The sequence below is a fragment of the Misgurnus anguillicaudatus genome, chromosome 21 (genome assembly GCF_027580225.2).
Source record: "Misgurnus anguillicaudatus chromosome 21, ASM2758022v2, whole genome shotgun sequence".
In the NCBI taxonomy this organism is placed as follows: Eukaryota; Metazoa; Chordata; class Actinopteri; order Cypriniformes; family Cobitidae; genus Misgurnus; species Misgurnus anguillicaudatus.
The window spans coordinates 16,120,222-16,181,738 of NC_073357.2; the positions used below are offsets into that span (position 1 = coordinate 16,120,222).

The 61,517-nt window shown below is 40.3% G+C and overlaps 22 non-coding genes and 6 pseudogenes across 22 annotated transcripts; all 28 read right to left on the reverse strand.

Moving 5' to 3' along the window:
• Positions 1-23,972: 23,972 nt before the first annotated feature.
• On the reverse strand, positions 23,973-24,091 carry LOC141355993 (5S ribosomal RNA). Its single transcript, XR_012362434.1, has one exon. It is a non-coding gene; the product is annotated as a 5S ribosomal RNA (ribosomal RNA).
• Positions 24,092-24,232: 141 nt separating this feature from the next.
• Positions 24,233-24,351, reverse strand: LOC141357735 (5S ribosomal RNA). The gene has a single exon (XR_012364222.1). It is a non-coding gene; the product is annotated as a 5S ribosomal RNA (ribosomal RNA).
• A 129-nt stretch (positions 24,352-24,480) lies between these two features.
• On the reverse strand, positions 24,481-24,599 carry LOC141354433 (5S ribosomal RNA). The gene has a single exon (XR_012360866.1). It is a non-coding gene; the product is annotated as a 5S ribosomal RNA (ribosomal RNA).
• Positions 24,600-24,740: 141 nt separating this feature from the next.
• LOC141357266 (5S ribosomal RNA) lies at positions 24,741-24,859 on the reverse strand. Its single transcript, XR_012363748.1, has one exon. It is a non-coding gene; the product is annotated as a 5S ribosomal RNA (ribosomal RNA).
• Positions 24,860-25,012: 153 nt separating this feature from the next.
• On the reverse strand, positions 25,013-25,131 carry LOC141358513 (5S ribosomal RNA). The gene has a single exon (XR_012365009.1). It is a non-coding gene; the product is annotated as a 5S ribosomal RNA (ribosomal RNA).
• Positions 25,132-25,272: 141 nt separating this feature from the next.
• LOC141355994 (5S ribosomal RNA) lies at positions 25,273-25,391 on the reverse strand. The gene has a single exon (XR_012362435.1). It is a non-coding gene; the product is annotated as a 5S ribosomal RNA (ribosomal RNA).
• A 141-nt stretch (positions 25,392-25,532) lies between these two features.
• LOC141355996 (5S ribosomal RNA) lies at positions 25,533-25,651 on the reverse strand. Its single transcript, XR_012362437.1, has one exon. It is a non-coding gene; the product is annotated as a 5S ribosomal RNA (ribosomal RNA).
• A 140-nt stretch (positions 25,652-25,791) lies between these two features.
• On the reverse strand, positions 25,792-25,910 carry LOC141355997 (5S ribosomal RNA). Its single transcript, XR_012362438.1, has one exon. It is a non-coding gene; the product is annotated as a 5S ribosomal RNA (ribosomal RNA).
• A 121-nt stretch (positions 25,911-26,031) lies between these two features.
• On the reverse strand, positions 26,032-26,150 carry LOC141357641 (5S ribosomal RNA). The gene has a single exon (XR_012364128.1). It is a non-coding gene; the product is annotated as a 5S ribosomal RNA (ribosomal RNA).
• Positions 26,151-26,291: 141 nt separating this feature from the next.
• Positions 26,292-26,410, reverse strand: LOC141355998 (5S ribosomal RNA). Its single transcript, XR_012362439.1, has one exon. It is a non-coding gene; the product is annotated as a 5S ribosomal RNA (ribosomal RNA).
• Positions 26,411-26,551: 141 nt separating this feature from the next.
• On the reverse strand, positions 26,552-26,670 carry LOC141353378 (5S ribosomal RNA). Its single transcript, XR_012360475.1, has one exon. It is a non-coding gene; the product is annotated as a 5S ribosomal RNA (ribosomal RNA).
• Positions 26,671-26,811: 141 nt separating this feature from the next.
• LOC141355999 (5S ribosomal RNA) lies at positions 26,812-26,930 on the reverse strand. The gene has a single exon (XR_012362440.1). It is a non-coding gene; the product is annotated as a 5S ribosomal RNA (ribosomal RNA).
• A 140-nt stretch (positions 26,931-27,070) lies between these two features.
• On the reverse strand, positions 27,071-27,189 carry LOC141356000 (5S ribosomal RNA). The gene has a single exon (XR_012362441.1). It is a non-coding gene; the product is annotated as a 5S ribosomal RNA (ribosomal RNA).
• Positions 27,190-27,330: 141 nt separating this feature from the next.
• Positions 27,331-27,449, reverse strand: LOC141356001 (5S ribosomal RNA). Its single transcript, XR_012362442.1, has one exon. It is a non-coding gene; the product is annotated as a 5S ribosomal RNA (ribosomal RNA).
• A 4,339-nt stretch (positions 27,450-31,788) lies between these two features.
• On the reverse strand, positions 31,789-31,911 carry LOC141354421 (5S ribosomal RNA; annotated as a pseudogene).
• A 133-nt stretch (positions 31,912-32,044) lies between these two features.
• LOC141354879 (5S ribosomal RNA) lies at positions 32,045-32,163 on the reverse strand. The gene has a single exon (XR_012361309.1). It is a non-coding gene; the product is annotated as a 5S ribosomal RNA (ribosomal RNA).
• A 141-nt stretch (positions 32,164-32,304) lies between these two features.
• On the reverse strand, positions 32,305-32,423 carry LOC141358373 (5S ribosomal RNA). Its single transcript, XR_012364868.1, has one exon. It is a non-coding gene; the product is annotated as a 5S ribosomal RNA (ribosomal RNA).
• Positions 32,424-32,576: 153 nt separating this feature from the next.
• Positions 32,577-32,695, reverse strand: LOC141353656 (5S ribosomal RNA). The gene has a single exon (XR_012360754.1). It is a non-coding gene; the product is annotated as a 5S ribosomal RNA (ribosomal RNA).
• Positions 32,696-33,358: 663 nt separating this feature from the next.
• On the reverse strand, positions 33,359-33,477 carry LOC141357463 (5S ribosomal RNA). The gene has a single exon (XR_012363950.1). It is a non-coding gene; the product is annotated as a 5S ribosomal RNA (ribosomal RNA).
• A 141-nt stretch (positions 33,478-33,618) lies between these two features.
• LOC141354325 (5S ribosomal RNA) lies at positions 33,619-33,737 on the reverse strand (annotated as a pseudogene).
• A 154-nt stretch (positions 33,738-33,891) lies between these two features.
• Positions 33,892-34,010, reverse strand: LOC141354013 (5S ribosomal RNA; annotated as a pseudogene).
• A 133-nt stretch (positions 34,011-34,143) lies between these two features.
• Positions 34,144-34,262, reverse strand: LOC141356901 (5S ribosomal RNA). The gene has a single exon (XR_012363373.1). It is a non-coding gene; the product is annotated as a 5S ribosomal RNA (ribosomal RNA).
• An 889-nt stretch (positions 34,263-35,151) lies between these two features.
• Positions 35,152-35,270, reverse strand: LOC141354892 (5S ribosomal RNA). The gene has a single exon (XR_012361321.1). It is a non-coding gene; the product is annotated as a 5S ribosomal RNA (ribosomal RNA).
• A 141-nt stretch (positions 35,271-35,411) lies between these two features.
• LOC141354326 (5S ribosomal RNA) lies at positions 35,412-35,530 on the reverse strand (annotated as a pseudogene).
• Positions 35,531-35,684: 154 nt separating this feature from the next.
• On the reverse strand, positions 35,685-35,803 carry LOC141354014 (5S ribosomal RNA; annotated as a pseudogene).
• Positions 35,804-35,936: 133 nt separating this feature from the next.
• On the reverse strand, positions 35,937-36,055 carry LOC141356902 (5S ribosomal RNA). Its single transcript, XR_012363374.1, has one exon. It is a non-coding gene; the product is annotated as a 5S ribosomal RNA (ribosomal RNA).
• Positions 36,056-36,194: 139 nt separating this feature from the next.
• Positions 36,195-36,313, reverse strand: LOC141354315 (5S ribosomal RNA; annotated as a pseudogene).
• A 165-nt stretch (positions 36,314-36,478) lies between these two features.
• Positions 36,479-36,597, reverse strand: LOC141356002 (5S ribosomal RNA). Its single transcript, XR_012362443.1, has one exon. It is a non-coding gene; the product is annotated as a 5S ribosomal RNA (ribosomal RNA).
• Between the last annotated feature and the right edge of the window lie 24,920 nt (positions 36,598-61,517).

Genomic DNA, 61,517 nt, shown 5'->3' on the forward strand with positions numbered 1-61,517 from the left:
CACACTTGCTCACATTTACACACTTACTCACACTTGCTTACATTTACACACTCACATTTACACACTTACTAACACTTACATTCACACTGACTTACACTTACTCACACTCACTCACATTGACACATTTGGTCACACTTACTCTCACACTTACTCACACTCACTGACATTTACACACTTACTCCCATTTACACACTTGCTCACACTCACACTTACACTCACTGACATTTACACACTTACTCACATTAAACACTTACTCAAACTCACTGACATTTACACACTTACTCACATTTACACACTTACTCACACTCGCTCACTTTTACAAACTCACATTTACACACTTGCTCACACTTACACTCACACTTACTCACACCAACTCACACTTACTCACACTCACTGACATTTACACACTTACTCACACTCACACTTACACTCACTGACATTTACACACTTTCTCCCATTTACACACTTACTCACACTCACACTTACTCACACTCACAGACATTTACACACTCCTGTTTACACATTTACTAACACTTACAATCACAATTACTCACACTCACTGACAATTACACACTTACTCCCATTTACACACTCACACTTACTCACACTCACTGACATTTACACACTTACTCCCGTTTACACACTTACTCAAACTTACTCACACTCACTGACATTTACACACTTACTCACATTTATACACTTACTCACACTCTCTCACATTTACACACTCACTCACATTTACACACTTACTAACACTTACATTCACACTCACTCACACTTACTGACACTCACTCACATTGACACACTTGCTCACACTTACTCTCACAGTTACTCACACCCACTCATTTACACTAACTCACTCACACTTAAACTCACAATTACTCAAATGTACACACTAACTATCACTTACATTCACACTCACTCACTCACATTGACACACTTGCTCACACTAACTCTCACACTTACTCACACTCACTGACATTTACACACTTCCTTACACTCACACTCACTGACATTTACACACATACTCCCATTTACACACTTACTCACACTTACATTTACACTCAGTGACATTTACACACTTGCTTACATTTACACACTTACTCACACTTGCTTACATTTACACACTCAAATTTACACACTTACAAACACTTACATTCACACTCACTCACAATGACTCACACTCACTCACATTGACACACTTGCTCACAATTACTCACACCCACTCACACTCGCTCACATTTACACACCCACTAACATTTACACATTTACTTACACTTACATTCACACTCACTCACACTTCCTCACACTTGCTCATACTTACTTTCTCAGTTACTCACACACACTCATTTACACTAACTCACTCACACTTACACTCACACATACTCACATTTACACACTTACATTTACACTCACTCACACTCACTCACATTGACACACTTGCTTACACTTACACTCACACTTACTCACACCCACTCACACCAACTCACACTTACTCACACTCACTGACATTTACACACTTACTCACATTTACACACTTACTCACACTTGCTCACATTTACACACTCACTGACATTTACACACTTACTCACATCTATACACTGACTCACACACGCTCACATTTACACACTCACTCACATTTACACACTTACTAACACTTACATTCACACTCACTCACACTTACTCACACTCACTCACATTGACACACTTGCTCAAACTTACTCTCACAGTTACTCACACCCACTCATTTACACTAACTCACTCACACTTAAACTTACAATTACTCAAATTTACACACTAACTAGCACTTACATTCACACTCACTCACACTCTCTCACACACATTGACACACTTGCTCACACTAACTCTCACACTTACTCACACTCACACTTACTCACACTCACTGACATTTACACACGTACTCCCATTTACACACTTAATCACTTACACTTACACTCACTGACATTTACACACTTGCTCACATTTACACACTTATTCACACTTGCTTACATTTACACAATCACATTTACACACTTACTAACACTTACATTCACACTAACTCACAATGACTCACACTCACTCACATTGACACACTTGCTCACACTTACTCACACCCACTCACACTCGCTCACATTTACACACTTATTCACACTTGCTTACATTTACACACTCACATTTAAACACTTACTAACACTTACATTCACACTAACTCACAATGACTCACACTCACTCACATTGACACACTTGCTCACACTCACTCACACCCACTCACACTCGCTCACATTTACACACTTACTAACACTTACATTCACACTCACTCACACTTCCTCACACTTCCTTACATTGACACACTTGCTCATACTTACTCTCACAGTTACTCACACCCACTCATTTACACTAACTCACTCACACTTACACTCACAATTACTCACATTTACACACTAACATTTATACTCACTCACACTCACTCATATTGACACACTTGCTCACCCTTACACTCACACTTACTCACACCAACTCACACTTACTCACACTCACTGACATTTACACACTTACTCCCATTTACACACTTACTCACACTCACACTTACACTTACTGACATTTACACACTTACTCACATTTACACACTTACTCCCATTTACACACTTACTCACACTCACACTTACACTCACTGACATTTACACACATACTCACATTCGTTTACAATTACAAACTCACATTTACACACTTACTAACACTTACACTCACACTTACTCACACCAACTCACATTACTCACACTCACTGACATTTACACACTTACTCGCATTTACACACTAACTCACACTTACTCACACTCACTGACATTTACACACTTACTCCCGTTTACACACTTACTCACACTCACACTTACTCACACTCACTGACATTTACACACTTACTCGCATTTACACACTAACTCACACTTACTCACACTCACTGACATTTACACACTTACTCCCGTTTACACACTTACTCACACTCACACTTACTCACACTCACTGACATTTACACACTTACTCAAATTTACACACTTACTCACACTCGCTCACTTTTACAAACTCACATTTACACACTTGCTCACACTTACACTCACACTTACTCACACCAACTCACACTTACTCACACTCACTGACATTTACACACTTACTCACACTCACACTTACACTCACTGACATTTACACACTTTCTCCCATTTACACACTTACTCACACTCACACTTACTCACACTCACAGACATTTACACACTCCTGTTTACACACTTAATCACACTAACAGTTACTCACACTCACTGACATTTACACACTTACTCACACTCACTGACATTTACACACTTACTCACATTTACCCACTTACTCACACTCACTCACATTTACACACTCACTCACTCACACTTAAACTCACAATTACTCAAATTTACACACTAACTCACACTTACATTCACACTCACTCACACTCCCTCACTCACATTAACACACTTGCTCACACTAACTCTCACACTTACTCACACTCACTGACATTTACACACTTCCTCACACTCACACTTACTCACACTCACTGACATTTACACACATATTCCCATTGACACACTTACTCACACTTCCTCACATTTACAAACTCACATTTACACACTTACTCACACTTACACTCACACTTACTCACAACAACTCACACTTACTCACACTTACTCCCATTTACACACTTACTCACACTCACACTTACTCACACACACTGACATTTACACACCTACTCCCATTTACACACTTACTCACACTCACACTTACTCACACTCACTGACATTTACACACTTACTCCCGTTTACACACTTACTCACACTCACTCACTGACATTTACAAACTTACATTTACCCACTTACTCACACTCACTGACATTTACACACTTGCTCACTTACTCTCACAGTTGCTCACACCCACTCATTTACACTAACTCACTCACACTTAAACTCACAATTACTCAAATTTACACACTTAATAACACTTACATTCACATTCACTCACACTCACTCACATTGACACACTTGCTCACACTTACTCTCACAGCTACTCACACCCACTCATTTACACTAACTCACTAACACTTAAACTCACAATTACTCAAATTTACACACTAACTAACACTTACATTCACACTCACTCACACTCCCTCACTCACACTGACACACTTGCTCACACAAACTCTCACACTTACTCACTCTCACTGACATTTAAACACTTCCTCACACTCACACTTCCTCACACTCACTGGCATTTACACACTTACTCCCATTGACACACTTACTCACACTTACACTTACTCACACTCACTGACATTTACACACTTGCTCACATTTACACACTTACTCACACTTACACTTACTCACACTCACTGACATTTACACACTTGCTCACATTTACACACTTACTCCCATTTACACACTTACTCACACTCACACCTACTCACACTGACTGACATTTACACACTTGCTCACATTTACACACTTACTCACACTTACACTTACTCACACTCACTGACATTTACACACTTACTCACATTTACACACTTACTCACATTCGCTTACATTTACACACTCACATTTACACACTTACTAACACTTACACTCACCCTTACTCACACTCACTGACATTTACACACTTACTCCCATTTACACACTTACTCACATTCACACTCGCTCACATTTACACACTCACTGACATTTACACACTTACTTACACTCGCTTACATTTACACACTCACTCACATTTACACACTTACTAACACTAAAATTCACACTCACTCACACTTACTCACACTCACTCACTCACATTGACACACTTGCCCACACTTACTGTCACAGTTACTCACACCCACTCATTTACACTAACTCACTTACACTTAAACTTACAATTACTCAAATTTACACACTTACTAACACTTACATTCACACTCACTCACACTCACATTGACACACTTGCTCACACTTACTCTCACATTTACTCACACTCACTCACACTAACTCACATTGACACACTCACACTTACTTTTACTCACATGTACACACTCACTAACATTTACAAACTTTTTAACACTTTCATTCACACTCACTCACACTTACTCACACTCACTCACATTGACACACTTGCTCACACTTACTCTCACACTTACTCACACCCACTCACACTTACATTTACACACTAACTAACACTTACATTCACACACTCACTCACATTTACACACTAACTAACACTTACATTCACACTCACTCATACTCACTCACATTGACACACTTGCTCACACTAACTCTCACACTTACTCACACCCACTCACACTTACTCAAATTTACACACTTAGGGCCCTATCTTGCACCCAGCGCAATTGACTTTGTCAGTGACGCATGTATCATTTCGTATTTTGCACTGGCGCACAGCGGGTTTTTCCCTCCACAGACGCACGTCGGCAAACTAGGGAATGAACTTGCGCTCCCTGGGCGGTTCAGCGCAAAAAAGGAGGCGTGCTCCGGCGCAAACCATCTCTTATGCTATTTTGCAGTTTCAAAAAACAGTTGCGCTACTAACCAAAAAAAACTAGTCTAAAGTCAGTGGCGCGTTGCGCGTGGTTCATTATGCTATTTTAAGGGCGCATGCTTGACCATAATGTATAGCGTGCACAACGCATTGCTTATCTAATCTACACAGATGCAACAGTTATTTTTGCAAATCATAAATTGTTACAATAAAAAATATAAGATAAGGGAAATCATTAAATCATAAATTGTTACAATAAAAAATATTAATACATAAGGGAAATCATTGTGGTGAGCATTGTGGTGATTTTTATTTATTTTGTGTGGCAGCGTTTAACAATTCTCATGCAAATAACGATTAAAATATTTTCATAAGTTTGTTGTGTGGCTGTATTACGTTTATTTTATCTAAATAATAATTAAAATGTTTTCATAAGAAACCTTCATGTATGTGAACTTGATTTGTAAGTGTACTTTGGGGTTGAACCTTGCTTGCGTTTCTTGTATCCGATTTCAAAGCCCCCAAACCCTTTCAGCGGTGAGGGTGGACGCAGCGATGTCCTCCTGTGTGCCCGGCGTGCCCGATTTATGCTGGCAAGCTTGGGATCCCCCCGTCTCCTGACATCATTGCAGTGCTTGGCGCAGCTGATGAGACAATTGCGGCTATTTCCTCTCACGCCTGTTTAACCGACGCTGATTTGGGCGGGTTTCTCCCATCCCCATACAAAACAACTTCTCTGTCTTTGACTGCTCTTACAAGAACGTCGGTCTCCTCGGCTGTGAACCGCTCCTGGCGTGCGGCTGTCAAATCCGTCATAATAATAGCAACCCGCCATGGAACTTGCACCCTTGCGTTTAAAGGGAATGTTGGATAGCGTTCTGATTGGTTTATTTGACGTTACGCACAAACCACACCTATGAATAATGAACCTACTTCAGACCAACCCCTTATTGATTTACGCCCGGCGCAAGACTTATTTCTCCCGCCGGGAAAATAGCAACAACGCGCAAGATCCGCCCACAAAGTCACTTGCGCTTTGCGCTTCGGACTTGCGTTTCAGATCGTTAAAATAGGGCCCATACTCACACTCACTCACATTTATACACTCACTCACATTTACACACTAACTAACACTTACATTCGCTCTCACTCACACTTACTCACACTCACTCACATTGACACACTTGCTCACACTTACTCTCACAGTTTCTCACACCCACTCATTTACACTAACTCACTCACACTTACACGTGCACTTACTCACATTTACACACTTACTAACATTTACATTCACACTCACTTACACTTATTCACACTCACTCACATTGACACACTTGCTCACACTAACTCTTACACTTACTCACACTCACTGACATTTACACACGTACTCCCATTTACACACTTACTCACACTTACACTTACTCACACTCACTGACATTTACACACTTGCTCACATTTACACACTTACTCACACTTGCTTACATTTACACACTCACATTTACACACTTACTAACACTTACATTCACACTGACTCACAATGACTCACACTTACTCACATTGACACACTTGCTCACACTTACTCACACCCACTCACAATTACTCACATTTACACACTTACTCACACTCGCACTTACTCGCACTCGCTCACATTAATACACTTTTTAACACTTACATTCACACTTACTCCCATTTACACACTTACTCCCATTTACAGTTAATCACACTCACACTTACTCACACTCACTGAAATTTACACACTTACTCACATTTACACACTTACTCACACTCACTCACATTTACACACTTACTAACATTTACATTCACACTCACTTACACTCACTCACATTGACACACTTGCTCACATTGACTCTCACACTTACTCACACCCACTCACACTTACTCACATTTACACACTTACTCACACTCGCTCACATTTACACACTCACTAACTCACATCTACACACTTGCTAACACTTACATTCACACTCACTCACACTTACTCACACTCACTCACATTGACACACTTGTTCACACTTACTCTCACAGTTACTCACACCCACTTTTTACACTAACTCACTCACACTTACACTCATATTTACACACTTACTAACATTTACACTCACTCACATTCACTCACTCACATTGACACACTTGCTCACACTTACTCTCAAAATTACTCACACCCACTCACACTTACTCACACTCACTGACATTTACACACTTACTCACATTGACACACTTACTCACACTCACTCACATTTACACACTCACTCACATTTACACACTTACTCACACGTACTCTCACAGTTACTCAGACCCACTCATTTACACGAACTCACTCACACTTACGCTCACACTTACTCACCTTTACACACTTACTAACACTTACATTCACACTCACTCACATTGACACACTTGCTCACACTTACTCTCACACTTACACCCTCTCACACTTACTCACATTTACACATACTGACATTTACACACTTAATCGCATTTACACATTCACTCACATTTACACACTTACTAACACTTACATTCACACTGACTCACACTTACTCACACTCACTCACATTGACACACTTGCTCACACTTACTCTCACACTTACTCACACCCACTCACACTTACTCACATTTACACACTTACTCACATTTACACACTTCCTAACACTTACATACACACTCACTCACACTTACTCACACTCACTCACATTGACACATTTGCTCACACTTACTCTCACAGTTACTCACACCAACTCATTTACACTAACTCACTCACACTTACTCACACTCACTCACATTGACACACTTGCTCACACTTACTTTAACCTTGGAGTGGTTGTGAGTAACTGTGATAGTCGTTAACGAAAACGAACGAAAAAACGAAAACTAGGTGGGAAAAAACATTGTAGTTAACTGAAATAAAAATAAAAACGAGTCATTACAAAAAAACGATAACTAACTAAAACTGTAATGTGTGTCTAGCAAAACTAACTAAAATAAAATAAAAATATAGATTAAATGTCCTTAGTTTTCGTCTTTGTCTTTTATAGAGCAAATAACGCTTCAAATTCCCTTCCATGCGTCTCTCACTCACGCGGTGTCACATTCACACATTCGCGAACTAATGACTCGTTTAAGTTGATTCCTTACAAGGTGTTGCAAATAAATGAGTCTTTTGAGTCGATTCTTTACAAAGCAAACGGGCCAAACGTTTTGAATTGGTTCGCGAATCAGTTTAAATGAATTGTTTAGATCGCTGCAACAACTGAATCGTTTGATGCGGTTTTGCTTGTGTCTAGAAACACGCAGAACATAAAGAGTGTTGTATTACGTGAATATGAATTTACTAATCCTTTAACTAAAAGCTAAACTTCACACGTGTACCCGCCATTATATACAGCATTTTAGTCAGCATTAGATAAAGTCCAAAACGAAATAAAAATAAAAACTAATGAAAAATACAAAACTATAATAATATAACCTTGAACCACTCAAACCCACTCACACTTACTCACACCCACTGACATTTACACACTTACTCACACTCACACTTACTCACACTCACTGACATTTACACACTTACTCACACTTACACTTACTCACACTCACTGACATTTACACACTTGCTCACATTTACACACTTACTCACACTCACACATACTGACATTTACACACTTACTCGCATTTACCCACTTACTCACACTCACTCACATTTACACACTCACATTTACACACTTAATAACACTTACATTCACATTCACTCACACTCACTCACATTGACACACTTGCTCACACTTACTCTCAAAATTACTCACACCCACTCACACTTACTCACATTTACACACTTACTCACACTCACACTTACTCACACTCACTCACATTTACACACTCACTCACATTTACACACTTACTAACACTTACATATACACTCACTCACATTGACACACTTGCTCACACTTACTCTCACACTTACACCCTCTCACACTTACTCACATTTACACACTTATTCACACTCACACATACTGACATTTACACACTAACTCGCATTTACACACTTACACTCACACTCGCTCACATTTACACATTCACTCACATTTACAAACTTACCAACACTTACATTCACACTGACTCACACTTACTCACACTCACTCACATTGACACACTTGCTCACACTTACACACTTACACTCACACTTGCTCACATTTACACATTCCATCACATTTACAAACTTACTAACACTTACATTCACACTGACTCACACACACTCACATTGACACACTTGCTCACACTTACTCTCACACTTACTCACACCCACTCACACTTGCTCACATTACCACACTTACTCACACTCACATTTACTCACACTCACTCACACTTACTCACACTCACTCACATTGACACATTTGCTCACACTTACTCTCACAGTTACTCACACCAACTCATTTACACTAACTCACTCACACTTACACTCACACTTACTCGCCTTTACACACTTACTCACATTAACATTCACACTCACTCACACTTACTCACACTCACTCACATTGACACACTTGCTCACACTTACTTTCACAGTTACTCACAACCACTCAAACCCACTCACACTCACTGACATTTACACACTTACGCACACTCACACTTACTCACACTCACTGACATTTTCACACTCCCATTTACACACTAACTCACACTTACACTTACTCACACTCACTGACATTTACACACTTGCTCACATTTACACTTACTCACACTTATTCACACTTGCTTACATTTACACACTCACATTTACACACTTACTAACACTTACATTCACACTGACTCACACTCACTCACATTGACACACTTGCTCACACTTACTCACACCCACTCACACTTACTCACATTTACACACTTACTCACACTCACACCTACTCACACTCGCTCACATTTACACACTCACTCACATTTACACACTTGCTAACACTTACATTCACACTCACTCACACTTACTCCCACTCACTCCACATTTACACACTTGCTCACACTTACTCTCACAGTTACTCACACCCACTCATTTACACTAACTCAATCACACCTACACTCACAATTACTCACATTTACACACTTTTTAACACTTACATTCACACTCACTCACACTCACTCACATTGACACACTTGCTCACACTTACTCTCACACTTACTCACACCCACTCACACTCACTCACATTTACACACTAACGCATATTGACACTGACACTTAATTTCACTCACATTTACACACTTACTCACACTTGCTTACATTTACACACTCACATTTACACACTTACTAACACTTACATTCACACTGACTCACACTCACTCACATTGACACACTTGCTCACACTTACTAACACCCACTCACACTTACATTTACACACTTACTCACACTCACTGACATTAACACACTTACTCCCATTTATACACTTACTCCCATTTACACACTTACTCACACTCACTCTTACTCACACTGACTGACATTTACACACTTGCTCACATTTACACACTTACTCACACTTACTCACACTCACTGACATTTACACACTTACATTGTAACTCACATTCGCTTACATTTACACACTCACATTTACACACTTACTCACATTTACACACTCACATTCGCTTACATTTACACACTCACATTTACACACTTACTAACACTTACACTCACCCTTACTCGCCCTCACTGACATTTACACACTTACTCCCATTTACACACTTACTCACATTAACACACTTACTCACACTCGCTCACACTTACACACTTACTGACATTTACACACTTACTCTCATTTACACACTTACTCACACTCGCTTACATTTACACACTCACTCACATTTACACACTTACTAACACTTAAATTCACACTCACTCACACTTACTCACACTCACTCACATTGACACACTTGCCCACACTTACTCTCACAGTTACTCACACCCACTCATTTACACTAACTCACTTACACTTAAACTCATAATTACTCAAATGTACACACTTACTAACACTTACATTCACACTCACTCACTCACACTCACTCACATTGACACACTTGCTCACACTTACTCTCACACTTACTCACACTCACTCACACTCACTCACATTTACACACTAACTCACACTTACTCACACTCACTGACATTTACACACTTACTCACATTTACACACTCACATTCGCTTACATTTACACACTCACATTTACACACTTACTAACACTTATACTCACACTTACTCACACTCACTGACATTAACACACTTACTCCCATTTATACACTTACTCCCATTTACACACTTACTCACACTCACACTTACTCACACTGACTGACATTTACACACTTGCTCACATTTACACACTTACACACACTTACACTTACTCACACTCACTGACATTTACACACTTACTAACATTTACACACTTACTCACATTCGCTTACATTTACACACTCACATTTACACACTTACTAACACTTACACTCACCCTTACTCACACTCACTGACATTTACACACTTACTCCCATTTACACACTTACTCACATTAACACACTTACTTACACTCGCTCACATTTACACACTTACTGACATTTACACACTTACTCACATTTACACACTTACTCACACTCGCTTACATTTACACACTCACTCACATTTACACACTTACTAACACTTAAATTCACACTCACTCACACTTACTCACACTCACTCACATTGACACACTTGCCCACACTTACTCTCACATTTACTCACACCCACTCATTTACACTAACTCACTTACACTTAAACTCACAATTACTCAAATGTACACACTAACTATCACTTACATTCACACTCATTCACTCACATTGACACACTTGCTCACACTAACTCTCACACTTACACACACTCACTGACATTTACACACTTCCTTACACTCACACTTACTCACACTCACTGACATTTACACACTTACTCCCATTTACACACTTACTCACACTTACACTTACACTCAGTGACATTTACACACTTGCTCACATTTACACACTTACTCACACTTGCTTACATTTACACACTCACATTTACACACTTACTAACACTTACATTCACACTCACTCACAATGACTCACACTCACTCACATTGACAAACTTGCTCACAATTACTCACACCCACTCACACTCGCTCACATTTACACACCCACTAACATTTACACATTTACTTACACTTACATTCACACTCACTCACACTTGCTCATACTTACTTTCTCAGTTACTCACACACACTCATTTACACTAACTCACTCACACTTACACTCACACATACTCACACTTGCATTTACACTCACTTACACTCACTCACATTAACACACGCTCACACTAACTCTCACAGTTACTCAGACCCACTCATTTACACTAACTCACTCACACTTACGCTCACACTTACCTTTACACACTTACTAACACTTACATTCACACTCACTCACATTGACACACTTGCTCACACTTACTCTCACACTTACACCCTCTCACACTTACTCACATTTACACACTTACTCACACTCCCACATACTGACATTTACACACTTAATCGCATTTACACACTTAAACTCACACGCACACTCGCTCACATTTACACATTCACTCACATTTACGCACTTACTAACACTTACATCCACACTGACTCACACTTACTCACACTCACTCACATTGACACACTTGCTCACACTTACTCTCACACCTACACCCACTCACACTTACTCACATTTACACACTTACTCACACTTACTCACACTCGCACACATTTACACACTCACTCACATTTACACACTTACTAACACTTACATACACACTCACTCACACTTACTCACACTCACTCACATTGACACATTTGCTCACAATTACTCTCACAGTTACTTACACCAACTCATTTACACTAACTCACTCACACTTACACTCACATTTACTCACATTTACACACTTACTGACATTTACATTCACACTCACTCACACTTTCTCACACTCACTCACATTGACACACTTGCTCACACTTACTTTCACAGTTACTCAAACCCACTCACACTTACTCACACTCACTGACATTTACACACTCACTCACACTTACTCACACACACTGACATTTACACACTTACTCCCATTGACACACTTACTCACACTCACTGACATTTACACACTTGCTCACATTTACACACTTACTCACACATACTGACATTTACACATTTACTCGCATTTACACACTTACACTCACACTCGCTCACATTTACACATTCATTCACATTTACACACTTACTAACACTTACACTCACCCTTACTCACACTCACTGACATTTACACACTTACTCCCATTTACACACTTACTTACATTAACACACTTACTCACACTCGCTCACATTTACACACTCACTGACATTTACACACTTACTCACACTCGCTTACATTTACACACTCACTCACATTTACACACTTACTAATACTTAAATTCACACTCACTCACACTTACTCACACTCACTCACATTGACACACTTGCCCACACTTACTCTCACAGTTACTCACACCCACTCATTTACACTAACTCACTTACACTTAAACTCACAATTACTCAAATGTACACACTTACTAACACTTACATTCACACTCACTCATTCACACTCACTCACATTGACACACTTGCTCACACTTACTCACACCCACTCAGACTAACTCACATTGACACACTCACACTTACTTTTACTCACATTTGTACACTCACTAACATTTACAAACTTTTTAACACTTTCATTCACACTCACTCACACTTACTCACACTCACTCACATTGACACACTTGCTCACACTTACTCTCAAACTTACTCACACCCACTCACACTTACTCACATTTACACACTTACTCACACTCACTCACATTTACACACTCACTCACATTTACACACTTTCTAACACTTACATTCACACTCACTCACACTTACTCACACTCACTCACATTGACACATTTGCTCACACTTACTCTCACAGTTACTTACACCAACTCATTTACACTAACTCACTCACACTTACACTCACACTTACTCACATTTACACATTTACCGACATATACATTCACACTCACTCACACTTACTCACACTCACTCACATTAAAACACTTGCTCACACTTACTTTCACAGTTACTCAAACCCACTCACACTTACTCACACTCACTGACATTTACACACTCACTCACACTTACTCACACACACTGACATTTACACACTTACTCCCATTTACACACTTACTCACACTTACACTTACTCACACTCACTGACATTAACACACTTGCTCACATTTACACACTTACTCACACTCACACATACTGACATTTACACACTTACTCGCGTTTACACACTTACACTCACACTCGCTCACATTTACACATTCACTCACATTTACACACTTACTAACACTTACTTTCACACTGACTCCCACCTAGTCACACTCACTCACATTGACACACTTGCTCACACTTACTCTCACACGTACTCACACTCACTCACATTTACACACTTACTCCCATTTACACAGTTAATCACACTAACACTTACTCACACTCACTGACATTTACACACTCACTCACATTCACACACTTACTCACATTTACATTCACACTCACTTACACTCACTCACATTGACACACTTGCTCACACTTACTCTCACAGTTACTCAGACCCACTCATTTACCCTAACTCACTCACACTTACGCTCACACTTACTCACCTTTACACACTTACTAACACTTACATTCACACTCACTCACATTGACACACTTGCTCACACTTACTCTCACACTTACACCCTCTCACACTTACTCACATTTACACACTTACTCACACTCACACATACTGACATTTACACACTTAATCGCATTTACACACTTAAACTCACACTCGCTCACATTTACACATTCACTCACATATACACACTTACTAACACTTACATTCACACTGAATCACACTTACTCACACTCACTCACATTGACACACTTGCTCACACTTACTCTCACACTTACTTACACCCACTCACACTTACTCACACTCGCACACATTTACACACTCACTCACATTTACACACTTACTAACACTTACATACACACTCACTCACACTTACTCACACTCACTCACATTTGCTCACACTTACTCTCACAGTTACTTACACCAACTCATTTACACTAACTCACTCACACTTACACTCACACTTACTCACATTTACACATTTACTGACATTTACTTTCACACTCACTCACACTTACTCACACTCACTCACATTAAAACACTTGCTCACACTTACTTTCACAGTTACTCAAACCCACTCACACTTACTCACACTCACTGACATTTACACACTCACTCACACTTACTCACACACACTGACATTTACACACTTACTCCCATTTACACACTTACTCACACTTACACTTACTCACACTCACTGACATTTACACACTTGCTCACATTTACACACTTACTCACACTCACACATACTGACATTTACACACTTACTCGCGTTTACACACTTACACTCACACTCGCTCACATTTACACATTCACTTACATTTACACACTTACTAACACTTACTTTCACACTGACTCACACTTTCTCACACTCACTCACATTGACACACTTGCTCACACTTACTCTCACACTTACTCACACCCACTCACACTTACTCACATTTACACACTTACTCACACTTACTCACACTCACTCACATTTACACACTCACTCACATTTACACACTTACTAACACTTACATATACACTCCCTCACACTTACTCACACTCACTCACATTGACACATTTGCTCACACTTACTCTCACAGTTACTCACACCAACTTATTTACACTAACTCACTCACACTTACACTCACACTTACTGACATTTACATTCCCACTCACTCACACTTACACACACTCACTCACATTGACACACTTGCTCACACTTACTTTCACAGTTACTCACAACAACTCAAACCCACCCACACTTACTCACTGACATTTACACACTTACTCACACTCACACTTACTCACACTCACTGACATTTACACACTTACTCCCATTTACACACTTACTCACACTTACTCAAACTTGCTTACATTTACACACTCACATTTACACACTTACTAACACTTACAGTCACACTGACTCACACTAACTCACATTTACACACTAACTCACACTCACACTTACTCACACTCGCTCACATTTACACACTCACTCACATTTACACACTTACTCACACACCCACTCACACTAACTCACATTTACACACTAACTCACACTCACACTTACTCACACTCGCTCACATTTACACACTCACTCACATTTACACACTTACTCACACTTACTCTCACAGTTACTCACACCCACTCATTTACACTAACTCACTCACAATTACACTCACAATTACTCACATTTACACACTTTTTAACACTTTTCACACTCACTCACACTCACTCACATTGACAGACTTGCTCACAGTTACTCTCACACTTACTCACACCCACTCACACTCACTCACATTTACACACTAACTCACATTTACACTCACTCACATTTACACACTTTTTAACACTTACATTCACACTCACTCACACTTACTCGCACTCACTCACATTGACACACTTGCTCACACTTACTCAAACCCACTCACACTTACTCACATTTACACACTTACACTCACACTTAATCACACTCGCTCACATTTACACACTCACTAACATTTACACACTTACTAACACTTACATTCACACTCACTCACACTTACTCACATTAGGGGTTTTCACACTGCGCTTAACCCTGGGTTATCTTCGTTCTAAACCCCGCTTTTAACCCTGGGTTAAGGAGCGTTTCACACCTGTAATTTGAAAGCAGTGTTAGCACCGTTTTTTACCCAGGGTTATGAAACCCTGCTCCGGAGCAGGGTTAGCAGCGCATTTGTGGTGTTAACCTCGCATTGCGGTGCCAAACGCATGCAGTGTGAAACGAAGCAGGGTTAGAATGTTATGACCCTAATTAAACACAGCTGAAGCAGCCAATCAAGGTGTTCAGGGTTGCTTGATAATTACAGACAGGTGTGTTGGAGCTGTGTTGGAGACTCCTGACCCAGGGTTTTGGAATGCACAGTGTGAAACGTCAAATTATGAATGCCCAGGTTTATCTCTTAATCCCTGGTTAAGTTTGAACAGTGTGAAACATGAGAAAAATAACTCAGGATTCCGTTAACCCTGGTTTTAGAATAACCCAGGGTTAACAATTTCAGGTGTGAAAAGCCTAATTGACACACTTGCTCATACTTACTCTCACAGTTACTCACACCCACTCATTTACACTAACTCACTCACACTTACCCTCACAATTACTCACATTTACACACTTATATTTACACTCACTCACACTCACTCACATTGACACACTTGCTCACACTTACACTCACACCCACTCACACCAACTCACACTTACTCACATTCACGGACATTTACACACTTACTCCCATTTACACACTTACTCACACTTACAATTACTCACACTCACTGACATTTACACACTTGCTCACATTTACACACCTACTCACACTTGCTTACATTTACACACTCACATTTACACACTTACTAACACTTACATTCACACTGACTCACACTCACTCACATTGACACACTTGCTCACACTTACTCACACCCACTCACACTTACTCACATTTACACACTTACTCACACTCGCTCACATTTACACACTAACTCACATTTACACACTTGCTAACACTTACATTTACACTCACTCACACTTACTCACACTCACTCCACATTTACACACTTGTTTACACTTACTCTCACAGTTACTCACACCCACTCATTTACACTAACTCACTCACACTTACACTCACAATTACTCACATTTACAGACTTACTAACACTTACATTCACACTCACTCACACTCACATTTACACACTTACTCACACTCACACTTACTCACACTCACTGACATTTACACACTTACTCACATTTACACACTTACTCGCATTCGCTTACATTTACACACTCACATTTACACACTTACTAACACTTATACTCACGCTTACTCACACTCACTCCACATTTACACACTTGTTCACACTTACTCTCACAGTTACTCACACCCACTCATTTACACTAACTCACTCACACTTACACTCACAATTACTCACATTTACAGACTTACTAACACTTACATTCACACTCACTCACACTCACATTTACACACTTACTCACACTCACACTTACTCACACTCACTGACATTTACACACTTACTCACATTTACACACTTACTCGCATTCGCTTACATTTACACACTCACATTTACACACTTACTAACACTTATACTCACGCTTACTCACACTCACTGACATTTACACACTTACTCCCATTTATACACTTACTCCCATTTACACACTTACTCACACTCACACTTACTCACACTGACTGACATTTACACACTTGCTCACATTTACACACTTACTCACACTTACACTTACTCACACTCACTGACATTTACACACTTACTCACATTTACACACTTACTCACATTCGCACACACTTGCTCACATTTACACACTTACTCACACTCACACTTACTCACACTCACTGACATTTACACACTTACTCACATTTACACACTTACTCGCATTCGCTTACATTTACACACTCACATTTACACACTTACTAACACTTATACTCACGCTTACTCACACTCACTGACATTTACACACTTACTCCCATTTATACACTTACTCACATTTACACACTTACTAACACTTACACTCACCCTTACTCACACTCACTGACATTTACACACTTACTCCCATTTACACACTTACTCACATTAACACACTTACTCACACTCGCTCACATTTACACACTCACTGACATTTACACACTTACTCACGTTTACACACTTACTCACATTCGCTTACATTTACACACTCACATTTACACACTTACTAACACTTACACTCACCCTTACTCGCCCTCACTCACATTGACACACTTGCTCACACTTACTAACATTTACACACTTACTCACACTCACACTTACTCACATTCACTCACATTTACACACTCACTCACATTTACACACTTACTAACCCTTACATACACACTCACTTACACTTACTCACACTCACTCACATTGACACATTTGCTCACACTTACTCTCACAGTTACTCACATCCACTCATTTACACTAACTCACTCACACTTACTCACATTTATACACTTACTGACATTTACATTTACACTCACTCACACTTACTGTTGGACTTTAAGGCGTCCGAAGCATGTTTATCAATGGAGAAAGACACAAATATCTAAATTGAATATTTATTGATCAGATATGAAAAAGTTTTACAGCGCGCCGGGTTGTTTCAAGGCCACAATCGGCAAGCAACAACCCCCAGCATTTGGGAAAACAACTATTTATAGAGTATGTGACGTCGATCTTCTTCTTAGAATCTCCACCCACAAAGGCTGCTTTTCCTCGTGAATCTGACTCCCTCACCACACCTAGTTTTAGCCTATAGGCAAAGATAAACACACAGACAAAGGAAAAAACAACTGCTCTCCCCCAACTTTGAGAGTCCTGCAGTTTGTCAGTACTTTTCCACTTTACATATGATTGACTTCACATAGCATTTTATAATGCTTTCTTAAAAACAAATCATTAATAAAACATTCATTTATTCATAAAAAACAAACTGTAAGATAAAAGTGATTATTATGTAGAACACATTTCAATATCATGACATAATTTCATTATTCGTAAAATTGGTTATATGAATAAGGCACACATTAACTTCTTTAGATAGATAAACACATATTAAATCTTTTACTGCAATACTACTTCTAAGCAAACACTTTTATCATCATTAAAAAAACATCTGTTCAGTATGTTTTCCCTTAGGCCCCTTTTATCTTGAATGATTATCAGATGCACATTCCTAGCTAATCCCCCCTTGCAGCCTCTACACACACACCCAAGCTGGTAGCTTTCCACTCTCAAATTCAAACACCTCATTTTTACGTAATAACTCAATGCATATATGAAACACACAGTGTTTGTAGAATAAAATGATTAATTAAAGAAATATAAAATGGAACAAAATCAATTTCTACAGTCCTTATTTGGACATCTTTGTAACTTTAACACTTTTAGCAATGATCATGAAATGTAGGCAGTAAATATGTAAAACATAATTATTCAACAACACAACAATACTCCATTGTTCATGAATTGGTTAAATGCATTCATTAGTTAAACATACTAATTTTCACTTTCTCTAAATATAACATAGTTATAAAACAAACAACTTGTTTATTGAAACCATCTGTTCTGTGTGTTTTCCCTTCAGGGCTTTTTACAGCCCCCCGGCTCCCACACACACACACACACACACACACACACACACACACACACACACACACACACAGACAACTTTCTTGTGGTCAGCACAGAAATCATTGTTGTAACAATACACATAAATTAAGATTATAAACAGCACGATTAATAAAACAAAATCAAATCCCACAATTACTCACACTCACTCACATTGACACACTTGCTCACACTTACTTTCACAGTTACTCACAACCACTCAAACCCACTCACACTTACTCACACTCACTGACATTTACACACTTGCTCACATTTACACACTTACTCACACTTACTCACACTTGCTTATTTTTACACACTCACATTTACACACTTACTAACACTTTTATTCACACTGACTCACACTCCCTCACATGGACACACTTGCTCAGACTTACTCACACCCACTCACACTTACTCACATTTACACACTTACTCAAACTCACACTTACTCACACTCACTCCCATTTACACACTTACTCCCATTTATACACTTAATCACACTCAGACTTACTCACACTCACTGACATTCACACACTTACTCACATTTACACACTTACTCACACTCACTCACATTTACACACTTGCTCACACTTACATTCACACTCACTGACATTTACACACTTACTCACATTTACAGACCTACTCACACTTACACTTACTCACACTCACTGACATTTACACACTTACTCACATTTACACACTCACATTCGCTTACATTTACACACTCACATTTACACACTTACTAACACTTACACTCACACTTACTCACACTCACTGACATTTACACACTTACTCCCATTTACACACTTACTCAGACTCACACTTACACTTACTCACACTGGCTCACATTGACACACTTGCTCATACTTACTCTCACAGTTACTCACACCCACTCATTTACACTAACTCACTCACACTAACACTCACAATTACTCAGATTTACACATTTATTAACACTCACATTTACACTCACTCACACTCACTCACATTGAAACACTTGCTCACTCTCACACTTACTCACACCCACTCACATCCACTCACACTTACTTACATTTACACACTTACTCACCTTTACACACTTACACTCACATTCACACTGACTCACACTTACTCACACTCACTCACATTGACACACTTGCTCACACTTACATTTACACACTTACTCACACTCACACTTACTAACACTTACATACACACTCACTTACACTTACTCACACTCACTCACATTGACACATTTTGCTCACACTTACTCTCACAGTTACTCACATCCACTCATTTACACTAACTCACTCACACTTACACTCACACTTACTCACATTTATACACTTACTGACATTTACATTTACACTCACTCACACTTACTCACACTCACTCACATTGACACACTTGCTCACACTTACTTTCACAGTTACTCACAACCACTCAAACCCACTCACACTTACTCACACTCGCTGACATCTTTTTTGTAATATAATTTGTGTCAGATGCCAAGTCATTCAGAGTACCAAGTTTCTGGCCTGCATTTGAGGTTACCTCCATCAGCATCATGATAACAGGAAGCTCTTCTAGCCCACTTTCATCCAACAATCCCATCAGGTTTTGATTAGAGCAGCTTACTGCTTTAACTTTGTTGGTGAATGCTTTCTTGCACTTTTCTGCCATTTCTGGTGAGAGTCCAGCCAAGAATTCCTCCTGTTCTTCGGTCAGTCTGTTGCCTTTTCTAGGATTCCTGGTGACAGCCTTGCCTTCACTTATGTTCTTGAGTTCCCCTCTTGAACAAAGGAAGTAATGATGGTCTGACAAGGACCCTCTTTTACAATCTTTGTTTCTGCAAAGGTAACTGTCGCTACACCTGTCATCATCCTCATGACATCCTAAGCACTTTTTACATGCTCCCAGCTTTCCCACAATATATCTCTTCTCTGCTAGTTTTAGTTCTCTAAACTTTTTGCAGAAGAAAATCTTGTCTCTGTGTTTCTCCACTCCACACACAATGCACCCACCCTTTGTAGAAACTTTCTTTGTCGACCTAGTAAAAGCATAGTTCCTCTCAGATCTCCTTTCTGGCTTTTTCGCTCTATCTGAAATTTTGAGATGATCCAGCTTCTCAAGAATGGCTTCCTCTTTCTTTAGGAACTCTAACAGTGCATCGAAGTGGTTCTCTGGTGTGATGCCATTTGCAGGATCTGTCATGCAGCCCAGCCAGTCCCTTTTCACATAGTCTGGCAACTTGCTCTCAATGGACTTTATTACGAGTGGGTTCTTTATTGCACCAATATTTCCCAGATCTGTGAGATTTGTCAGTGCTTTTTCAACCATTTGGATTAATTCTATCTCTCTTCTGGTCTGATTTCCTCTTACAGCTGGGACTCTCTCCAACTCCTCAACAATTTCCATGGCAATGGAGATTTTATCTCCAAAACGGTTTTCTAAGACCCTGAATATGTCAGCTGCAGTGTTATAAGAAGATAATCTGAGTTCTTTAGCAATCTTTTCATCAATGCTGTCCACAAGCTGGATTTTTTTAACCTCAGCTGATCCAGTGGGCTCTCCTTGACTCTGTAGATTTTCTCAGTCCTTTTTCCAGCGGTAGAAATCTCTCTTAATCCCACTAAACTTAGGCAAACTTGTGGGTCTAAGTTTAACCACTGGCATAATTTGTGCTGCAGATGCTGCGCTATCCAGATTTCTCCCTGTATTAGTTTCTGCTGCTCGATCAGCCTCAGCTGCGCTCCGAGCCCATGCAAATTCAGCTTTTCTTGCTTCAAGCTCGTTGCTAAAATCTTTCAGCTTTCTAACACGACTATCAAGATTTGCTCTCTCCGACGTTGGAGTCCATCTCTCCCAATTTATCAAAGCTCCAGTTGCTTCCTTCACCAGTCTTATCAAAAGCTCAAGTTGCACTACATAACTTTCATAGCTGATGCTATCGACAGGTATAGTGACTGTGCGTGAACAGGCTCTCTCTGCTGCGGAGATAGAAGAATTAAATGCTTACAGCACCTGGTATTCCCAGGCGGTCTCCCATCCAAGTACTAACCAGGCCCGACCCTGCTTGGCTTCCGAGATCAGACGAGAGCGGGCGTGCTCAGGGTGGTGTGGCCGTAAGCGAGCGCTGACTCGATTCGAGAGCCACTTCAAGACTAATGTGGCAACGCCATGCCATCGGCGAACGCTTACAGAAAGGATGCATTTCTGGAAAAAAATTATATGAATAAATAATTAAATAATTAATTAAATAAAGAATTAAATGCTTACAGCACCTGGTATTCCCAGGCGGTCTCCCATCCAAGTACTAACCAGGCCCGACCCTGCTTGGCTTCCGAGATCAGACGAGAGCAGGCGTGCTCAGGGTGGTGTGGCCGTAAGCGAGCGCTGACTCGATTCGAGAGCCACTTCAAGACTAATGTGGCAACGCCATGCCATCGGCGAACGCTTACAGAAAGGATGCATTTCTGGAAAAAAATTATATGAATAAATAATTAAATAATTAATTAAATGCTTACAGCACCTGGTATTCCCAGGCGGTCTCCCATCCAAGTACTAACCAGGCCCAACCCTGCTTGGCTTCCGAGATCAGACGAGAGCGGGCGTGCTCAGGGTGGTGTGGCCGTAAGCGAGCACTGACTCGATTCGAGAGCCACTTCAAGACTAATGTGGCAACGCCATGCCATCGGCGAACGCTTACAGAAAGGATGCATTTCTGGGAAAAAATTATATGAATAAATAATTAAATAATTAATTAAATAAAGAATTAAATGCTTACAGCACCTGGTATTCCCAGGCGGTCTCCCATCCAAGTACTAACCAGGCCCGACCCTGCTTGGCTTCCGAGATCAGACGAGAGCGGGCGTGCTCAGGGTGGTGTGGCCGTAAACAAGCGCTGACTCGATTCGAGAGCCACTTCAAGACTAATGTGGCAACGCCATGCCATCGGCGAACGCTTACAGAAAGGATGCTTTTCTGGAAAAAAATTATATGAATAAATAATTAAATAATTAATTAAATAAAGAATTAAATAAATAATTAAATGCTTACATCACCTGGTATTCCCAGGCGGTCTCCCATCCAAGTACTAACCAGGCCCGACCCTGCTTGGCTTCCGAGATCAGACGAGAGCGGGCGTGCTCAGGGTGGTGTGGCCGTAAGCGAGCGCTGACTCGATTCGAGAGCCACTTCAAGACTAATGTGGCAACGCCATGCCATCGGCGAACGCTTACAGAAAGGATGCATTTCTGGAAAAAAATTATATCAATAAATAATTAAATAATTAATTAAATAAAGAATTAAATGCTTACAGCACCTGGTATTCCCAGGCGGTCTCCCATCCAAGTACTAACCAGGCCCGACCCTGCTTGGCTTCCGAGATCAGACGAGAGCGGGCGTGCTCAGGGTGGTGTGGCCGTAAGCGAGCGCTGACTCGATTCGAGAGCCACTTCAAGACTAATGTGGCAACGCCATGCCATCGGCGAACGCTTACAGAAAGGATGCATTTCTGGAAAAAAATTATATGAATAAATAATTAAATAATTAATTAAATAAAGAATTAAATGCTTACAGCACCTGGTATTCCCAGGCGGTCTCCCATCCAAGTACTAACCAGGCCCGACCCTGCTTGGCTTCCGAGATCAGACGAGAGCGGGCGTGCTCAGGGTGGTGTGGCCGTAAGCGAGCGCTGACTCGATTCGAGAGCCTCTTCAAGACTAATGTGGCAACGCCATGCCATCGGCGAACGCTTACAGAAAGGATGCATTTCTGGAAAAAATTATATGAATAAATAATTAAATAATTAATTAAATAAAGAATTAAATGCTTACAGCACCTGGTATTCCCAGGCGGTCTCCCATCCAAGTACTAACCAGGCCCGACCCTGCTTGGCTTCCGAGATCAGACGAGAGCGGGCGTGCTCAGGGTGGTGTGGCCGTAAGCGAGCGCTGACTCGATTCGAGAGCCACTTCAAGACTAATGTGGCAACGCCATGCCATCGGCGAACGCTTACAGAAAGGATGCATTTCTGGAAAAAAATTATATGAATAAATAATTAATTAAATGCTTACAGCACCTGGTATTCCCAGGCGGTCTCCCATCCAAGTACTAAACAGGCCCGACCCTGCTTGGCTTCCGAGATCAGACGAGAGCGGGCGTGCTCAGGGTGGTGTGGCCGTAAGCGAGCGCTGACTCGATTCGAGAGCCACTTCAAGACTAATGTGGCAACGCCATGCCATCGGCGAACGCTTACAGAAAGGATGCATTTCTGGAAAAAAATTATATGAATAAATAATTAAATAATTAATTAAATAAAGAATTAAATGCTTACAGCACCTGGTATTCCCAGGCGGTCTCCCATCCAAGTACTAACCAGGCCCGACCCTGCTTGGCTTCCGAGATCAGACGAGAGCGGGCGTGCTCAGGGTGGTGTGGCCGTAAGCGAGCGCTGACTCGATTCGAGAGCCACTTCAAGACTAATGTGGCAACGCCATGCCATCGGCGAACGCTTACAGAAAGGATGCATTTCTGGAAAAAAATTATATGAATAAATAATTAAATAATTAATTAAATAAAGAATTAAATGCTTACAGCACCTGGTATTCCCAGGCGGTCTCCCATCCAAGTACTAACCAGGCCCGACCCTGCTTGGCTTCCGAGATCAGACGAGAGCGGGCGTGCTCAGGGTGGTGTGGGCGTAAGCGAGCGCTGACTCGATTCGAGAGCCACTTCAAGACTAATGTGGCAACGCCATGCCATCGGCGAACGCTTACAGAAAGGATGCATTTCTGGAAAAAAATTATATGAATAAATAATTAAATAATTAATTAAATAAAGAATTAAATGCTTACAGCACCTGGTATTCCCAGGCGGTCTCCCATCCAAGTACTAACCAGGCCCGACCCTGCTTGGCTTCCGAGATCAGACGAGAGCGGGCGTGCTCAGGGTGGTGTGGCCGTAAGCGAGCGCTGACTCGATTCGAGAGCCACTTCAAGACTAATGTGGCAACGCCATGCCATCGGCGAACGCTTACAGAAAGGATGCATTTCTGGAAAAAATTATATGAATAAATAATTAAATAATTAATTAAATAAAGAATTAAATGCTTACAGCACCTGGTATTCCCAGGCGGTCTCCCATCCAAGTACTAACCAGGCCCGACCCTGCTTGGCTTCCGAGATCAGACGAGAGCGGGCGTGCTCAGGGTGGTGTGGCCGTAAGCGAGCGCTGACTCGATTCGAGAGCCACTTCAAGACTAATGTGGCAACGCCATGCCATCGGCGAACGCTTACAGAAAGGATGCATTTCTGGAAAAAAATTATATGAATAAATAATTAAATAATTAATTAAATAAAGAATTAAATGCTTACAGCACCTGGTATTCCCAGGCGGTCTCCCATCCAAGTACTAACCAGGCCCGACCCTGCTTGGCTTCCGAGATCAGACGAGAGCGGGCGTGCTCAGGGTGGTGTGGCCGTAAGCGAGCGCTGACTCGATTCGAGAGCCTCTTCAAGACTAATGTGGCAACGCCATGCCATAGGCGAACGCTTACAGAAAGGATGCATTTCTGGAAAAAAATTATATGAGTAAATAATTAAATAATTAATTAAATAATTAATTAAATAAAGAATTAAATAAAGAATTAAATGCTTACAGCACCTGGTATTCCCAGGCGTTCTCTCCTCCAAGTCCCTATGCCGACCAATCATTGAGCGCCGTTGAGCAAGTTGAGCTGCTCAACCAACCAATCACTGAGCTCTGTTGAGCAGGCCGCTTCCTCAACCCACCAATCAGATGGCGCCGTTGCTTTGAATATTAAGTGCATCACGCGAGTGACAAACGTAAATAACACTATTATCATCGTTTGATTGAGATCGGTTACAGCAAACAAGAGGTAAGTCGAGTATATTTACCAGTATATTCATATAAATGCTTTCTAACCGTTTTTTGTATGGATTCGCGTGGATTTACGTGCAGTAATTACAAAGTTATTAAAGTTTTAAAAGCTTTAATAGAGAAAATATAATCGCCCATCTAAGTTAACTGCTAACGTGTATCGTAAACTGCAGTTATTCGAGTCTTTGTAATATTTTACTCAAATTAAATACTTTGGAAATACCCAAACACAATCAGGGCTGGACATTAAGACTAACACTACTATCCAAATACAGGTAGATTTTACTTATTGCTAGTAATACTAATGCCAGTTTTTCCTGTTGGAATTGACTGACTACATACTGTACAATATGATAATCCATTAACAGTCAATAACATGTTAAAACACTGAAAACACAAGGCAAGCAAAAATAAAGTCTACAATTATAAAACCATTACCTTTTGTACTTTCAGCTAATCATATGAAATATCACATTAAAAAGTAAATCTGATAACATCAATAAAATACCTTTTTAGTTCTACTTTAAGTAATAGTATTAGCAGTACTGTTACTTGTGTACATGTTTTGCATCTCCTGGTTTTCCAGTGTTTAGTCCCCTGTACAGTTTGAAAAGAAGAAACCAATCTGAATATGTTTCTGTTTTATTACAACAGATAGAAATCATGGATGTGGAGGGACACAATTGCGTGACAAGAGTTTCTCTGTGAAGTCCAACCTGACTCGGCACATGCAGCTTCATTTTTCAAAGGAACATGTGTGTGAAGTGTGTGGGAAAAGCTTCTCACTGAAACAGCATCTGAGCAGCCACCAAAAACAACACCTGTACCCATGCATCCGTCTGTACAGGCAGGGAGAGGCCAAGCTGCAGTGTACGGATGGATCTGCATCGTCTCAGAAGAGCATCCTGTCCTTTGTCAAAGCTGTTGGTACTTACACCCCTCCTCTGCCCCGGTCTCCCCTTCCTTGTGCCCGTGTGCTGAGGCGTGCGGCGTGCGCACATGATCATGGAGATGGAGAAGATGTCTGGAGTTGCCTCTGCATTGATGGCACAAAAAAGGTATGTGTATTGTATAAATTCATGAAGTTCAGTAGACTTAATATTTGTTTAGTCACTTTAAAATGACTTGAGCAAACCTATTGTTTTGAATAAGGGACTTTGGCCTCACTGTTCAGCGTTCAAATGTGATGGATACAAAATGTACATGCATTGTAATTCATATCAATTATATTGGGCAGACAGGTTATTGATAGAAACTATCAAATGAATGTTCTGCTTTGTGTTTTCCAGGTCCTTAAGAAGATATATGGTGATGGCCAGGGCACCATGCAGTATATCACCAGTGTGCTGAACGAGTGGGGCCAGTTCTTGACCACAGTGGTGGTGGCAGCTGAGTCTGAGGGGTGCTACAGACGTATGGCCAAAGGTCTGATGGCCCTCTTTGAATGAGCTAGGGCTCCTGCACCAGCTGTCATATATGCAGATAACAACTGTTGTCGGTAGGTAATAACACATACATATACCCTGATAATATTTGTCAAAAAAAAAAAAAAGAACACATGCTGAAAATTTTTATTGTGACAGTGCTTCATCCTTCCTGGAGAATCTGTTCAGGGACTGGGCACAGAAGGGCACTGTGATCCGACTGGACATCCGACACTGGCTGCACGCTGGGATGCTGTTGTCATCAAACAGAGCCATGCCAACTATGGGGTGTTTATGAGTGCCCTTGCAAGTGCAGTGCTGGCCTACAACAAGAATGATATGATGCTCCTCAACTGCCCAATCTGAATGCCAAGGCTAACTACAGGGCAACCGTAATGCCAAAGGTGAAACCCCACCAACGAGTGCTGTCAGAAGAACCAATGCCAGCAGCTCCTACTCTGTCAGAATCCCTTCCAGCTCCAGATCGACCTCAGGTTCAGTACCAGAGCCTATGTCATGCAGCTGGAAAAAGGCATGATCAGAAGCGGAGGTAAGCTGTAAAACCATTAGCAACCAAACGTATAAACATAAACATAGAATGAGACAAAGTTTGAGATCAGTTTGTTGTTTTTATGTGAGCTTTCATGCATATTACACATTGGAACGTTCTTGTTCACGGTCAGGGACTATTTTTTCTAGCGGAAGAAATGCTTTTACTGATATAACTTCATTAAAGTTGCACTAACACATTTTTTAACTTTAATATTGTGTGGTAACTTTTTTATAAAAGCAATAAGGTACTTGAGGCAAGTGCTGTGTCGTGAATAAGTGACACGAAGCGGAGTGCCTGCAACCCCTTCAGCCGTTACTTATTCACGATACAGCACAGCCTCTCATACCTTATTGCTTACATGTGAACATAACTGAATTCATCAGCTGAATGGTTTAAACTTAAACACAACAAACCATGTAAATTGATAGTCATACCCATTATTTCTTATGAATTAAACTCATCATCGCATGTATGATTTATTTTTGCAGGATAGATGTGGAAGAGTTTGTGAACCGGCCCATTCAACCTAAACCCCCTGTGGTCACGTACATCCTATCCAGAGCGTCAAAAGCACCTGTCCTTGTAGTGGTTCCTGCATAGCCACAGGGACCATCCATGATGCTCTGTGGGGCATCCAGCAGTCAAGGGTTCATACCTTTCGCACCGCCTCCTGCGCTGACATCCAGACCAATCAAGCCTCATAAATCCCCGAAGCCTTGTGGGGCCTACCAAGTACCCCAGTGTGGTGGGCAGGTACACGCCGTCCAAAGACAAGGCTGCTGAAAGTAGCCGAAAAATATTTACGTATTGCCCAGCAACTAGAAAGTCCACCACTTCAGGTTTTGAAGGTGTTGTGTTCAACAGTTTCGAACACTTCAAAAGTGTAGTAGATGAAGAACTAAAAATGAAGAAAAATAACAATTAGAGAGCCAACTACATCCCCCAAATCACAATAGCAGATTTCTGGGGTATGGTTTGTACCTGGTTCAGACCTGGATCAGACCTAGTTTACTTCATCCCCTTGTATATATTGTACACAGTATTGGGGAAAGTAACTTTCCCCAACACTGATTGTACTTATATTGTATATTGTTCAATGTGTGCATGTATAAATCTTAAAAAGAATCCTGTAAATAATAACTTATTAGTACCTATTTAGCTATTTTCTGCTAAATTACTTAATAATTAATGTAAATTCTATTCTGTTTACCTTGTGACCTGTGTTATTGTTATTATTGTTGTGTTGTTTATTTATTTCTATAGATATATATTGTTGAACAAATAAAAAAAGAATGTTTCCGAATATATGATTCCTCTCTCTTGTTCTCCATTTGTCCACTTAATAGAGGTAAAGACTGTCACATGAAACTGTATTGAGTATAGCAGAGGCTGAATTACTTACCAGTATGGTAAAGATTAAGTATTTTTCTAAAATTCCATTAAGGCCATTTTATGTGTACATTTTTCATGCTTTCTAGAGGGCGAATAGGGCATATAGAGTGAATAATATCTCAGATATGAGCAAATTACACTTTATTCAAGTAGCCCTAATATAGCTTCTTAGATTTTTTCAGTGATCTTGCAAACATTGTAACTAAAAGTCTCAAGTTTATTTGTAAAGTGCATCCATTCATACATCAAATAGATATGAGCAAAAACATTTGTTACATTGCTTGTTTTTTTATTGTTTTCATTAAAGCATGATGTATGTTACATTAAGTGACAGACATCATATTATACTTAATAAAACATTGAAGTCAAAGATTCTAGTCTTCATGGTCTTACTCACAAAAACATAAAAAGAACAGTAAATTTAGAATTGATGTTCTGAAGTGAGAAAACATTGACCTCTATTTGGCCCCACCAATATCTAACACATGTCCTCCCTCCACCGTCCTACTGATCTGTTTACTTGGCTTTTTCCAAGGTGATCGGGACCCAGGATAGGGACTTGCGGGGGTCATGAGCCATTCCCAGGCGGTCTCCCATCCAAGTACTAACCAGGCCCGACCCTGCTTGGCTTCCGAGATCAGACGAGAGCGGGCGTGCTCAGGGTGGTGTGGCCGTAAGCGAGCGCTGACTCGATTCGAGAGCCACTTCAAGACTAATGTGGCAACGCCATGCCATCGGCGAACGCTTACAGAAAGGATGCATTTCTGGAAAAAAATTATATGAATAAATAATTAATTAAATAAAGAATTAAATGCTTACAGCACCTGGTATTCCCAGGCGGTCTCCCATCCAAGTACTAACCAGGCCCGACCCTGCTTGGCTTCCGAGATCAGACGAGAGCGGGCGTGATCAGGGTGGTGTGGCTGTAAGCGAGCGCTGACTCGATTCGAGAGCCACTTCAAGACTAATGTGGCAACGCCATGCCATCGGCGAACGCTTACAGAAAGGATGCATTTCTGGAAAAAATTTATATGAATAAATAATTAAATAATTAATTAAATAAAGAATTAAATGCTTACAGCACCTGGTATTCCCAGGCGGTCTCCCATCCAAGTACTAACCAGGCCCGATCCTGCTTGGCTTCCGAGATCAGACGAGAGCGGGCGTGCTCAGGGTGGTGTGGCCGTAAGCGAGCGCTGACTCGATTCGAGAGCCACTTCAAGACTAATGTGGCAACGCCATGCCATCAGCGAACGCTTACAGAAAGGATGCATTTCTGGAAAAAAATTATATGAATAATTAAATAAATAATTAATTAAATAAAGAATTAAATAAAGAATTAAATGCTTACAGCACCTGCTATTCCCAGGCGGTCTCCTATCCAAGTACTAACCAGGCCCGACCCTGCTTGGCTTCCGAGATCAGACGAGAGCGGGCGCGATCAGGGTGGTGTGGCCGTAAGCGAGCGCTGACTCGATTCGAGAGCCACTTCAAGACTAATGTGGCAACGCCATGCCATCGGCGAACGCTACAGAAAGGATGCATTTCTGGAAAAAATGTATATGAATAAATAATTAAATAATTAATTAAATAAAGAATTAAATGCTTACAGCACCTGGTATTCTGCCCTCCAAAGGCTAAGTGCAGTATCTACGCAAACACTAAAACTGAGATAAATGGCTTTAAAGTTTTTTACACCAGCCAGTAAAACATGTTACTGCAATTTTGGCACACACGTTTCTCTGAAATGGGACAAAATTGAACCAGGAGACTTTGTCACAAGACACAACAGATCTCACAAAGCCCATTTGAACCCTTAACTCAATTTTGACCAAATGCGTAGTTACTGCGCTTTTGCTTTGTAGGGCAGTATTCCCAGGCGGTCTCCCATCCAAGTACTAACCAGGCCCGACCCTGCTTGGCTTCCGAGATCAGACGAGAGCGGACGTGCTCAGGGTGGTGTGGCCGTAAGCGAGCGCTGACTCGATTCGAGAGCCACTTCAAGACTAATGTGGCAACGCCATGCCATCGGCGAACGCTTACAGAAAGGATGCATTTCTGGAACAAAATTATATGAATAATTAAATTAAAAATTAATTAAATAAAGAATTAAATAAAGAATTAAATGCTTACAGCACCTGGTATTCCCAGGCGGTCTCCCATACAAGTACTAACCAGGCCCGACCCTGCTTGGCTTCCGAGATCAGACGAGAGCGGGCGTGATCAGGGTGGTGTGGCTGTAAGCGAGCGCTGACTCGATTCGAGAGCCACTTCAAGACTAATGTGGCAACGCCATGCCATCGGCGAACGCTTACAGAAAGGATGCATTTCTGGAAAAAATTTATATGAATAAATAATTAAATAATTAATTAAATAAAGAATTAAATGCTTACAGCACCTGGTATTCCCAGGCGGTCTCCCATCCAAGTATTAACCAGGCCCGATCCTGCTTGGCTTCCGAGATCAGACGAGAGCAGGCGTGCTGAGGGTGGTGTGGCCGTAAGCGAGCGCTGACTCGATTCGAGAGCCACTTCAAGACTAATGTGGCAACGCCATGCCATCGGCGAACGCTTACAGAAAGGATGCATTTCTGGAAAAAAAATTATATGAATAATTAAATAAATAATTAATTAAATAAAGAATTAAATAAAGAATTAAATGCTTACAGCACCTGCTATTCCCAGGCGGTCTTCTATCCAAGTACTAACCAGGCCCGACCCTGCTTGGCTTCCGAGATCAGACGAGAGCGGGCGCGATCAGGGTGGTGTGGCCGTAAGCGAGCGCTGACTCGATTCGAGAGCCACTTCAAGACTAATGTGGCAACGCCATGCCATCGGCGAACGCTTACAGAAAGGATGCATTTCTGGAAAAAAATTATATGAATAAATAATTAATTAAATAAGGAATTAAATGCTTACAGCACCTGGTATTCCCAGGCGGTCTCCCATCCAAGTACTAACCAGGCCCAACCCTGCTTGGCTTCCGAGATCAAACGAGAGCGGGCGTGCTCAGGGTGGTGTGGCCGTAAGCGAGCGCTGACTCGATTCAAGAGCCACTTCAAGACTAATGTGGCAACGCCATGCCATCGGCGAACGCTACAGAAAGGATGCATTTCTGGAAAAAATTATATGAATAAATAATTAAATAATTAATTAAATAAGGAATTAAATGCTTACAGCACCTGGTATTCCCAGACCCTGCTTGGCTTCCGAGATCAGACGAGAGCGGGCGCGATCAGGGTGGTGTGGCCGTAAGCGAGCGCTGACTCGATTCGAGAGCCACTTCAAGACTAATGTGGCAACGCCATGCCATCGGCGAACGCTACAGAAAGGATGCATTTCTGGAAAAAATGTATATGAATAAATAATTAAATAATTAATTAAATAAAGAATTAAATGCTTACAGCACCTGGTATTCTGCCCTCCAAAGGCTAAGTGCAGTATCTACGCAAACACTGAAACTGAGAAAAATGGCTTTAAAGTTTTTTACACCAGCCAGTAAAACATGTTACTGCAATTTTGGCACACACGTTTCTCTGAAATGGGACAAAATTGAACCAGGAGACTTTGTCACAAGACACAACAGATCTCACAAAGCCCATTTGAACCCTTAACTCAATTTTGACCAAATGCGTAGTTAGTGCGCTTTTGCTTTGTAGGGCAGTATTCCCAGGCGGTCTCCCATCCAAGTACTAACCAGGCCCGACCCTGCTTGGCTTCCGAGATCAGACGAGAGCGGACGTGCTCAGGGTGGTGTGGCCGTAAGCGAGCGCTGACTCGATTCGAGAGCCACTTCAAGACTAATGTGGCAACGCCATGCCATCGGCGAACGCTTACAGAAAGGATGCATTTCTGGAACAAAATTATATGAATAATTAAATAAAAAATTAATTAAATAAAGAATTAAATAAAGAATTAAATGCTTACAGCACCTGGTATTCCCAGGCGGTCTCCCATCCAAGTACTAACCAGGCCCGACCCTGCTTGGCTTCCGAGATCAGACGAGAGCGGGCGTGATCAGGGTGGTGTGGCTGTAAGCGAGCGCTGACTCGATTCGAGAGCCACTTCAAGACTAATGTGGCAACGCCATGCCATCGGCGAACGCTTACAGAAAGGATGCATTTCTGGAAAAAATTTATATGAATAAATAATTAAATAATTAATTAAATAAAGAATTAAATGCTTACAGCACCTGGTATTCCCAGGCGGTCTCCCATCCAAGTATTAACCAGGCCCGATCCTGCTTGGCTTCCGAGATCAGACGAGAGCAGGCGTGCTGAGGGTGGTGTGGCCGTAAGCGAGCGCTGACTCGATTCGAGAGCCACTTCAAGACTAATGTGGCAACGCCATGCCATCGGCGAACGCTTACAGAAAGGATGCATTTCTGGAAAAAAAATTATATGAATAATTAAATAAATAATTAATTAAATAAAGAATTAAATAAAGAATTAAATGCTTACAGCACCTGCTATTCCCAGGCGGTCTTCTATCCAAGTACTAACCAGGCCCGACCCTGCTTGGCTTCCGAGATCAGACGAGAGCGGGCGCGATCAGGGTGGTGTGGCCGTAAGCGAGCGCTGACTCGATTCGAGAGCCACTTCAAGACTAATGTGGCAACGCCATGCCATCGGCGAACGCTTACAGAAAGGATGCATTTCTGGAAAAAAATTATATGAATAAATAATTAATTAAATAAGGAATTAAATGCTTACAGCACCTGGTATTCCCAGGCGGTCTCCCATCCAAGTACTAACCAGGCCCAACCCTGCTTGGCTTCCGAGATCAAACGAGAGCGGGCGTGCTCAGGGTGGTGTGGCCGTAAGCGAACGCTGACTCGATTCAAGAGCCACTTCAAGACTAATGTGGCAACGCCATGCCATCGGCGAACGCTACAGAAAGGATGCATTTCTGGAAAAAATTATATGAATAAATAATTAAATAATTAATTAAATAAGGAATTAAATGCTTACAGCACCTGGTATTCCCAGGCGGTCTCCCATCCAAGTACTAAATAGGCCCGACCCTGCTTGGCTTCCGAGATCAGACGAGAGCGGGCTTGCTTAGGGTGGTGTGGCCGTAAGCGAGCGCTGACTCGATTCGAGAGCCACTTCAAGACTAATGTGGCAACGCCATGCCATCGGCGAACGCTTACAGAAAGGATGCATTTCTGGAAAAAAATTATATGAATAAATAATTAAATAATTAATTAAATAATTAATTAAATAAAGAATTAAATAAAGAATTAAATGCTTACAGCACCTGGTATTCCCAGGCGGTCTCCCATCCAAGTACTAACCAGGCCCGACCCTGCTTGGCTTCCGAGATCAGACGAGAGCGGGCGTGCTCAGGGTGGTGTGGCCGTAAGCGAGCGCTGACTCGATTCGAGAGCCACTTCAAGACTAATGTGGCAACGCCATGCCATCGGCGAACGCTTACAGAAAGGATGCATTTCTGGAAAAAAATTATATGAATAAATAATTAAATAATTAATTAAATAAAGAATTAAATAAAGAATTAAATAAAGAATTAAATGCTTACAGCACCTGGTATTCCCAGGCGGTCTCCCATCCAAGTACTAACCAGGCCCGACCCTGCTTGGCTTGCTCACACTTACTCACATTTACACACTTACTCACACTCACACCTACTCACACTCGCTCACATTTACACACTCACCCACATTTACACACTTGCTAACACTTACATTCACACTCACTCACACTTACTCCCACTCACTCCACATTTACACACTTGCTCACACTTACTCTCACAGTTACTCACACCCACTCATTTACACTAACTCAATCACACCTACACTCACAATTACTCACATTTACACACTTTTTAACACTTACATTCACACTCACTCACACTCACTCACATTGACACACTTGCTCACACTTACTCTCACACTTACTCACACCCACTCACACTCACTCACATTTACACACTAACGCATATTGACACTGACACTTAATTTCACTCACATTTACACACTTACTCACACTTGCTTACATTTACACACTCACATTTACACACTTACTAACACTTACATTCACACTGACTCACACTCACTCACATTGACACACTTGCTCACACTTACTAACACCCACTCACACTTACATTTACACACTTACTCACACTCACTGACATTAACACACTTACTCCCATTTATACACTTACTCCCATTTACACACTTACTCACACTCACTCTTACTCACACTGACTGACATTTACACACTTGCTCACATTTACACACTTACTCACACTTACTCACACTCACACTTACACTCACTGACATTTACACACTTACTCACATTAAACACTTACTCAAACTCACTGACATTTACACACTTACTCACATTTACACAACTTACTCACATTCGCATACATTTACACACTCACATTTACACATTTACTAACACTTACAATCACAATTACTCACACTCACTGACAATTACACACTTACTCCCATTTACACACTTGCTCACACTCACACTTACACTCACTGACATTTACACACTTACTTACATTAAACACTTACTCAAACTCACTGACATTTACACACTTACTCACATTTACACAACTTACTCACATTCGCATACATTTACACACTCACATTTACACATTTACTAACACTTACAATCACAATTACTCACACTCACTGACAATTACACACTTACTCCCATTTACACACTCACACTTACACTCACTGACATTTACACACTTACTCCCGTTTACACACTTACTCACACTTACTCACACTCACTGACATTTACACACTTACTCACATTTAAACACTTACTCACACTCGCTCACATTTACACACTCACTGACATTTACACACTTACTCACATTTATACACTTACTCACACTCTCTCACATTTACACACTCACTCACATTTACACACTTACTAACACTTACATTCACACTCACTCACACTTACTGACACTCACTCACATTGACACACTTGCTCACACTTACTCTCACAGTTACTCACACCCATTCATTTACACTAACTCACTCACACTTAAACTCACAATTACTCAAATGTACACACTAACTATCACTTACATTCACACTCACTCACTCACATTGACACACTTGCTCACACTAACTCTCACACTTACTCACACTCACTGACATTTACACACTTCCTTACACTCACACTTACTCACACTCACTGACATTTACACACATACTCCCATTTACACACTTACTCACACTTACACTTACACTCAGTGACATTTACACACTTGCTCACATTTACACACTTACTCACACTTGCTTACATTTACACACTCACATTTACACACCTACTAACACTTACATTCACACTGACTTACACTTACTCACACTCACTCACATTGACACATTTGGTCACACTTACTCTCACACTTACTCACACTCACTGACATTTACACACTTACTCCCATTTACACACTTGCTCACACTCACACTTACACTCACTGACATTTACACACTTACTCACATTAAACACTTACTCAAACTCACTGACATTTACACACTTACTCACATTTACACAACTTACTCACATTCGCATACATTTACACACTCACATTTACACATTTACTAACACTTACAATCACAATTACTCACACTCACTGACAATTACACACTTACTCCCATTTACACACTCACACTTACTCACACTCACTGACAATTACACACTTACTCCCATTTACACACTCACACTTACACTCACTGACATTTACACACTTACTCCCGTTTACACACTTACTCACACTTACTCACACTCACTGACATTTACACACTTACTCACATTTAAACACTTACTCACACTCGCTCACATTTACACACTCACTGACATTTACACACTTACTCACATTTATACACTTACTCACACTCTCTCACATTTACACACTTACTAACACTTACATTCACACTCACTCACACTTACTGACACTCACTCACATTGACACACTTGCTCACACTTACTCTCACAGTTACTCACACCCACTCATTTACACTAACTCACTCACACTTAAACTCACAATTACTCAAATGTACACACTAACTATCACTTACATTCACACTCACTCACTCACATTGACACACTTGCTCACACTAACTCTCACACTTACTCACACTCACTGACATTTACACACTTCCTTACACTCACACTTACTCACACTCACTGACATTTACACACATACTCCCATTTACACACTTACTCACACTTACACTTACACTCAGTGACATTTACACACTTGCTCACATTTACACACTTACTCACACTTGCTTACATTTACACACTCACATTTACACACTTACTAACACTTACATTCACACTGACTTACACTTACTCACACTCACTCACATTGACACATTTGGTCACACTTACTCTCACACTTACTCACACTCACTGACATTTACACACTTACTCCCATTTACACACTTGCTCACACTCACACTTACACTCACTGACATTTACACACTTACTCACATTAAACACTTACTCAAACTCACTGACATTTACACACTTACTCACATTTACACAACTTACTCACATTCGCATACATTTACACACTCACATTTACACATTTACTAACACTTACAATCACAATTACTCACACTCACTGACAATTACACACTTACTCCCATTTACACACTCACACTTACTCACACTCACTGACATTTACACACTTACTCCCGTTTACACACTTACTCACACTTACTCACACTCACTGACATTTACACACTTACTCACATTTATACACTTACTCACACTCTCTCACATGTACACACTCACTCACATTTACACACTTACTAACACTTACATTCACACTCACTCACACTTACTGACACTCACTCACATTGACACACTTGCTCACACTTACTCTCACAGTTACTCACACCCACTCATTTACACTAACTCACTCACACTTAAACTCACAATTATTCAAATGTACACACTAACTATCACTTACATTCACACTCACTCACTCACATTGACACACTTGCTCACACTAACTCTCACACTTACTCACACTCACTGACATTTACACACTTCCTTACACTCACACTCACTGACATTTACACACATACTCCCATTTACACACTTACTCACACTTACATTTACACTCAGTGACATTTACACACTTGCTTACATTTACACACTTACTCACACTTGCTTACATTTACACACTCAAACTTATACACTTACTAACACTTACATTCACACTCACTCACAATGACTCACACTCACTCACATTGACACACTTGCTCACAATTACTCACACCCACTCACACTCGCTCACATTTACACACCCACTAACATTTACACATTTACTTACACTTACATTCACACTCACTCACACTTCCTCACACTTGCTCATACTTACTTTCTCAGTTACTCACACACACTCATTTACACTAACTCACTCACACTTACACTCACACATACTCACATTTACACACTTACATTTACACTCACTCACACTCACTCACATTGACACACTTGCTCACACTTACACTCACACTTACTCACACCCACTCACACCAACTCACACTTACTCACACTCACTGACATTTACACACTTACTCACATTTACACACTTACTCACACTCGCTCACATTTACACACTCACTGACATTTACACACTTACTCACATCTATACACTGACTCACACACGCTCACATTTACACACTCACTCACATTTACACACTTACTAACACTTACATTCACACTCACTCACACTTACTCACACTCACTCACATTGACACACTTGCTCAAACTTACACTCACAGTTACTCACACCCACTCATTTACACTAACTCACTCACACTTAAACTTACAATTACTCAAATTTACACACTAACTAGCACTTACATTCACACTCACTCACACTCTCTCACACACATTGACACACTTGCTCACACTAACTCTCACACTTACTCACACTCACACTTACTCACACTCACTGACATTTACACACGTACTCCCATTTACACACTTATTCACACTTGCTTACATTTACACAATCACATTTACACACTTACTAACACTTACATTCACACTAACTCACAATGACTCACACTCACTCACATTGACACACTTGCTCACACTTACTCACACCCACTCACACTCGCTCACATTTACACACTTATTCACACTTGCTTACATTTACACACTCACATTTAAACACTTACTAACACTTACATTCACACTAACTCACAATGACTCACACTCACTCACATTGACACACTTGCTCACACTTACTCACACCCACTCACACTCACTCACATTTACACACTTACTAACACTTACATTCACACTCACTCACACTTCCTCACACTTCCTTACATTGACACACTTGCTCACACTTACTCTCACAGTTACTCACACCCACTCATTTACACTAACTCACTCACACTTACACTCACAATTACTCACATTTACACACTAACATTTATACTCACTCACACTCACTCATATTGACACACTTGCTCACCCTTACACTCACACTTACTCACACCAACTCACACTTACTCACACTCACTGACATTTACACACTTACTCCCATTTACACACTTACTCACACTCACACTTACTTACACTTACTGACATTTACACACTTACTCACATTTACACACTTACTCACACTCACACTTACTCACACTCACTGACATTTACACACATACTCACATTCGTTTACAATTACAAACTCACATTTACACACTTACTAACACTTACACTCACACTTACTCACACCAACTCACATTACTCACACTCACTGACATTTACACACTTACTCGCATTTACACACTAACTCACACTTACTCACACTCACTGACATTTACACACTTACTCCCGTTTACACACTTACTCACACTCACACTTACTCACACTCACTGACATTTACACACTTACTCACATTTACACACTTACTCACACTCGCTCACTTTTACAAACTCACATTTACACACTTGCTCACACTTACACTCACACTTACTCACACCAACTCACACTTACTCACACTCACTGACATTTACACACTTACTCACACTCACACTTACACTCACTGACAATTACACACTTTCTCCCATTAACACACTTACTCACACTCACACTTACTCACACTCACAGACATTTACACACTCCTGTTTACACACTTAATCACACTAACAGTTACTCACACTCACTGACATTTACACACTTACTCACATTTACACACTTACTCACACTCACTGCCATTTACACACTCACTCACATTTACACACTCACTCACATTTACACACTTAATATCACTTACATTCACATTCACTCACACTCACTCACACTTAAACTCACAATTACTCAAATTTACACACTAACTCACACTTACATTCACACTCACTCACACTCCCTCACTCACATTAACACACTTGCTCACACTAACTCTCACACTTACTCACACTCACTGACATTTACACACTTCCTCACACTCACACTTACTCACACTCACTGACATTTACACACATACTCCCATTGACACACTTACTCACACTTCCTCACATTTACAAACTCACATTTACACACTTAATCACACTTACACTCACACTTACTCACAACAACTCACACTTACTCACACTTACTCCCATTTACACACTTACTCACACTCACACTTACTCACATTCACTGACATTTACACACCTACTCCCATTTACACACTTACTCACACTCACACTTACTCACACTCACTGACATTTACACACTTACTCCCGTTTACACACTTACACTCACTCACTGACATTTACAAACTTACATTTACCCACTTACTCACACTCACTCACATTTACACACTTGCTCACTTACTCTCACAGTTACTCACACCCACTCATTTACACTAACTCACTAACACTTAAACTCACAATTACTCAAATTTACACACTAACTAACACTTACATTCACACTCACTCACACTCCCTCACTCACACTGACACACTTGCTCACACTAACTCTCACACTTACTCACTCTCACTGACATTTACACACTTCCTCACACTCACACTTACTCACACTCACTGGCATTTACACACGTACTCCCATTGACACACTTACTCACACTTACACTTACTCACTGACCTTTACACACTTGCTCACATTTACACACTTACTCCCATTTACACACTTACTCACACTCACACTTACTCACACTGACTGACATTTACACACTTACTCACACTCACACTTACTCACACTGACTGACATTTACACACTTGCTCACATTAACACACTTACTCACACTTACACTTACTCACACTCACTGACATTTACACACTTACTCACATTTACACACTTACTCACATTCGCTTACATTTACACACTCACATTTACACACTTACTAACACTTACACTCACCCTTACTCACACTCACTGACATTTACACACTTACTCCCATTTACACACTTACTCACACTCACACTCACACTCGCTCACATTTACACACTCACTGACATTTACACACTTACTTACACTCGCTTACATTTACACACTCACTCACATTTACACACTTACTAACACTAAAATTCACACTGACTCACACTTACTCACACTCACTCACTCACATTGACACACTTGCTTACACTTACTATCACAGTTACTCACACCCACTCATTTACACTAACTCACTTACACTTAAACTTACAATTACTCAAATTTACACACTTACACTCACACATACTGACATTTACACACTTACTCGCATTTACACACTTACACTCACACTCGCTCACATTTACACATTCACTCACATTTACACACTTACTAACACTTACATTCACACGGACTCACACTTACTTACACTCACTCACATTGACACAATTGCTCACACTTACTCTCACACTTAATCACACCCACTCACACTTACTCACATTTACACACTTACTCACACTCGCTCACATTTACACACTCACTCACATTTACACACTTACTAACACTTACATACACACTGACTTACACTTACTCACACTCACTCACATTGACACATTTGGTCACACTTACTCTCACACTTACTCACACTCACTGACATTTACACACTTACTCCCATTTACACACTTGCTCACACTCACACTTACACTCACTGACATTTACACACTTACTTACATTAAACACTTACTCAAACTCACTGACATTTACACACTTACTCACATTTACACAACTTACTCACATTCGCATACATTTACACACTCACATTTACACATTTACTAACACTTACAATCACAATTACTCACACTCACTGACAATTACACACTTACTCCCATTTACACACTCACACTTACACTCACTGACATTTACACACTTACTCCCGTTTACACACTTACTCACACTTACTCACACTCACTGACATTTACACACTTACTCACATTTAAACACTTACTCACACTCGCTCACATTTACACACTCACTGACATTTACACACTTACTCACATTTATACACTTACTCACACTCTCTCACATTTAAACACTCACTCACATTTACACACTTACTAACACTTACATTCACACTCACTCACACTTACTGACACTCACTCACATTGACACACTTGCTCACACTTACTCTCACAGTTACTCACACCCACTCATTTACACTAACTCACTCACACTTAAACTCACAATTACTCAAATGTACACACTAACTATCACTTACATTCACACTCACTCACTCACATTGACACACTTGCTCACACTAACTCTCACACTTACTCACACTCACTGACATTTACACACTTCCTTACACTCACACTTACTCACACTCACTGACATTTACACACATACTCCCATTTACACACTTACTCACACTTACACTTACACTCAGTGACATTTACACACTTGCTCACATTTACACACTTACTCACACTTGCTTACATTTACACACTCACATTTACACACTTACTAACACTTACATTCACACTGACTTACACTTACTCACACTCACTCACATTGACACATTTGGTCACACTTACTCTCACACTTACTCACACTCACTGACATTTACACACTTACTCCCATTTACACACTTGCTCACACTCACACTTACACTCACTGACATTTACACACTTACTCACATTAAACACTTACTCAAACTCACTGACATTTACACACTTACTCACATTTACACACTTACTCACACTCGCTCACTTTTACAAACTCACATTTACACACTTGCTCACACTTACACTCACACTTACTCACACCAACTCACACTTACTCACACTCACTGACATTTACACACTTACTCACACTCACACTTACACTCACTGACATTTACACACTTTCTCCCATTTACACACTTACTCACACTCACACTTACTCACACTCACAGACATTTACACACTCCTGTTTACACATTTACTAACACTTACAATCACAATTACTCACACTCACTGACAATTACACACTTACTCCCATTTACACACTCACACTTACTCACACTCACTGACATTTACACACTTACTCCCGTTTACACACTTACTCAAACTTACTCACACTCACTGACATTTACACACTTACTCACATTTATACACTTACTCACACTCTCTCACATTTACACACTCACTCACATTTACACACTTACTAACACTTACATTCACACTCACTCACACTTACTGACACTCACTCACATTGACACACTTGCTCACACTTACTCTCACAGTTACTCACACCCACTCATTTACACTAACTCACTCACACTTAAACTCACAATTACTCAAATGTACACACTAACTATCACTTACATTCACACTCACTCACTCACATTGACACACTTGCTCACACTAACTCTCACACTTACTCACACTCACTGACATTTACACACTTCCTTACACTCACACTCACTGACATTTACACACATACTCCCATTTACACACTTACTCACACTTACATTTACACTCAGTGACATTTACACACTTGCTTACATTTACACACTTACTCACACTTGCTTACATTTACACACTCAAATTTACACACTTACAAACACTTACATTCACACTCACTCACAATGACTCACACTCACTCACATTGACACACTTGCTCACAATTACTCACACCCACTCACACTCGCTCACATTTACACACCCACTAACATTTACACATTTACTTACACTTACATTCACACTCACTCACACTTCCTCACACTTGCTCATACTTACTTTCTCAGTTACTCACACACACTCATTTACACTAACTCACTCACACTTACACTCACACATACTCACATTTACACACTTACATTTACACTCACTCACACTCACTCACATTGACACACTTGCTTACACTTACACTCACACTTACTCACACCCACTCACACCAACTCACACTTACTCACACTCACTGACATTTACACACTTACTCACATTTACACACTTACTCACACTTGCTCACATTTACACACTCACTGACATTTACACACTTACTCACATCTATACACTGACTCACACACGCTCACATTTACACACTCACTCACATTTACACACTTACTAACACTTACATTCACACTCACTCACACTTACTCACACTCACTCACATTGACACACTTGCTCAAACTTACTCTCACAGTTACTCACACCCACTCATTTACACTAACTCACTCACACTTAAACTTACAATTACTCAAATTTACACACTAACTAGCACTTACATTCACACTCACTCACACTCTCTCACACACATTGACACACTTGCTCACACTAACTCTCACACTTACTCACACTCACACTTACTCACACTCACTGACATTTACACACGTACTCCCATTTACACACTTATTCACACTTGCTTACATTTACACAATCACATTTACACACTTACTAACACTTACATTCACACTAACTCACAATGACTCACACTCACTCACATTGACACACTTGCTCACACTTACTCACACCCACTCACACTCGCTCACATTTACACACTTATTCACACTTGCTTACATTTACACACTCACATTTAAACACTTACTAACACTTACATTCACACTAACTCACAATGACTCACACTCACTCACATTGACACACTTGCTCACACTCACTCACACCCACTCACACTCGCTCACATTTACACACTTACTAACACTTACATTCACACTCACTCACACTTCCTCACACTTCCTTACATTGACACACTTGCTCATACTTACTCTCACAGTTACTCACACCCACTCATTTACACTAACTCACTCACACTTACACTCACAATTACTCACATTTACACACTAACATTTATACTCACTCACACTCACTCATATTGACACACTTGCTCACCCTTACACTCACACTTACTCACACCAACTCACACTTACTCACACTCACTGACATTTACACACTTACTCCCATTTACACACTTACTCACACTCACACTTACTTACACTTACTGACATTTACACACTTACTCACATTTACACACTTACTCACACTCACACTTACTCACACTCACTGACATTTACACACATACTCACATTCGTTTACAATTACAAACTCACATTTACACACTTACTAACACTTACACTCACACTTACTCACACCAACTCACATTACTCACACTCACTGACATTTACACACTTACTCGCATTTACACACTAACTCACACTTACTCACACTCACTGACATTTACACACTTACTCCCGTTTACACACTTACTCACACTCACACTTACTCACACTCACTGACATTTACACACTTACTCACATTTACACACTTACTCACACTCGCTCACTTTTACAAACTCACATTTACACACTTGCTCACACTTACACTCACACTTACTCACACCAACTCACACTTACTCACACTCACTGACATTTACACACTTACTCACACTCACACTTACACTCACTGACATTTACACACTTTCTCCCATTTACACACTTACTCACACTCACACTTACTCACACTCACAGACATTTACACACTCCTGTTTACACACTTAATCACACTAACAGTTACTCACACTCACTGACATTTACACACTTACTCACACTCACTGACATTTACACACTTACTCACATTTACACACTTAATATCACTTACATTCACATTTACACACTCACTCACTCACACTTAAACTCACAATTACTCAAATTTACACACTAACTCACACTTACATTCACACTCACTCACACTCCCTCACTCACATTAACACACTTGCTCACACTAACTCTCACACTTACTCACACTCACTGACATTTACACACTTCCTCACACTCACACTTACTCACACTCACTGACATTTACACACATACTCCCATTGACACACTTACTCACACTTCCTCACATTTACAAACTCACATTTACACACTTAATCACACTTACACTCACACTTACTCACAACAACTCACACTTACTCACACTTACTCCCATTTACACACTTACTCACACTCACACTTACTCACATTCACTGACATTTACACACCTACTCCCATTTACACACTTACTCACACTCACACTTACTCACACTCACTGACATTTACACACTTACTCCCGTTTACACACTTACACTCACTCACTGACATTTACAAACTTACATTTACCCACTTACTCACACTCACTCACATTTACACACTTGCTCACTTACTCTCACAGTTACTCACACCCACTCATTTACACTAACTCACTAACACTTAAACTCACAATTACTCAAATTTACACACTAACTAACACTTACATTCACACTCACTCACACTCCCTCACTCACACTGACACACTTGCTCACACTAACTCTCACACTTACTCACTCTCACTGACATTTACACACTTCCTCACACTCACACTTACTCACACTCACTGGCATTTACACACGTACTCCCATTGACACACTTACTCACACTTACACTTACTCACTGACCTTTACACACTTGCTCACATTTACACACTTACTCCCATTTACACACTTACTCACACTCACACTTACTCACACTGACTGACATTTACACACTTACTCACACTCACACTTACTCACACTGACTGACATTTACACACTTGCTCACATTAACACACTTACTCACACTTACACTTACTCACACTCACTGACATTTACACACTTACTCACATTTACACACTTACTCACATTTGCTTACATTTACACACTCACATTTACACACTTACTAACACTTACACTCACCCTTACTCACACTCACTGACATTTACACACTTACTCCCATTTACACACTTACTCACACTCACACTCACACTCGCTCACATTTACACACTCACTGACATTTACACACTTACTTACACTCGCTTACATTTACACACTCACTCACATTTACACACTTACTAACACTAAAATTCACACTGACTCACACTTACTCACACTCACTCACTCACATTGACACACTTGCTTACACTTACTATCACAGTTACTCACACCCACTCATTTACACTAACTCACTTACACTTAAACTTACAATTACTCAAATTTACACACTTACACTCACACATACTGACATTTACACACTTACTCGCATTTACACACTTACACTCACACTCGCTCACATTTACACATTCACTCACATTTACACACTTACTAACACTTACATTCACACGGACTCACACTTACTTACACTCACTCACATTGACACAATTGCTCACACTTACTCTCACACTTAATCACACCCACTCACACTTACTCACATTTACACACTTACTCACACTCGCTCACATTTACACACTCACTCACATTTACACACTTACTAACACTTACATACACACTGACTTACACTTACTCACACTCACTCACATTGACACATTTGGTCACACTTACTCTCACACTTACTCACACTCACTGACATTTACACACTTACTCCCATTTACACACTTGCTCACACTCACACTTACACTCACTGACATTTACACACTTACTTACATTAAACACTTACTCAAACTCACTGACATTTACACACTTACTCACATTTACACAACTTACTCACATTCGCATACATTTACACACTCACATTTACACATTTACTAACACTTACAATCACAATTACTCACACTCACTGACAATTACACACTTACTCCCATTTACACACTCACACTTACACTCACTGACATTTACACACTTACTCCCGTTTACACACTTACTCACACTTACTCACACTCACTGACATTTACACACTTACTCACATTTAAACACTTACTCACACTCGCTCACATTTACACACTCACTGACATTTACACACTTACTCACATTTATACACTTACTCACACTCTCTCACATTTAAACACTCACTCACATTTACACACTTACTAACACTTACATTCACACTCACTCACACTTACTGACACTCACTCACATTGACACACTTGCTCACACTTACTCTCACAGTTACTCACACCCACTCATTTACACTAACTCACTCACACTTAAACTCACAATTACTCAAATGTACACACTAACTATCACTTACATTCACACTCACTCACTCACATTGACACACTTGCTCACACTAACTCTCACACTTACTCACACTCACTGACATTTACACACTTCCTTACACTCACACTTACTCACACTCACTGACATTTACACACATACTCCCATTTACACACTTACTCACACTTACACTTACACTCAGTGACATTTACACACTTGCTCACATTTACACACTTACTCACACTTGCTTACATTTACACACTCACATTTACACACTTACTAACACTTACATTCACACTGACTTACACTTACTCACACTCACTCACATTGACACATTTGGTCACACTTACTCTCACACTTACTCACACTCACTGACATTTACACACTTACTCCCATTTACACACTTGCTCACACTCACACTTACACTCACTGACATTTACACACTTACTCACATTAAACACTTACTCAAACTCACTGACATTTACACACTTACTCACATTTACACACTTACTCACACTCGCTCACTTTTACAAACTCACATTTACACACTTGCTCACACTTACACTCACACTTACTCACACCAACTCACACTTACTCACACTCACTGACATTTACACACTTACTCACACTCACACTTACACTCACTGACATTTACACACTTTCTCCCATTTACACACTTACTCACACTCACACTTACTCACACTCACAGACATTTACACACTCCTGTTTACACATTTACTAACACTTACAATCACAATTACTCACACTCACTGACAATTACACACTTACTCCCATTTACACACTCACACTTACTCACACTCACTGACATTTACACACTTACTCCCGTTTACACACTTACTCAAACTTACTCACACTCACTGACATTTACACACTTACTCACATTTATACACTTACTCACACTCTCTCACATTTACACACTCACTCACATTTACACACTTACTAACACTTACATTCACACTCACTCACACTTACTGACACTCACTCACATTGACACACTTGCTCACACTTACTCTCACAGTTACTCACACCCACTCATTTACACTAACTCACTCACACTTAAACTCACAATTACTCAAATGTACACACTAACTATCACTTACATTCACACTCACTCACTCACATTGACACACTTGCTCACACTAACTCTCACACTTACTCACACTCACTGACATTTACACACTTCCTTACACTCACACTCACTGACATTTACACACATACTCCCATTTACACACTTACTCACACTTACATTTACACTCAGTGACATTTACACACTTGCTTACATTTACACACTTACTCACACTTGCTTACATTTACACACTCAAATTTACACACTTACAAACACTTACATTCACACTCACTCACAATGACTCACACTCACTCACATTGACACACTTGCTCACAATTACTCACACCCACTCACACTCGCTCACATTTACACACCCACTAACATTTACACATTTACTTACACTTACATTCACACTCACTCACACTTCCTCACACTTGCTCATACTTACTTTCTCAGTTACTCACACACACTCATTTACACTAACTCACTCACACTTACACTCACACATACTCACATTTACACACTTACATTTACACTCACTCACACTCACTCACATTGACACACTTGCTTACACTTACACTCACACTTACTCACACCCACTCACACCAACTCACACTTACTCACACTCACTGACATTTACACACTTACTCACATTTACACACTTACTCACACTTGCTCACATTTACACACTCACTGACATTTACACACTTACTCACATCTATACACTGACTCACACACGCTCACATTTACACACTCACTCACATTTACACACTTACTAACACTTACATTCACACTCACTCACACTTACTCACACTCACTCACATTGACACACTTGCTCAAACTTACTCTCACAGTTACTCACACCCACTCATTTACACTAACTCACTCACACTTAAACTTACAATTACTCAAATTTACACACTAACTAGCACTTACATTCACACTCACTCACACTCTCTCACACACATTGACACACTTGCTCACACTAACTCTCACACTTACTCACACTCACACTTACTCACACTCACTGACATTTACACACGTACTCCCATTTACACACTTAATCACTTACACTTACACTCACTGACATTTACACACTTGCTCACATTTACACACTTATTCACACTTGCTTACATTTACACAATCACATTTACACACTTACTAACACTTACATTCACACTAACTCACAATGACTCACACTCACTCACATTGACACACTTGCTCACACTTACTCACACCCACTCACACTCGCTCACATTTACACACTTATTCACACTTGCTTACATTTACACACTCACATTTAAACACTTACTAACACTTACATTCACACTAACTCACAATGACTCACACTCACTCACATTGACACACTTGCTCACACTCACTCACACCCACTCACACTCGCTCACATTTACACACTTACTAACACTTACATTCACACTCACTCACACTTCCTCACACTTCCTTACATTGACACACTTGCTCATACTTACTCTCACAGTTACTCACACCCACTCATTTACACTAACTCACTCACACTTACACTCACAATTACTCACATTTACACACTAACATTTATACTCACTCACACTCACTCATATTGACACACTTGCTCACCCTTACACTCACACTTACTCACACCAACTCACACTTACTCACACTCACTGACATTTACACACTTACTCCCATTTACACACTTACTCACACTCACACTTACACTTACTGACATTTACACACTTACTCACATTTACACACTTACTCCCATTTACACACTTACTCACACTCACACTTACACTCACTGACATTTACACACATACTCACATTCGTTTACAATTACAAACTCACATTTACACACTTACTAACACTTACACTCACACTTACTCACACCAACTCACATTACTCACACTCACTGACATTTACACACTTACTCGCATTTACACACTAACTCACACTTACTCACACTCACTGACATTTACACACTTACTCCCGTTTACACACTTACTCACACTCACACTTACTCACACTCACTGACATTTACACACTTACTCGCATTTACACACTAACTCACACTTACTCACACTCACTGACATTTACACACTTACTCCCGTTTACACACTTACTCACACTCACACTTACTCACACTCACTGACATTTACACACTTACTCAAATTTACACACTTACTCACACTCGCTCACTTTTACAAACTCACATTTACACACTTGCTCACACTTACACTCACACTTACTCACACCAACTCACACTTACTCACACTCACTGACATTTACACACTTACTCACACTCACACTTACACTCACTGACATTTACACACTTTCTCCCATTTACACACTTACTCACACTCACACTTACTCACACTCACAGACATTTACACACTCCTGTTTACACACTTAATCACACTAACAGTTACTCACACTCACTGACATTTACACACTTACTCACACTCACTGACATTTACACACTTACTCACATTTACCCACTTACTCACACTCACTCACATTTACACACTCACTCACTCACACTTAAACTCACAATTACTCAAATTTACACACTAACTCACACTTACATTCACACTCACTCACACTCCCTCACTCACATTAACACACTTGCTCACACTAACTCTCACACTTACTCACACTCACTGACATTTACACACTTCCTCACACTCACACTTACTCACACTCACTGACATTTACACACATATTCCCATTGACACACTTACTCACACTTCCTCACATTTACAAACTCACATTTACACACTTACTCACACTTACACTCACACTTACTCACAACAACTCACACTTACTCACACTTACTCCCATTTACACACTTACTCACACTCACACTTACTCACACACACTGACATTTACACACCTACTCCCATTTACACACTTACTCACACTCACACTTACTCACACTCACTGACATTTACACACTTACTCCCGTTTACACACTTACTCACACTCACTCACTGACATTTACAAACTTACATTTACCCACTTACTCACACTCACTGACATTTACACACTTGCTCACTTACTCTCACAGTTGCTCACACCCACTCATTTACACTAACTCACTCACACTTAAACTCACAATTACTCAAATTTACACACTTAATAACACTTACATTCACATTCACTCACACTCACTCACATTGACACACTTGCTCACACTTACTCTCACAGCTACTCACACCCACTCATTTACACTAACTCACTAACACTTAAACTCACAATTACTCAAATTTACACACTAACTAACACTTACATTCACACTCACTCACACTCCCTCACTCACACTGACACACTTGCTCACACAAACTCTCACACTTACTCACTCTCACTGACATTTAAACACTTCCTCACACTCACACTTCCTCACACTCACTGGCATTTACACACTTACTCCCATTGACACACTTACTCACACTTACACTTACTCACACTCACTGACATTTACACACTTGCTCACATTTACACACTTACTCACACTTACACTTACTCACACTCACTGACATTTACACACTTGCTCACATTTACACACTTACTCCCATTTACACACTTACTCACACTCACACCTACTCACACTGACTGACATTTACACACTTGCTCACATTTACACACTTACTCACACTTACACTTACTCACACTCACTGACATTTACACACTTACTCACATTTACACACTTACTCACATTCGCTTACATTTACACACTCACATTTACACACTTACTAACACTTACACTCACCCTTACTCACACTCACTGACATTTACACACTTACTCCCATTTACACACTTACTCACATTCACACTCGCTCACATTTACACACTCACTGACATTTACACACTTACTTACACTCGCTTACATTTACACACTCACTCACATTTACACACTTACTAACACTAAAATTCACACTCACTCACACTTACTCACACTCACTCACTCACATTGACACACTTGCCCACACTTACTGTCACAGTTACTCACACCCACTCATTTACACTAACTCACTTACACTTAAACTTACAATTACTCAAATTTACACACTTACTAACACTTACATTCACACTCACTCACACTCACATTGACACACTTGCTCACACTTACTCTCACATTTACTCACACTCACTCACACTAACTCACATTGACACACTCACACTTACTTTTACTCACATGTACACACTCACTAACATTTACAAACTTTTTAACACTTTCATTCACACTCACTCACACTTACTCACACTCACTCACATTGACACACTTGCTCACACTTACTCTCACACTTACTCACACCCACTCACACTTACATTTACACACTAACTAACACTTACATTCACACACTCACTCACATTTACACACTAACTAACACTTACATTCACACTCACTCATACTCACTCACATTGACACACTTGCTCACACTAACTCTCACACTTACTCACACCCACTCACACTTACTCAAATTTACACACTTAGGGCCCTATCTTGCACCCAGCGCAATTGACTTTGTCAGTGACGCATGTATCATTTCGTATTTTGCGCTGGCGCACAGCGGGTTTTTCCCTCCACAGACGCACGTCGGCAAACTAGGGAATGAACTTGCGCTCCCTGGGCGGTTCAGCGCAAAAAAGGAGGCGTGCTCCGGCGCAAACCATCTCTTATGCTATTTTGCAGTTTCAAAAAACAGTTGCGCCACTAACCAAAAAAAACTAGTCTAAAGTCAGTGGCGCGTTGCGCGTGGTTCATTATGCTATTTTAAGGGCGCATGCTTGACCATAATGTATAGCGTGCACAACGCGCATTGCTTATCTAATCTACACAGATGCAACAGTTATTTTTGCAAATCATAAATTGTTACAATAAAAAATATAAGATAAGGGAAATCATTAAATCATAAATTGTTACAATAAAAAATATTAATACATAAGGGAAATCATTGTGGTGAGCATTGTGGTGATTTTTATTTATTTTGTGTGGCAGCGTTTAACAATTATCATGCAAATAACGATTAAAATATTTTCATAAGTTTGTTGTGTGGCTGTATTACGTTTATTTTATCTAAATAATAATTAAAATGTTTTTATAAGAAACCTTCATGTATGTGAACTTGATTTGTAAGTGTACTTTGGGGTTGGACCTTGCTTGCGTTTCTTGTGTCCGATTTCAAAGCCCCCAAACCCTTTCAGCGGTGAGGGTGGACGCAGCGATGTCCTCCTGTGTGCCCGGCGTGCCCGATTTATGCTGGCAAGCTTGGGATCCCCCCGTCTCCTGACATCATTGCAGTGCTTGGCGCAGCTGATGAGACAATTGCGGCTATTTCCTCTCACGCCTGTTTAACCGACGCTGATTTGGGCGGGTTTCTCCCATCCCCATACAAAACAACTTCTCTGTCTTTGACTGCTCTTACAAGAACGTCGGTCTCCTCGGCTGTGAACCGCTCCTGGCGTGCGCCTGTCAAATCCGTCATAATAATAGCAACCCGCCATGGAACTTGCGCCCTTGCGTTTAAAGGGAATGTTGGATAGCGTTCTGATTGGTTTATTTGACGTTACGCCCAAACCACACCTATGAATAATGAACCTACTTCAGACCAACCCCTTATTGATTTACGCCCGGCGCAAGACTTATTTCTCCCGCCGGGAAAATAGCAACAACGCGCAAGATCCGCCCACAAAGTCACTTGCGCTTTGCGCTTCGGACTTGCGTTTCAGATCGTTAAAATAGGGCCCATACTCACACTCACTCACATTTATACACTCACTCACATTTACACACTAACTAACACTTACATTCGCTCTCACTCACACTTACTCACACTCACTCACATTGACACACTTGCTCACACTTACTCTCACAGTTTCTCACACCCACTCATTTACACTAACTCACTCACACTTACACGTGCACTTACTCACATTTACACACTTACTAACATTTACATTCACACTCACTTACACTTATTCACACTCACTCACATTGACACACTTGCTCACACTAACTCTTACACTTACTCACACTCACTGACATTTACACACGTACTCCCATTTACACACTTACTCACACTTACACTTACTCACACTCACTGACATTTACACACTTGCTCACATTTACACACTTACTCACACTTGCTTACATTTACACACTCACATTTACACACTTACTAACACTTACATTCACACTGACTCACAATGACTCACACTTACTCACATTGACACACTTGCTCACACTTACTCACACCCACTCACAATTACTCACATTTACACACTTACTCACACTCGCACTTACTCGCACTCGCTCACATTAATACACTTTTTAACACTTACATTCACACTTACTCCCATTTACACACTTACTCCCATTTACAGTTAATCACACTCACACTTACTCACACTCACTGAAATTTACACACTTACTCACATTTACACACTTACTCACACTCACTCACATTTACACACTTACTAACATTTACATTCACACTCACTTACACTCACTCACATTGACACACTTGCTCACATTGACTCTCACACTTACTCACACCCACTCACACTTACTCACATTTACACACTTACTCACACTCGCTCACATTTACACACTCACTAACTCACATCTACACACTTGCTAACACTTACATTCACACTCACTCACACTTACTCACACTCACTCACATTGACACACTTGTTCACACTTACTCTCACAGTTACTCACACCCACTTTTTACACTAACTCACTCACACTTACACTCATATTTACACACTTACTAACATTTACACTCACTCACATTCACTCACTCACATTGACACACTTGCTCACACTTACTCTCAAAATTACTCACACCCACTCACACTTACTCACACTCACTGACATTTACACACTTACTCACATTGACACACTTACTCACACTCACTCACATTTACACACTCACTCACATTTACACACTTACTCACACGTACTCTCACAGTTACTCAGACCCACTCATTTACACGAACTCACTCACACTTACGCTCACACTTACTCACCTTTACACACTTACTAACACTTACATTCACACTCACTCACATTGACACACTTGCTCACACTTACTCTCACACTTACACCCTCTCACACTTACTCACATTTACACATACTGACATTTACACACTTAATCGCATTTACACATTCACTCACATTTACACACTTACTAACACTTACATTCACACTGACTCACACTTACTCACACTCACTCACATTGACACACTTGCTCACACTTACTCTCACACTTACTCACACCCACTCACACTTACTCACATTTACACACTTACTCACATTTACACACTTCCTAACACTTACATACACACTCACTCACACTTACTCACACTCACTCACATTGACACATTTGCTCACACTTACTCTCACAGTTACTCACACCAACTCATTTACACTAACTCACTCACACTTACTCACACTCACTCACATTGACACACTTGCTCACACTTACTTTAACCTTGGAGTGGTTGTGAGTAACTGTGATAGTCGTTAACGAAAACGAACGAAAAAACGAAAACTAGGTGGGAAAAAACATTGTAGTTAACTGAAATAAAAATAAAAACGAGTCATTACAAAAAAACGATAACTAACTAAAACTGTAATGTGTGTCTAGCAAAACTAACTAAAATAAAATAAAAATATAGATTAAATGTCCTTAGTTTTCGTCTTTGTCTTTTATAGAGCAAATAACGCTTCAAATTCCCTTCCATGCGTCTCTCACTCACGCGGTGTCACATTCACACATTCGCGAACTAATGACTCGTTTAAGTTGATTCCTTACAAGGTGTTGCAAATAAATGAGTCTTTTGAGTCGATTCTTTACAAAGCAAACGGGCCAAACGTTTTGAATTGGTTCGCGAATCAGTTTAAATGAATTGTTTAGATCGCTGCAACAACTGAATCGTTTGATGCGGTTTTGCTTGTGTCTAGAAACACGCAGAACATAAAGAGTGTTGTATTACGTGAATATGAATTTACTAATCCTTTAACTAAAAGCTAAACTTCACACGTGTACCCGCCATTATATACAGCATTTTAGTCAGCATTAGATAAAGTCCAAAACGAAATAAAAATAAAAACTAATGAAAAATACAAAACTATAATAATATAACCTTGAACCACTCAAACCCACTCACACTTACTCACACCCACTGACATTTACACACTTACTCACACTCACACTTACTCACACTCACTGACATTTACACACTTACTCACACTTACACTTACTCACACTCACTGACATTTACACACTTGCTCACATTTACACACTTACTCACACTCACACATACTGACATTTACACACTTACTCGCATTTACCCACTTACTCACACTCACTCACATTTACACACTCACATTTACACACTTAATAACACTTACATTCACATTCACTCACACTCACTCACATTGACACACTTGCTCACACTTACTCTCAAAATTACTCACACCCACTCACACTTACTCACATTTACACACTTACTCACACTCACACTTACTCACACTCACTCACATTTACACACTCACTCACATTTACACACTTACTAACACTTACATATACACTCACTCACATTGACACACTTGCTCACACTTACTCTCACACTTACACCCTCTCACACTTACTCACATTTACACACTTATTCACACTCACACATACTGACATTTACACACTAACTCGCATTTACACACTTACACTCACACTCGCTCACATTTACACATTCACTCACATTTACAAACTTACCAACACTTACATTCACACTGACTCACACTTACTCACACTCACTCACATTGACACACTTGCTCACACTTACACACTTACACTCACACTTGCTCACATTTACACATTCCATCACATTTACAAACTTACTAACACTTACATTCACACTGACTCACACACACTCACATTGACACACTTGCTCACACTTACTCTCACACTTACTCACACCCACTCACACTTGCTCACATTACCACACTTACTCACACTCACATTTACTCACACTCACTCACACTTACTCACACTCACTCACATTGACACATTTGCTCACACTTACTCTCACAGTTACTCACACCAACTCATTTACACTAACTCACTCACACTTACACTCACACTTACTCGCCTTTACACACTTACTCACATTAACATTCACACTCACTCACACTTACTCACACTCACTCACATTGACACACTTGCTCACACTTACTTTCACAGTTACTCACAACCACTCAAACCCACTCACACTCACTGACATTTACACACTTACGCACACTCACACTTACTCACACTCACTGACATTTTCACACTCCCATTTACACACTAACTCACACTTACACTTACTCACACTCACTGACATTTACACACTTGCTCACATTTACACTTACTCACACTTATTCACACTTGCTTACATTTACACACTCACATTTACACACTTACTAACACTTACATTCACACTGACTCACACTCACTCACATTGACACACTTGCTCACACTTACTCACACCCACTCACACTTACTCACATTTACACACTTACTCACACTCACACCTACTCACACTCGCTCACATTTACACACTCACTCACATTTACACACTTGCTAACACTTACATTCACACTCACTCACACTTACTCCCACTCACTCCACATTTACACACTTGCTCACACTTACTCTCACAGTTACTCACACCCACTCATTTACACTAACTCAATCACACCTACACTCACAATTACTCACATTTACACACTTTTTAACACTTACATTCACACTCACTCACACTC